We start from the raw sequence: 61,870 nt of genomic DNA, 5'->3' as shown, positions 1-61,870 counted from the left end.
TCAGTTTGAATAACTGAACATGGATAGATGATTATTATAATGTAACTTGTTCAATTGAAACCTAGGAAATTGAATAAATAAAAATGTCTGGAGAGATTTACGTTTTTTATTTATTATTTTTTTATATTCCTAATTTCTTTTCGATTTTTCAATCATCACCCCATCAACCAACCATGAATTATATTGTGGGACTCAATAGGCACCGCTTGACGACCTCGTGAATAAGAATATAAAGTAGCATTGAATTTAAGCAAGAATAACAAAAGTTTTATAATTTTTATATTCAAGTTGGATTCGCTTTTGTATTTAAGAAAGTTTTACTTTAAGATAAAACAGTTTTTGTTTAAATATTAACCAAATGTTTTCAATGATTATAGAGGTAATCCAAAAGATAAATTCCTTAATTAGGAGGTAAGAAACGAGTTAAAGAAACTTTAACATTCATTCTTTCCATAATTTTAATTAATTTAAAAATATGTAAAATCGAATGCCCTTAATCTTTTATAATTTTATTATTTCATAGTTAATATAATCATGCTTAAATTATAAATAATGTTAAATGGAATGAAAGAATGGGAACCATTTGATAAAACCTTGCCTTTTTTGTTCGAGTATGATTTGATTTTAACATATAAGTACACAAATAGTTTAAATTTAAGAATATTTTTGCTCAATGGGATAAATAGGAAAACATTGTAAAAGTAAGTCTATGTCATATTAAATTTGCTGTCATACACCCTATTTAATATGAAACTTAATGACTTCGAAAAGGAAAAAATAAAGATGCTCTAGATTCCCATGAAAATTATAATTCAAGGAGACATCATGCGTTGTCCATGAAAAGTAATATATATTCACTTTTACATGGCTTGTAGAAAAGGAAACCGAACAACAAACAAAAATAAAACCTTCAAAAAGCCATAAACGGAACTATCTATGATAGGATCTTGTCACCTACATCACTATTTATATAGCATCATCGTTTAGTTGAGCCACAAATATAATAACACAAGTGGGACATTAATACTGTATGCCTCAAAACGAGTAATCACTGACACCTGTCACAAGGACAACTGGTCAACGCAATCTGCCATCTGAAAGAAGGAATGAATGATTCTGGAATTTACATGTTTGGTGATTCCTTTGCGTGAGTAGAACGAGTATTCAGTAGAGGCTGCAAAGCTTTCACTATAATGCTCATGTTTGGCCGAAACTCAGCTTCATACTGTACACACAGTGCAGCAACAGCAGCCATCTTTTGCAAAATATCAAAGCAACATTTTAGATGAAATGAAAATCCATTCACATATTTTTATATGGACAAAAAGTTGAGAGTGGCATATATTTCTTTCAAGCTTGTTCAGAATAGAATAAAAGGTTTGCAGCAAAATGTGCAAAAGCAAGTGTTTTGGAATATCACTGTTTGACTAGAAGACAACAGAGAATATAATCTAATTACCTTTGCAACTGACTTTGAAGGGAACTCTCCCTTTAGTCTAACATCAACACACTGCTTCACCTTATCTTCACTGAGCTTCGGTGTTGCCTGATAAAACAGAACGAACAAGAATCACAAAATGTGCAAAATCCAAATTTGAAAGGGGAAGAAAATACCACAGTAACATTAACAGAACACAAAAGTTACCCAGGTGACAAGGCTTTGCTGTCCTCGGGGCAGTGTGTGATCAACTGGTTTACGCCCGGTTAAGAGTTCTAGCAGTATAACTCCAAAGCTATAAACATCACTTTTTGAAGTGAGTTGTCCCGTCATTGCATATCTGCCATAAGAAAAGAACAAGCCCAATAAGTTCTAAAAAGCCACAATTTGAAAGGTAAAGAGATAATTAACCGTAAAGTGGATTGAAGTTCATTACAATACTGTCCACAGATCAGTTTTACGTTTTCTTAATTATGATTTTCATGTTCTTCTTATCTACTTTTATATCTTCTAACTAAAGCAGAAGTTATTTTATTTAACAGTATGTGAAGAAGAAAGCATGCACTCAAACAAGTAGATTAGGCTTCCGGGAATAACTTACTCAGGAGCATGATAACCAAAAGTCCCAAGAACACGGGTAGAATGAAGACGTGCAGCTGCATCAGGGGCTTGATTTGACAAATCAAAATCAGCAATCTTTGCAACGTCATCGTCAAAAAGAAGTATGTTACTAGACTTAATGTAACGATGGATTATGTGAATCTCTGCCTTTTCATGAAGATATTCAAGTCCCCTGGCTGCTCCAACAGCAATTTTAACTCTCTGAGCCCATGAGAGCACTTCACCAGGTTGTGAACCCTTGACACCTTTTCGTCCTATACACACCAGTTATCATTAATCGTTAACAAAAATGAAGACACTAATAGTGGGGGGAGGGGATATAAAGCAGCTTCAATGTCAAAGGCAAAAAAAAAAAATATTGAACAGCTTTTCATGCTGTTTCATCCAATCAGTAAAAGTTACAACATTAGTAGGCAAACATGAGGATAAAAACATGTGCTTGACAGTATAATTCTATTTTCATCAAGTCTCATTCAGAATGATGGCATTGTTTTCAAAATTACAGTTCCTAAACAAGTTACTGGGTTTTATAAAAATCAGCCAGAATTAATTTAAAACTAAATTAATCAAAGTTTGATACTTTGAATATATCTGTATAACATGCAGAAAATAAGGAATGATACAGTACAAGATATAGCCTACCATGAAGAATATCATGAAGGGATCCTTTAGGAGCATACTCGTAGGAAAGGGCACGGAAAGGACCATCAACGCAATAGTTAACAAGCTCAACAACATTTTCATGCTTTAGCCTTGATACGATGGAGACCTACACAATTTGGGAGCCCAAAGTACTGAATAAAAACGTAGTTGCAGCTATGTAGAATGTGATGCAATGATGTCTTACAATCTGATTTTATCATTAGAAAATTTACAACAGCAATTGATCCAAACCTGAGAAAGAAATTCTTGCTCTGGCTGATTACTGGAATCTAACTTCTTGACTACCACTGCACGCCCAGTTTTCAATGTAGCTTGATATACTTTCCCATATGCACCCTCACCAATGAAAGATTTTGAGCCAAAACTATCTGTTAAAGACTTCAATTCGTCTACTGTAATGGAAGGGACAGCAATAGGTTGAAAATTTATCGGCCGAGGAGGAGGCACTGCATTATGTCTGCCATGATAACTGGCGTTCCCTGCATTGTACTAACCAAATTAAAGCCACTAAAATAAAAGCAGGTTTACTAAAGTGCAAACAGGAACAAATATACCATTAATACAATCACTTAAACTACACTGAATAAAGGATAAATGTAAAGTTAGGACAGGCTACTTTTGGAATATCCAAATTTAGAAAATGGCACAAAAATAAATATAACACTTGAAATGTCAATGAGAAGCAAGTTCAAACTGTTGTATGAGAGTGTGAACAGACAGTATACTCAAAGCATGAACCCTTGGATTTCAAATCATGACAACGAATCCATGACTTGTAGGAAATTCAATGAGACATAGAACTGTAAACAGAAATTTTAAAGAAGGAAAGAAAACTGGAAATAGCGGATTACCAGTAGGAGTGTTTTGCATGAAAGGTCCTCTGTCAGCAATTGCAACACTATCATCTCCGGTGCAGAAGCCAAAGCAACCCATGATCCTCTATTCTGGAGGTAAGTTTCAAATTGAACAGTTAAGTTACTGCAAGAAGTAACAATAAGACTACGCACATATTATCAACACCAACTCCCCCTAAGGATAAACAACACCAGACGTAAACAAAAGAAAAGAACCACCTACGCAAATGTTGTTAGGTAGTTCAAGGCACTATATTATATATGATGTCTTAAGGGTACTAGATAGCAGACATTTTTATTGCGCATACTTCTTGGAGAATTTTGAAGCTCTCTCATGGTGGAATCGCCTTTTCGGCTATTCTGATAAACTAAAATTTTTTGATCAAATATCATTTCCTTTTTGGACAGAAAATTAATGACCAAACATTCATTGTTCTAGCTAGGAACACAAACATAAATTGCAGCATTAAAACACTTCAGACAAAACAAGGAAATAGAATTTAGACATGAACCAATAAGCCATTTGAAAGTAAATCAGTAGCATCATGATAAAATAAAATAAAATAGAAGAAAAATACTCAGTCTTTTCCAGAACCACAAAGGGATGACAAGAAAACTAGCCCCTCTCGACTTTAAAAGGTTATTTCTTTTCACATTGACATTTAAAAGATGCACACCATAAAGGAAACAAGTTCCTATTTAATCTGTTGATGCATGACAGAACAACAAATTACATCTAATTAGTCAAAATGCAAACAGGAGCACCGACAAACAAATCAAAATTCAGAAAATTCATTAGCCATCCACTCAAATCAAAACCAATAGCAGCAAATTATATCATACCCGATGAATAGATGCGGTGAAAACAAATTTCACTTTGACAAAACGGAAAGAAAGAAGAAGAAAACATTTCACCAAAAAATTACTGTTATAGTTGCATCCCATTATCCTCGAAATTGCGGAAGCAAAAAGAACAAAAATTCTTATTTCTACTATTTATATTTATATCTCTATACTATCAACACATTACCTGTAATTATAAACCCCAAAAAGATAACTGGCCAGACAAAAAAACAAACATGCAGAACTACCTTAAACATGTTCCCCCACCCTCAAAAAAACAATTAAGAATAATAATAATACTAACAACGACAACTACCGCAACAACTACTTTAAAGACAACTAACCCCACAAAGCGATAACCATGCGAAAAATCAAACCGATTAAAGAGAATTCTGGGTTTAATACACATACAGTCACCTCCTTCTTACATAGGGACTCTGCAATCTCATCGTTCAAGAAGAGACAGAGTTGAACCCAAAAAAAAAAGATTTAAAAAATAAAACTTCCCAGTCTTGATGTTCGGGCATCAACATGATAAGAAAAGGGTAACCGGCAAAACGTGTAGGAAAAAGAAAAAAGAAACAGTGCATGAAGTAGTCAAAGAGAGGAAAACCCAGAAACAGGAATCGGCGCCATGAAAGAGAAGAATCCACCTTTCGGAATTCAAAGCAAAGACGGTTTGTGTGGTTGCCGCGTTTGTATTGTTTGGAGCGAAAAATGGATGAAGGAGAGGTTTGAAGGAAACGCAGAAGAAATGTTCTGTTTGTGCGAAGAGCAACCTTGACTTCACCGAGAGACGTCTTATGAACATCACCAAACGTTATTTATTTACATTTATTGTTAGTTCTGTAGCGTTTGCCAAGTCAATACTCAAAATCCCGTTTCCAAAACCGCGGATATTTTCTTTTATTTTACGCCCACTTTTCCATTATTTTTTTTCCTTACTCCCGTCCTCCGTTAAAATTAGTCAAGTCAATTAAATAAAGCACGTTTGTTTAAATTTGTTTCATTAAATAATTACTGATTCTTTTAGGTTTTTTTATGGTAAGTGTTCCAGATATTCATAAACAGCAAAGAATCATCATAAAAGTAATTAAAATTAGAAACTATTTGAATATCCTTTCATAAAATCAATTACTTGAAGAAAATAATTTTACTTACTGGTACGTTGCTTTTTTTCTTTTAAAAACTAACATTATGCGGTGTCGAGTTCTAACACACAAGTTCTAATTAAAACAAATTTTAAAAACATTTTAACAAAGTTCAATACTTCAAAAATAATTGTTACGGTTACTCTTCCTTAAACTTTAACTCTGTCAGATAAGACACAAGAAAAATAAAACGAAAGAAGAGAAAAAAATTCATTTAAAAATATAAAAATAAAAGATTTTTTTATTTCTTCGCACTAGCCAAAATTAAAATAAACTGCGTATATTTTTTTGAAAAAAGAAAACTTTAATTTAGTTATAATATAGTGCAACGATTTTTTTTCAATTGAAAAGAAAAATTGGCATTAGACTCTTCCATAATCCTTCTAAATCAGCACACTGTACCGAAATAAGCAAAGCTTTATGATTCTGCCACGTGGCGTACATGCAGAATCTGCTGCTGTTACTGAGTACAGGAAGCATTGATTGAATCTGCCACTGATATTTTAATAATGATAATGATATTTTTTATAATATTTTAACACTATATATCATTTTGTTATTAGTTCATGTTGATTTTTATAATTATTATTATTGATTATGAAATAATTTTGGATTAATTTGTATTGTCAAAAGAATTTTATGAAAACATCATTATCTTTTAATAATATAATCATAAATAGTTAACTAAAATATTATATATCAACAAAATAAATTAAAATATAATAGAAATTGAATGTTTGTTAAATTTGGGTGAAGTTGATGATTATTCGAAAAGCAGTTAAGGTGAAGTAATGGTTTACAGCAAAAAGGATAAAGAAAGGTGGCATCGTGAGAAGTTTTCCAAACTTTGGCTGGAATTGCACTTGTGATGTTGGATTTGGCTGTCTTCTAGATTTATATGTGGTTGGCATCTTTGTTCAAGATTCCATCTACTTTTTCGGTTTTTTCTAATGAATTAATTTATTTTTAATAGGTGTTGTTTAAAAAGAATTACGAAAGAGTTAAGTCGTAATATGTAGCATGTATATTGTTTGGAAGAAGTTTTAAAGAATCATGCACGAGAGTTCTGACAATCGTAATAAAATTGTAGTACATGATGATGATTTTTTTTTTTCACATTCAAGTCAATTCTATTCGATATAATTTAGTTAAAAATGTAATTAAGTTAAATATTAATGAATTAGAAGAAATTATACTAGACATGGACGATTTCAAATAAAACTTTTGTCTAAGACACAACTCATGCAAACTACTAATAACTTCAATAAATGTTATATTTTACTTGAAATCATGTTTATTTATAACAACTTCAGTATAAATTATTGTAAACTAAAATCGTTTATAAACTTTAATAATTTAAGTCTTAATTGGTTTTAAATTGAATTTGTGACCTCTTTAACGAATTTAATATAATAGGTTTTGAATTAAAGTTAATAGATTTTGAATTAAAGTCATCGTTTCATTCCAAAAGATAATTGGTGTAATTTAATTTTTTATTAAAAGTATTATTATTAATATTATAAAATATGAAATTATTAATATTGTTTTTTGAGCAATATCTTTTTAAATAATATTTTGTGAATATCTTTTAAAAAAATAATTGTAAAAAAATGTATAGATATTTTTATGAAAAATGTTTCACAATAAAAATTACAAGTATTTTTTGTAAAAAAAAATTTAAGAAAATTTGGAAAAGAATCAGCAGATAATAATAATTATTATTTGCAAATAATTTTATACAAATACTTTTTGAAAAAATAATTCATGAATACCTTTTATGAAAAGTATTTTATAATAAAATTTGCAAATAGCTTTTATAGACAAATTTTTAAAATTTGATTTTTCTAATAATATATAATAATATAAATTAATTTTTATTTTTATTTAAAATAAATTAACATGTAAAATAACTAGCATACGAAATAAGAAATAATAAAGAATTAAAAGAATAATTAATCGCATGATTTTACATATAAGTAATAAAAATAGTTTTAATTATACAATAGGATAACGATTTTAATTTATAACTAAATTCCAGAAGTTGCTAGAAGATATTACAACTTTAGTTTAAAACTATATTACTTTTGAAGTCGTTTAGTTTAAAATTATTATACTAAAATCGTTAATTGTTAATGTTATGTATGAATTCAACTCAAAATTCAATTATACTAAAATCTATATAAATAAATACGACTTTAGTTAAAATACAAATCTCACTCACTAAATTGTGATTGACTATCACAAATTATCTTATACCAAAAACTTTAACTGAAATAGTTCATTCCTAACATAATTCTTTCTTATTAATTAGCATTTAATCTAATTAAAAATTTAATGAAATTACGTGAAAATGAACTTAAAATTGTACATAAGTCATTATCACTTCTACAACTTTATCATGATGATTAAAACTCATGCATTCTCTGGCAAATTTTTTCAAACAATATCATCATTTTCATAATATTTTTTTAAAGAGACTCATATGCATAATTTTTAAAATAAATTAAACGCGTAATAAAAAAAACTACTTTTTCTCATTGTTTCTCCCAAAATTAAAACTAAGCTAAGATTATTACAACATTTGCGGACATAACTTTTTATAAAGGTAAAGGTCAATTTCAAACTCAGCAATGCGCAGTGTCATTTTGAATTGGTCTTTTTTGAAATTGTTTCTTCTGGGAAACTTCCCATCGTATGCTTTTGACTAAAAATATTCATCTCTGATGGCTTTTAATTATCTAAATTACGATTACTGATTTAAATAACCATTTCATTAAAAATTTGTAAAAAAGTCAAATTGAAAGGGAATATCTTTCATACCAGTCAAACTTTTAGAGATTAATCTCATCTTCAACGGAAACACTCTTTAATAATGTAAAAAAATAATTATAAATGGTAACTAATTTCTCAATCTAGTTTGTCTCTAACTAATTATATACTGTATTTTCCTTTCAATTGGAGAAGACCAAAGTGCAACAAACGATAAATAGATGCATAAAATGGTATTTATAAATTTATAAATAAATATACAATTGGAGTTGGAAATTTTTCATCTACTCGCGTGCCCATATTCATCAGTTTCACAAGTTTGAAATGTATTTTTCACTAAAAATATATTTTAAATTGTATATTTAAAATATAATTTTTAATTTCAGATTTTACAATTTAAAATATATATATATATATATATATATTACAATATCTAAAATACATTTTCAAATTCTACTGTCTTTTCAACTCAGACAAGTTGAACTATTCTAACGCTTATTAAGATGCAAGAATAAAATGTGAGGATATATGGAAAGAATAATATAAAAGGCTAATTGGGTGATTTTATTTGGTTGTCCTTTTTATTTCCGCATTCTTACTTTTAGTTTAAGTTTTATAATTATTTATACTATTTAGAAAAAATCAACAATTGTACATATCAGTTTATTATGTGACCCCAAAAGAGAAACTCTATATTATTAGTGTATAAAATATTATATATATTGAGTATGTTTAAAACATTAATATAAAAATAAAGAAAAAAAATGGATCCAAAAAGAATTTTCACAACATAATGTTAAGACACACTTCTATCATGTCTTTTAAGATTTTTAACTTAGGAAGGATTTTTAAAAGTCGAATTTAGTGTTAGAAGTCTTACATCGATTAAAAATACAACCAATTTATAATATATATATATATATATATATATATAAATATAAATATAAATGAGTGCAAATATCATCTTACAAGTCGATTGTGTGGAATTGAGTTAAAGTTAAAGTTTACTTATTGACATGATATCAGAATTATGGTTAGAGTTTATCCAAATAATGTTTATTGAGCATGTTGGTTGTTTGGGACCATCCAACCTTACAAGTTATTAGGTTGTGTAATATAAAATTAATTTAACTGAATAATTTTTTAAAGTTATTTCTTACTTAAGAATTACACAATTTACAATTTAGAAAATACTTTTTTTTTTCTTAAAAGTGATTTTCAGGTTACACTGGAAATAAATAAAGAAATATTAGATTGCGTGATTTAAAAGTAAAAATCACTTTCCAAAAAATTGAACGAAAGTCATTTTTTACTTTTGAATTACTTAATATAAAAATACTTTTATTATTAAAAAATACTTTTAGATTCTAATTGTATAATTTAAAAGTAATATGAGTAGCCAAATCAATTTCTTTAAGCTATCCTTGAATTGTATAGTCTCATACCTATAGAGTCTCTAGATCCCTCCCACTGGAAGCCTGCCAGAAGCCGCTTTTTGTTTGTGCCTCTTGCACTTCGTACCTCTTGCACCAGCGATCACTCCTCGCCCTCGTTAGTGATCGGGTGTCACATGCCCGGGTGTCATATGCCCGCTTTCTAGTGATCGGGTGTCACATGCCCGGGTGTCATATGCCCGCTTTCTAGTGTGCTTTGTCCTCACTCGCACACTTTCCGGGGAAAACTTCCCAGAATGTCACCCATCCCTAAATTACTCCAGGCTAAGCACGTTTATTCATGGAGTTCTTATGGGTTTGGCTATCGAAAAGCAAATGTATTTTGGTGATATGAGTAGCCAAATCAATTCCTTTAAGCTATCCTTCAACTGGATAGTCTCATACCTATATAGTCTCTAGATCTCTCTCATTCCAGTGTATGTTCGATTCTTTCATGTGTCCCTCCCACTAGAAGCCTGTCAGGAGCCGCTCTTTGTTTGTGTCTCTTGTACTTCGTACCCTCTTGCATCGACGATCACTCTCCGCCCTCGTCAGTGTCCGGGTGTCACAATTATTGTTTTTATTTTAACTTTTTATATTTTATTGATATTTTTATTATTATTTTTACACAATTAAAGCTTTTTATTTAATAAATTGAGAAATATAAATATTTAGTTTTTATTTGTCAAAGTACAGATAAATAAAATAACTTAAAATTAAAAAATATTTCAACAAAATCAGTTGTTAAATAATTTGATTACTTTGATTATAAAAATAAGTACAAAATTATGATCAATTCAATTCTAGCAAATTTATTCAAGTTCTATAGAAAAATGGCTCGAGAGAATTAGAAAAACACATATTTGAAACATAGACTAATTTTAAGATTGCTACGATAGAAATATTATTTATTGTTTTTTTAATGTTCAGAATATTTAGGAGTAATCATAATTTATAAAATTAAACATGTAAAAGAATTAATTATTCATAATATCATAATTTTGAACTTAATGTAAACTTATATAAAAATTGTTGATATACAAATTGTTGAGATATTAGGATATTTAGACTTGTTGTTAAGATATTAAATTTATTTTATATGATAAGAATGTTTGAATAAAAAATAAATATTTTTCATTACTTCAATTAAAATTATTTTATTTCTATAATTTTAAAATTATTTTATAATTAAAAATAATATTTTTCATTACTTTGTTAATAGCTTTAATTAATAAATAAACATAACTTTTTAACAACATAAATTTATGTGAAAAAAAATATTTAAATTTATGTATTTTATTACTTTACTATTTGATATATTTATCAATTTTATAATAAAATGTTAAAAGGTTAAAAGTAACTTCCAAAACTGAGAGATGTTAAGAAAAAAGTAGTTTACAAATTATTCATTTGACTTTCAGATCATATAATTTGAAAGTCTTTACTTTCGAATTAATACCATTCGAATGTTACTTTTATATTACACAATCTAAAAATCTTTTTTAGTTTTGGAAATGACTTTCAAATTAATTGGAAAAGAATTAAAATGGAATTTTTTTATGTAAGATGGAGGAAAGAAATTATGGAAATTTCTTCCCTCTTTTTAGGGTAGTTTGTTTTTAGTTTTATATTTTAGGAATCATACTCAAAGACAACAATTAGAGAAATCTATGGATTGTTTTTTAATATGAAGATATAAAAGTCATGTTTCAACTCTTGATATTCTTCAAAATTCATGTTTGATTTGTTGGCAAAGTCACTTTTAGAGGCTGAGATAAAAAGAGAAACAATTTTCAGGTACATAAGACTGTGAGAAATGGTAGTGGCACAATCATGCAAAGAAATATTAAAAAGTATGGATAGGGATTGTTTATCATTACTTTATAAATTCCAAAAGAAGAAGAAGAAAAGAACAAATAAAAAAGGGTTTAGGGTGATTGGCCAAAAGGAATATATTATCTGTCCATGCATCAACCATTGTTTCTGAGATTTACCTTTTTTTCTCTTCTAAATATCTTGGTTTTAGATATTTAAAAAAATATTCTTAACATTTTTTAAAATGTTGCAAAAAAAAAAAACAACTCTTTAGATATATTGATAACGTTTATTTTAAATATCTTCAAGAAAAAAAAATTTAAGGTGATATATTAACTTTTTAGAGTTTCTCTCAATATTGTGTAATTTGTATAAATTTTAAAAAATAATCTAAAGAGTGAAAATTTTAGTTACTGTATTTTTCTTACATAAAATGTATTTTTTGTTATATTCTTCCTATTTTAATTTCAAAAACATGAGAAAAAAGAAGCATCTAAAATGGCATCACATGAATCTTCTGGAAATTTTGAATAGCTGAAGTTAAACACAATTTTATAGTGTTGTTGAACTTGAAATTGTTTTGAGTAGCTTTATTTTCTTGGCATTCATAATAAGCTGAAAGGTTAACCAAACAAAGTTATTACAATTTTATTTTCCTCCCTCTAGCATCTTCTCTTGTACCACCTAAATATGGAAAATTTCAAAATTCTCATTCATTTTTTTTTCTTTCCCTATTTCTTATTAACCTAATAAAGAAGAATAGGAAGTGTAGGACAAATCTTAGGTCCACATCGGAAAAAGCCAATATCCTCCACACCGAGCACATGAGTTGCCACTCATATGGCATCAGGGACCACATCATAGTACAACGAATTTATAAATTTAATTGTACTATTCATATCTCAACAATATTATTGTTTATATTTTTATATACTTTAATAAAATGAATTAAATTCTTCAAGTATTATAATTTCATAATTTTTTTCTTTTTTAATCTTTTATTAAATATTTAATAAGTTTTTTATCACAGTAAAGGATAACTATAGATATTTCTTTTATATATATATATATATATATATATATATATATATATATATATATTTATGTTTGTCATGTTACTTAAATAATCTAGGTTTAAACCCTCGGATGGTCCTCATGTTTGTATGAGAATCTCAGTTAGGTTCTCATATTTCCAATTGTCTCAATTGGGTCATAATATTTGTAAAATTGAGTCAATTGCGTCCAAATATTTAAAAAATTGAGTCAACTAAGCCCGGTCCGTTAAATCTTCACAAACGGTGTTAAATAAGACTGACATGTTGCATGCTGATCTCAAAGTGTTTGATTGCGTGAAATTTTTATTTAATTTAAGCCATTATGACATGGCAAAGGGTTTTACTAATTTTCAGATTAGGAATTTACTTATCTTCAAATTAAGCCAAAAACTGAATCAGTCTAAAGGTCCACCATCGCTGCCACCACCGGCAGTCACCATTTTCACCATTACGCCTAAACCCTCTTCAACCCCAATCTTTAATCAGTCCTTTCATCATCCAAACACAACTTCGAACCACTAAATATCAGATCCCTTCCTCAGATGAACAATCCCAAATATCCACAATCGCAGTGATAAGCCGGAGGACGAAAACCATAGTCCCCGTAGAGACATTGCCGCTGAGACGCCCACTGGCCCAAAAGATCCACTCCAAAACGCAGCTACCAACGCTAACGACAACCGGCTCCGTCATGTCGGTGGCGACACTCAAATCGTCGCGGTCCACCGCTCCATCTCCTTCTCTGCCCTCATTCCGCGTCGGCTCCCAATTCTTCGCCCTCACGTGCCGCCACACTCGCCTCGTCGTCAAGGACCGAACCCTCTAGAGGAAATTCAAGATCCCCTGTTACCGCAACGACGAATGCTACCTCGAAGAGCATTACTTTCCCACGCTCTTGTCCATGGCAGATCCTGATGGCTGCCCCAAATACACACTCACCAAAATTAATTGGACCGGCACCGTCAACGGTCACCCTTATATGTACTGTCATCTTCAAGAATTGAAATTTCAAGCAAGGTACTTTTTTTTTCTTTCCTTGTGTTATTTTATTATAGTCAAAATGATTGGAGGGTGGGTGTTTCCATCTTCAGCTTTATAATTTTCAATGCACAAAATGAAGGAGGAAGAATTTAACCAGAATCAGCTTGATCGATTATGCCGTTGACCTCATTTGGAGACTCACTACTGCATCCCCCTCCCAACAACTCTAATTTCAGATAACTCCATCAAATAGATATAAATCGACTCCAAAAAGCATCGACTTTTCTGACTCAAAAAAACCACAAATCTCTTTTGTTTTCTTCTATGTTTGGCATCCAGGTTCTGACAAGGAAAACCCACTTAAGTCATTGTTCCCAAAAAGTTAAGAACAAAGTGAAAGGCCCAACAGAAGTCTCTACTCTGCACAACTCGCAGGGTCGAAGGAAAATCAAGCAAACAACCTCCGCCGCCGCCCAGAACGAGAAGAAAAAATGATGGAGAATAGCGTTGGTAGCTGCGTTTTGGAGACAGTGGAGGATGATGAAGACTCTGAATCCCTAATTAAATCTTGTGTCATGTCATAAATTATTCACCTAAAAAAATTTACATAATATAATACTGCCTCATCAACATTTTAAGTATGCACCACGTCAGCTCAAGTTAACACCGTATGGGACAACTTAATGGATAGGGTAAAATTGGCTCAATTTTACAAATATTATGATCCAATTGAGACAGTTGGAAATATGAGGACCTAACTGAGATTCTCATACAAACATGAGAACCATTCAAGGGTTTAAACCAATAATCTACCAAGTAACATTCAATTTTAATATAATAATATTATTAAAATAAAACATCATAAAATCAACAATTAAAAATAAACTATAATATATTATTATAATTATCCAAAATTATAATTATAATAACATGATAAATTTTTAAATATGTATGTGCTACTCAAATAAATCTATAACAAGATAAAAGAGATTTAAAGTCTTTCCAAAAGTTGTATAACCTAAACACTAGAATTTATAAACTAGACACTTGTCTCAATATCTTCCTTATAAGGTATATAATAACTTATTTCCTCATTTGCTCACACTAAGTGATCATAGCAAAAGAAGAAAACAAACACAAGCACAAAAGAGAATAAACTAATTTACAAAAAGAAAACAAACATATAATAAGTAAACAAACTGCATCACAATGCAATACACTTCAAATGGTCATAGAGAAATGAACGTTTAAAGACTCTTTTAAACTCAATTATTCAGATATATTCATTGATATCGAATGTTTAAAGATTGCACACTTTGTTGGAAACATGTAGCGAAATGTTTTGTGAACAAACAATAGCCAAGAGGGAGGAGGGGTGAATTAGTTTTACGACTAAAACTATGTCTTTTTAAAAAAAATCTTTCTTTTTTAAGAAATAACTTAACAACACTGATAATCACATCATATTATAACAAATAAATAAAAGAATATAACAAAAGATAAGCTTACACAAGTGATTTTTATACTGGTTCAGATCAAAAAGATCTTACGTCAAATTGTTAATCTCTCTAAAAGAGGAATTAACTAATAACTAATAATAAACCAGAACTTACAACAACAAAGTAGAGTAGAGGTTTTGAGTTCACCTCTCTTGACTAATAGGAGATGACCAACACTTCATTTTGACACATAACACATAAAATGATGAACAAATTGACTTTACTACAACAAATATGCTCTTCACTTAGACACACTAATACAAACACTTCCTTTAACCAACACAAACTTCACAAGCTTACACTTAAAGCACAAAGAGTTCAAGTAAAAATACTTTAATTCTCAGACATATTAAGTGGTTTGAAAGTGTCCATAAGGTATTTATTGGCTCAGTTCAAAATAAGGTAAGAAGTTGAAGAGTTTATTCACAACTTCCATTGATAATCGATTATCCAAGGTGATAATCGATTATTGGCGAACCATTTTGAAAGTTTTTTTTCCTTAGATAATCGATTATCCCAAGTGATAATGGATTATCTGCGAGCCATTTCAAGAGTTATTTTTCTAGGATAATCAATTATCCCAAGTGATAATCGATTATTTTAGATAACCTTGCAATTTCTTATTTTAATTGGAATGATTAATTATCTCAAGTGATAATTGATTATTCTAGTGTGTTTCTGAAATAATGTTTTATTCTTGAGCTCTCTTTAACCTGTTTTGCATCTTGACAAAGCTAAGTTTACAATATAATTACAAATATTACAAAAGCTTTAATTGAATAACAGTTTTTCTATACTTCAAACTTAAGGTTAACTTCATCATCAAAACTCTTTTGACTTCAATTCAACCTCGTTGCTAACACACTTGTTTGTTTCTCTATAGAGTCATTGTCAATGAGTTTCACTCTTCCACATACAAGGTTAGTCATTACCTCGTCTTAGGCCATGAGAAAGCTAAGACATCTTCCTACTCTCACAATATAACATACAAAGATATCATACCTTAATTCAAACTCATTCATCATTCACAATACATCAACATGCATACTTTACACTTTATATCATACTCTCTTAAGAATATTACACAATAACTTAACACATGTACAAATATTTTGGGATTTTAAAAAATAAAACTGCAACTTCCACAAAACTTTAAAAATCATATATGGTCTTACATTCAAATTAAATATAATTGAATCGATAATGTAATGCAAAAGAATAAACTCAATTAAGTAATTGTGAAAAAAAGTTATTCACCAAACAAGCAATAGAAGTTAAAGTTGTCAACAACCTAAACTACGAGAATCTTACGCAAACAAAATGCTTTGACTACATACCTCTAACCAAATATTCAAACAATCAAATCAAGGAAAATATACCTAAAATTAGATATCAAAATTTTAACTCGATATGATGATTAATAAAGTTGGAACGTCATTTTTTCCAATATTACTCAAAATAGAAAAACATGGTGACACTAGAAAACAAAGTGACACCAAAATAATAAACTATTTCTTTAAGCTTTAATCGATTAATTTAATACCTTTTAAGTTAATCCTCATTTAAAAGAGTTTTAATACTTAAAAGATTTGGATTCTTAACTCAAGTAATGTTGGATTACTCAATTCCAGGATCATGTAGAAACATTCTTGTTTTCATGCTTTCCTCAATTCAACTACATATAAATTACATATTTATACACTATTTTCAACTAAAATATCAATTCCACGGTCTAAGAGCACCAAGCATGTCACAAAACCATTTATCATAACTTTAATATATCACATATCAGAATATGAGGCTTAACAAATTTAACATATCTTCCAATTAACACAAATCAACATAATCAAATACTCAATATCAACAAAAATGTAGAACAAAGCTCACTGTGTAAAAACTAAAATTAATTTTTCTAAAGACAACTTAAAACTGTTCTAAAATCCCAAACCATCTTCAAACTGAAATTATGTTCTATATACATATAATTTTAGTCATGCAAATCCCTATACATATTATCTTAATCTATTTTAATTTCTACACTTACCATTTTTAATATCTTTCAGTCTAAAATTATAAATAAATATATATATATATATATATATAATAGTTAAAATAGATGTCTTTTAAATATAAGTTTAATTAATTTATAAGAACACAACATGTAATTAAATGTTATTATTATTTTAAAAGTTATAAATAATTGTAATTTATAATTAAATTTATCTGTTAACATTTTCTTTTATATTAGTTCTAAATTAAAGGTTATTTATTAGTTTAGTTTATTGATCAATTTTACAAATATTATATATGTGTACATTAATAAATATCATATCTCCTGCTACACTTTTTTTCTATATTTTTTTTTGTTTTACATCATCTTATTCTTATTGTTTTCACTGTGAGATTTCAATATAATTTGGTTCGTACACAATTAAAATATGGATGTAACATTTTTCTTGTTCTATTTATCAATTGAGAGCGAATGAGTCCTAAACAAGGTGTATTACTATTGTTATAAAATATAAAATATAACATTATAATTAGGCTTTCCAGATACAGAAATTTTGCCGGCTAGATTTTTGTTTCTTAATTAATTTATTGTAAATGCACAAAATTGTTATAATAATATATAGAATAATTTTGGACTGTAAAATAATTATTAATATTTTTCATCTAAGTTAACAGGAAAGGTCTCTTTATACCTTTAATTTAAAAAAAGGTTACGAGAATTATCACTCAAGTATATGAAATTATATGAAATTATTCCCTTGTACCTAGAGTTAAATATATTTTTAATATTTAAATTTTGATTTTTATCTGAAATTTTAATATATTTTATTTTTAAATTTAAAAAATAAATAAATATAATTTCTTTTAATTTAATTATGCTAAATTTTTTAAAGTGTTAAATTTTCAAACTGACATTAAAGTAAAAACGTATTAAACATTATAAACAATTCAACCATTAACATACCAAACATTTATCAAGTCAAAAAATTTAAAATAATTAAATTAAAAATAATATATTTATTATTTTTTAAGTTTTAAAATCAAAATTTTAAAATACATAAATTTTAATTTCGTCTTAAATTTAAAAGACTAATTAAAAACAATTTAAATTTTCTATTTATTTATTTTTTATTTTGTCAATCCTTCCTCGACAAACAAATGAATAAATATTTGATCCAAATGCATATAATTGATGCATACAAAATTTAGTGGATTAGAAATAAAGGGAAAAAACCAATACCATCTTATGCTATCCCTTTTTCTTTAGTAGTCAATTATCATTATTTTTTTAGGAAAAAAACTATTTCAAATCAAATGTAATGATAGTGACAAATTTAGAAGGACGGATTCACCTTGTCTTTGTCTTTCCATACATATCTAATATCTTTGTATGTGAGTATCATAAATTTGATTCAATATATTTCTTTTATTATATATTTATAATATAATTAAAATGAGAATATTATTTATAACAAGTACTCTTTTAATGAATATTCATAAAAAGAATTAATCAAACAGAACTTGTTAAATTATATCAATTCAGTCATGCCAACTTATAACTTTTTACCTTACATCAGCCTAAAATAAAACAAAAAACGAACAAGTTATAAACAAATTAAAGATTTTATTGTGTACAATACAAATAAGTACAAAATACATACACTGGAAGAAATAATTTATCATAAACTTTACAGGTATTATTAAAATAATGGGAGTGAAACATATTCTAGAAATCTTTTAATTTTTCTGAAAGAATATGAATGTATATTTCCATTTAATTATAAACTATACAATGAATTTATTCACTCTAATAATAAATACTTAAAAATTATACGTTTTTAAAATTAATTGATTATATTAGTTGAATAAATACAACTGAATTTGAAATTTAAGACCTGAAATTTGAATATTTAAATAAAAAGGACTTCACAAAAAATAATAAGTCAATATTTAAAAAAAATGATTTAATATAATTGTAGTCTTTTATTTTCTTTTGTCTATATTCTGGTTTCTTAATTTATTTAAAATAAAGATATTTGGTATCTTAGTTTAAGAAAATCCATAAATTTGAGTTAAAATATACAAAAAAAATTAAACTAAAAAAGCAACATATATTATTTTTAACACACAAAGCAAAACATGAAAATTGTATATAACTTAAAATAATATCAGTGAAACAGACTACAGTAGAAAACAAAAAAGCTATTGTGTCATGACAGTTAGCAGTTTTTTCGAAACTGGTGGTCCGTGATCGTCAGTAATTTAACAATCTTTCTCGATTTTCAACGATACAGATAAAGTAGTAAATTGTGTCTGAGACAATGGAGATTCCTTTAGTTGAACTAAACAACGAGGCATGATGACAATGTGGTCACACTCACTCAATATAAGAACTCACATTCATCATCACTCTTCAGTCTAAGAAGTCAGCACAGAAAAAAAGCACATTTTGATGTCACATAATCTGTTCCTAATTTCTCTCTTGTCTTTTTTAAGGCAGCCACTTCCACCTCCTCTTCCCTTTTCTCCTCACTTCCTAAAAAAACATACAATTTTTCTTCTTCATCTTCTTCCTATCATATAAATTCTCAAGCTTGTGAGAAAATGCTCCTTCAAGTTTCAATCTTTCTCTTCTGGGGTGCCAAAGTTTGTTGTTTTACTGTTCGTTGATGTGTTTTTTCAGGTGGGTTTGTAAATTGGACGTTGTTGCAACACGTTATATTTTAATTCATGGAGGCTGAGTTTGGGCGTAAGAATCAGTACTTGTATGGACCTGTGCTGTCAGGAATGAAGAAAGCTGTTGGGAATGGGAAGATGAGTTTGGAATGGGATTTGAATGATTGGAAATGGGATGGTGATCTTTTCACTGCTCAGCCTCTCAATTCAGTGCCATCAGACTGTAGGAGTCGCCAGTTTTTCCCACCACATCCTGAAATTCCTGCGAAAAAGGCCAATCTTGGAAACGATTTCTCTTCTTCTTTAATCAACCAAGGTGAGGGAAAAAAGGAATTGGAGAAAAGGAGGAGGCGTGTTATAGGGGAAGGTGAAGGGGAGGGGATGAATGATGAAGGTGGTTCTCTTAGTTTGAACCTTGGGGGTCAGGGTTACCCTTTCATGGTGGAAGGAGAGGAAAAAAGTGGAAAGAAGACAAAGGTAATTGGGACTACTACTGCTGCTGCTACCATCTCTAACCGTCCTGTTTGTCAGGTGCAGGATTGTACGGCTGATCTTGGTAATGCCAAGGATTACCACCGTCGGCACAAGGTTTGTGATGTTCATTCTAAGGCCACTGTGGCACTAGTGGGAGATGTTATGCAACGTTTCTGTCAACAGTGTAGCAGGTCAGTTAGGTTGCTTACAATCAGATATTTTCTTGGTGTTTAAACAATTCATATTTGTGCTGTGATCTTGAAATTAACAATTTGTGAGCCTTCAGAAAGGGGAAGATTCTCTATTTCTTGTCGTTTAAATCCTAAGTGAAAGTTGTTACAAAAAACTTCACTTTTAGAATAAACAAGAATTTCATGGCACTTACCAACCTTTGTACTCAAGTTGGATGTAACTCGTAAAATTGTGGCAGGTTTCATGTCCTTCAAGAGTTTGATGAAGGGAAGAGAAGTTGTCGTAGGCGTCTGGCAGGCCATAACAGGAGGAGGAGGAAAACTCATCCCGATGTTACTGTTGTTAACGAAGGATCTCATAACGATGGAAGGGGCAGTAGCTATCTATTGATGAGTCTGTTACGGATACTGACCAATTTGCATAGTGAGTATTCGTAACAATATAAGTTTATCTATTTGGCATTCTTTACAATTTATTTATTATGCTGTTACAATATGAAACTGTAATGATGATGAATGTGAGCTACTTGTTGGTGCTGTTTGAAAGTCTTATAGTGGTAAAATCTTATGAAGGTAGGTCTCATCCGTATTGATGCTAATTTAGAGAATTTGAACCCATGAGATTGTGGAGTTAGATGGGTGTCTTTATTGCGCAGTCTAGTTTTTCAATTGATTTTCTTGTATTTTTATGGTCATTATGGCAAACCATGTCAAAGGTGCAGTTGTATTTAATGTTTCTTTTCCATAATAGCTTGATGACATGAGGAGTCTATTTTTCTCCTAAGCTAAGTTTCCTCTAAAAGTTCAAATGTTCAACTCCAGTTAAAACCCAGAACTTAGGTGGTTAGCTTTAACAGCATTGCTTGACCTTTCTGCTATACTCTAGACTCTCGTCTACCTAAGTAGGAGAAGAGGGTTTGCATAGGGAGTTATGCACTTGACCTTTGACATATTGTCCGGAATCAACTTAAATAACGTATGATAGAGAATCATAAGGCTTCTTGTTTCAGAATAACGTATGATAGAGAATCATAAGCCTCACAGATTGAAATTGATTCTCCAAATTGTGATTGGCCCAAAGGATTTGATAAAAATGTATGATAGTAGTGATTAAATTGTATCATCATATACTCTTCTTGTTACATGTGCCTTCTGATAACCTTTTGGCACATTCCTGTGGCAAAGCTAGAAAGCCTGAAGGTTTTGTCTGCTGGATCATTGCTTGAAAGAGAAAATAGTTACTTATGACTTGAGCTAGTAGCTATAGTGTTGGCTCCATAGTTGTAATCCTTTTGCATTTCACCTTCATCCTGGATGTCATCATTGGAATACTTATTTGACTCCACAGATTATGCCTTCTATATATTGCAGCAAATGGCTCAGATCAGACAAGGAACCAGGATATACTCTCTCATCTTCTGAGGAACTTGGAAAGTCTGGCTGCTCCAAATAATGATAGAACTTTAGCCTCCTTATTGGAGAACTCTAAAGGTTTGTTAAATGCTGGGACACCTGGAGGTGCTCATGATGAACCCAACCTTAATTCAAACACTCCTGAAGCTTCCAGACCGTCTGGTTCTTCCATTCAGATTGATAATGGCTTCATCAGTCAGGACCCTCCAATATCCATGGCACAGTGTGAAACAAGGCCTACTAATGGTGGAGTAGAAAATTTGAGACCACCTTCAGGTGATGGTGGAATAGAAAATTTGAGACCACCTTCAGGAGCACCATTCTCAAGTATAAGTCAATCAAAGGGAAATCTTCCATGCCAATTAACTGCTACTGAGACTCCACTTAGAAGGAACAACTTAAATAACGTTGACCTGAATAACGTATACAGTGATGTGCAGAATACTAATGAGAATCATAAGAAGCCTTATCCTCATGTAGCATCAGAGATGGGATCTAGTGATCTTCCCTCATGGTTGCAATGTGCTTCTCTCAAATCAAGTCCTCCACAGACTAGCAGAAACTCAGATTCAACCTCTAACCAATCACCATCTGGTTCCAGTGGAGAAGCTCAGGTATATTCTTGGTCTAATTTAAATTCATTTCCTTATTTCTGAATAATTTAGTGATTCTGCTCTTTACCTTTGTACCAAAATATTTACGATCGTTTAAAAGATTGTTTATATATGTTTACTGATAAAGATACTACTTGGCCAGGACCATTATTTGAGGTCTGTTTCTCTGGTGCATCTGACTTTTTATTGGTGTGTGGGTCTATTTTTGATGGCTGTCTCAGAAGATTTATTTATTGAAATGTTGTTTGTTAACTGTTTGCAGAGTCGCACAGATCGAATTGTTTTTAAACTTTTTGGAAAGGATCCAAGTAATTTTCCCCTTCTTCTTCGTTCACAGGTACTTTCTTGTGACATGAAATTGCTGCAGACAATTTACAGCAATGTTTCTTTTTTCTGTGTTTGATTTACATTCTCTTTTGTGTTTCAGATTCTCAACTGGTTATCCCACAGTCCCACCGAGATAGAGAGCTATATAAGGCCAGGTTGTATCATATTAACGATATATCTTTGTCTTGAAAAATCTGCATGGGAAGAGGTATTGTTTAATATAATGCTACAATACTGGTTGCCAGATGAATACATTTGAAAAGGAGAAAATAATTTAAATGTGTTTATTACTATTTTGATATTGCAGCTCTGCTGTAATCTAGGATCCAGCTTGAGAAAGCTTCTTAGCTCGTCAAATGATACATTTTGGAGAACAGGGTGGGTATTTGCAAGGGTGCAGCACTCTGTGGCTTTTCTGTATAACGGTTTGTTCTCCCTTATACTGTGTTGTGTGAGCATTCCTCTCATGTGATTGCAGTTTTAGTATCCTGAAGAAATATGTTGTTAATTATCTCTCCTGCAGGTCAGGTAGTCTTAGATGTGCCCTTGTGTCTCAAAAGCTCACATCATTGTACGATTTCATGCATTAAACCACTTGCTGTTCCTGCAAGTGCTAGGGCTCACTTTATTGTGAAAGGTTGCAACCTTTCCCAGTCTAGTACAAGGTAAATCCCTTTACATCAATTCAAAACTGTTAACTTAATGAAAGGTTCTAGCAAGAGGTGAGTATCTGTGCACAGGAAGAAGCTTATGTTGAACTACACAGTACTTAATTTTGTTCCATGCATATCATGCTGCAGGATGTACAATATCATAAGAAGGGATGTGAAAAAAAAGAAGAGACCATAATGTATTTTTGTTTCCCTGGATTTTAGCACCTTTGTTGATCTGTTGCTAATGATTTCCAGGTTGCTCTGTGCACTTGAAGGGAAGTATGTGGTACATGCTAGTTGTCATGATTTGATTGGTGAAGCTGATGAATCCATTCAGCATCTCAACTTCTCTTGTCATATACCAAACGTAACTGGGAGGGGTTTTATTGAGGTGCTATCACTTTATCACACTCCAAAAATTTTCAATGGGGTTTTCTTTGAAATACGCCTTAGTTTCATTTTGAAAGCTTTAGAGTGTATCCTGTAAACTTACTGAAATTAACAGAAACATCTGGCGCATACTTCAGACATGTCATTTGTGTCATGAATAACTCCTTCATTAATGATTCAATATTGCTGTTGTTGATGTCTGCCATTTGTTGGAATAAAACAAAGATTGGGACCCATCCACCATACTTTAGGGGTCAATGTTTTTCTCCTCCACCGAAAGTGGGAGAAAATGAGTCCCATTCGTCCTTGTTTCACGGAAATGAAGTGCTCCACTACACCTCCACCAAAAGCACCACTCATTTGCTTAAAGTTCCGTGAATTGCTCCAAATTCACCAACTATGTTTCCTTCCTTTTCTCCCTTCATTCATTATAAATGAATGTAAAATGGGCAGTAGCAAAAACACATAGAGAAGAAAAGCCACTCAATTCAGAGTGAAGAAATCTGGCAGTGAGAGAAGGAGAAAACCACCGTGAGAGAAAGAAGTGAAGCCACGGTAGTGTGAGTGAAAAACAGAGAGAGTCTGTTTTGTGAGTGTGTAAAACTGAGAGTTTTGTGTACCATTCGAGAGGGTGAGATATTTACAGAGAGATCCTCAGAGAGTGAGAGAAAACACTGTAATCCTACTTTCATAGTGGAGATATTTTTCTGGACTAGGTCCCGTGGTTTTTTCCGAGAGGATTTTCCACGTTAAAATTTCAGGTGTTATTTTTCTCTACGCTTTCATTTTACGCTTCCGCATAGTGCCCATTTTGGGGTTCACAGAGGAGGGAACAAGTACCGCTGTTTCCCAACAGTGGTATCAGAGCTACCGGTTCGAAAAAGTCAGAATCCTGTGAAATTCAAGATGGAAGGAGACATGTTCAAGTTAACTGCGGATAATTACTCCTACTGGAAGCCGATGATGGAAGATCATCTATACTGCAAGGATTTGTATGAGCCGATCACAAATCTGGAAATTCCGGAAGGGAAGACCGAAAAAGACTGGGAGATTCTGAATCGTAAAACAGTGGCTATGATTCGGAAATACATCGACAGAAGTCTCTTTGAGCATGTATCGACTTATACCAATGCGTATGAGTTATGGACAAAGCTTGAATCAATGATTCAAAAGAAGACTCCCAGGAACAAAGCTCACCTAGTCAGACGACTCGTAAAGTTGGAGTACACTGACGACCAGAATATGATCGAGAACCTCAACACCTTCAAAGGTATTGTGAATCAATTAATGAAGGCGGATATGAAGATTGATGACGAGCTAAAAGCTCTTCTACTCCTTAGTTCTCTACCGGAGAGTTGGGACACGTTGGTGGTCACTCTCAGTAACTCAGCACCAGATGGAAAGCTCAGTCTGGATAACATCACAGATAGTTTACTGAATGAAGAATCCAGAAGGAAAGAAAGGGGATCGAGTAGTCACTCAGAAGCCAATGTTGTTGAGAATAGAGGAAGGAGTGAAAACAGAAGTAAAGTAAAACGTGAAAAGTCACGAGGAAGATTCAAGTCTCGTTCCAAAGGTTTGACATGCTTTTATTGTGGAAAAGATGGACACAAGAAGCAAGAATGTAGATTCCTGAAAAGAGATCAGAAGAATGGAACTATACACCCTGATGTGGTAGATCCCAAAAAGAAGTTGGAGGAAAAGACCACAACAGCGGTGGTATCAAATGATGAGAATGTGTTCCTTATCATTGAGGTAAACTATCTAAATATTGCTTTCGATGATTGCACTTGGATAGTAGATACCGGAGCATCTTTCCATGTTACTCCTCATGAGGGATTCTTCTCATCGTATCAAAAAGGAGATTTTGGAACAGTGAAGATGGGAAATCATGTCACAAGCAAAATTGTGGGCATAGGAGAAGTTACTTTGACGATAGAAAATGGAAACAAACTTGTGCTGAAGAAGGTAAGACATGTACCAGAGATGCGTCTAAACCTTATCTCAGTCGGTAAGCTAGATGATGCTGGAATGAACAACCAGTTTGGAGATGGAAAATGGAAACTTAGCCGAGGAAGCATGATTGTTGCTCGTGGCAAAAAGGAAGGCTCTTTGTATGTCATGCAAGGAAAGATATGCAAAGAAGAGACAAATGTTGCTCAAGAAGAAAGTAAGGAGTTATGGCACAAAAGACTGGGCCACATGAGCGAGAAGGGATTAGAGATCCTTGCGAAAGATCATCTCCAGAGTATAAAAGGACAACCACTTGAATTATGTGAAGACTGCCTAGCAGGTAAGCATCGTAGAGTGTCCTTCCGTAGATCTGAAAATGGAAGAAGGAAAGAGCATATTTTGGATCTTGTACACTCAGATGTTTGCTCAACATCTGAAAAGTCCCTTGGTGGTGCTCAATATTTTGTTACCTTCATTGATGACCACTCCAGAAAATTGTGGGTCTATCCATTGAAGAGAAAAGATGAAGTTCTACGAATCTTCAAGGAGTTTCACGCCTCAGTTGAACGTGAAACTGGTAGAAAGTTGAAATGTTTGAGAAGTGATAATGGTGGAGAGTACAGAGGTCCGTTTGAGCACTATTGCAAGACTCATGGGATCAAACATGAGAAAGTACCTCCCAAGACACCTCAGATGAATGGAGTAGCTGAAAGATTCAACAGAACGATTGCCGAGAAGGTCAGAAGCATGTTGTCTCACGCAAAACTTCCCAAGTCATTCTGGGGGGAAGCAGTGGTGACAACAGCTGATTTGATCAACTTATCACCGTCAAGACCATTAAACGGTAAGATACCAGAAGAAGTATGGTCCGGTAAAAAGGCCTCATATCGCAACTTGAAAGTCTTCGGATGTAAGGCATCAGTTCACATTCCGAAAGATGAAAGAGCAAAGCTCGATGCTAAGGCGAAAGAGTGCATATACCTTGGTTCTCCAAGAGATGAATTTGGTTTCAGATTATGGGATCCTGCAAACAGAAAGATTGTTCGAAGCAGAGATGTGGTGTTCTTTGAAGATCAGACAATCCAAGACATCAAGAAAGTGGAGAAACCAACACTTAAGCTGATAAGTGATCAAAGCCCTATTGTAATGAACAACTCAGGGGGAGAGACTCATCAAGCCGAACCAGAGTTACAACTTGATGAAATGGCTGAAGAAACAGATCAACCTAATTTGACGGAAGAAGATCAACCAATTGAGGATGCTCCGCAAGAACCCCAATTGAGGCGATCAACAAGGCAGAAGCAACCGTCAAGAAGGTATTTTTCAGATGAATATGTTAATTTTACTGATGAAGGTGAACCTCAAAGCTTTGTAGAAGCAATGGAGACGAAAGACAAAGACAAATGGTTGCAAGCCATGGAAGAGGAGATGCAATCCTTAAAGGAAAATCAGACTTATGATTTGGTAGAATTACCAAAAGAAAGGAGAGCATTGCAAAACAAATGGGTGTTCAAGCTCAAGAATGAAGAGAACAACCCAAGCCCAAGGTACAAAGCACGAATTGTCGTGAAGGGGTGCAACCAGAAGAAAGGAATAGACTTTGATGAAATATTCTCACCAGTGGTGAAGATGACATCCATTAGAGCAATTCTCGGTCTAGCAGCAACACTAGACCTGGAGATTGAACAACTGGACGTCAAAACAGCATTCTTACATGGAGACCTAGAAGAAGAAATTTACATGAAGCAACCAGAGGGTTTTGAAGAACCAGGCAAAGAACACTTGGTGTGTCGTCTGAAGAAAAGTCTCTATGGTCTGAAGCAAGCTCCAAGACAATGGTACAAGAAATTTGATTCCTTCATGATCCAACATAATTTCAAGAAGACCTCCGCAGACCACTGCGTGTTTGTGAAGCATTATGAAAATGGTGAGTCCATCATACTTCTCTTGTATGTTGATGATATGTTGATTGTAGGGAAGGACAAAATTAAAATAGCTGCTCTCAAGAAGGCATTGAGCAAGTCTTTTGCCATGAAAGACCTGGGTGCAGTAAAGAAGATACTTGGAATGAAAATCTCCAGAGATCGTTCTAGAAGAATGCTATGGGTATCTCAAGAAGATTACATTGAGAAGATTCTCAAAAGGTTCAACATGCACAATGCCAAATCTGCTCGTGTTCCAATTGCTGGACATTTCAAACTTAGCAAGTCGCAATGTCCAAAGAATGAAGAAGAAAAAGAAGAAATGAGCAAGGTACCCTACTCTTCTGCCGTAGGTAGCCTTATGTATGCAATGGTTTGTACAAGGCCAGATATTGGCTATGCTGTAGGAATTGTGAGCAGATTCCTGTCAAATCCAGGAAAAGAGCATTGGGAAGCTGTTAAATGGATACTAAGGTATCTAAGAGGATCTGCCAAAAGAAGCTTGTGTTTTGGCAATGGAAATCTAAAGCTAATCGGATATTCAGACTCAGATATGGCTGGAGATGTCGATTCAAGGAAGTCAACATCAGGTTATCTGATTACTTTTGCAGGGGGAGCTGTTTCTTGGCAGTCAAAACTACAGAAATGTGTGACATTGTCTACTGCTGAAGCAGAGTATGTAGCGGTGACTGAAGCCTCTAAAGAGATGCTATGGATGAAGAATTTCCTAAGTGAATTAGGACATAATCAAGACGATTATGTGGTGAACTGTGATAATCAAAGTACCATCCATCTAACCAAGAACCCCATGTTCCATTCACGCTCGAAGCATATCGACGTGCGGTATCATTGGATACGAGAAGCGCTGGATGAGAAGAAATTGAAGATAGAGAAAATCCATACAGACTTGAATTGGTCTGACATGATGACTAAGTCAGTACCAACCAAGAAGGTTGAAGATTGTTGTCAAGGTGCTGGTGTCGTGGTACCTTCCAACTAAGTCAAGATACGAAGACGGGATGGAAGCCCCATTTGTTTGTTTTATGGGGGAGTTTTGTTGGAATAAAACAAAGATTGGGACCCATCCACCATACTTTAGGGGTCAATGTTTTTCTCCTCCACCGAAAGTGGGAGAAAATGAGTCCCATTCGTCCTTGTTTCACGGAAATGAAGTGCTCCACTACACCTCCACCAAAAGCACCACTCATTTGCTTAAAGTTCCGTGAATTGCTCCAAATTCACCAACTATGTTTCCTTCCTTTTCTCCCTTCATTCATTATAAATGAATGTAAAATGGGCAGTAGCAAAAACACATAGAGAAGAAAAGCCACTCAATTCAGAGTGAAGAAATCTGGCAGTGAGAGAAGGAGAAAACCACCGTGAGAGAAAGAAGTGAAGCCACGGTAGTGTGAGTGAAAAACAGAGAGAGTCTGTTTTGTGAGTGTGTAAAACTGAGAGTTTTGTGTACCATTCGAGAGGGTGAGATATTTACAGAGAGATCCTCAGAGAGTGAGAGAAAACACTGTAATCCTACTTTCATAGTGGAGATATTTTTCTGGACTAGGTCCCGTGGTTTTTTCCGAGAGGATTTTCCACGTTAAAATTTCAGGTGTTATTTTTCTCTACGCTTTCATTTTACGCTTCCGCATAGTGCCCATTTTGGGGTTCACAGAGGAGGGAACAAGTACCGCTGTTTCCCAACACCATTTGGTTCTTATAATAGCTCTTGGAAACTTGGTAGCTTTCGGTTAACCTTAGTCCATGTAGTGTAGGTTTCCTTATAAACTCTTTAAAACAATCTTTTATGAACAAGGTTGAAAATTCCACATTGATTATATGACCAAATTATAATATATAATTAAATGCAAATCTTATTTTAAAAGTTGTTTTAAGTTTAAAGTGTCTATTTTATAAGAATGAAAATTATGTAAAACACTTCTCATGCCTGTTTTCCAACAAAGAAAGCACAAAAGTAGCTTTTGAAAATTAAATCTATAGATGTGAGATAGCTTTTTCTATTTTTCTAGTTTCTGAAAATACATTTTGATGATAAATGGTGTCAGGTGGAAGACCATTGTCTTAGAAGCTGTTCCTTTCCATTTATAGTTGCAGAGAAAGAAGTCTGTTCAGAGATCTGCAAGCTGGAGAATGTGATTGAGGCTGCTGAAACCACTAATGATTTCCAGATTAAAAACCAAAAAATGGAAGAAAAGACTCAAGCTCTTCATTTCTTGCAAGAAATGGGTTGGCTTCTTCATAGAAGTCGTGTGAAAGTTAGGCTAGGTCCCACGGCTCCTATCCATGATCTCTTCCAATTTAATCGGTTCACGTGGCTTGTTGACTTCTCTATGGACCATGGTTGGTGTGCTGTGATGAAAAAACTATTGGATATTATATTTGATGGGGGTGTTGATGCAGGAGAACAGGCCTCCATTGAGCTTGCATTGTTAGACATGAGTCTTCTACACAAAGCCGTGAAGAGAAACAATAGACCTATGGTAGAACTACTATTAAGATTTGTGCCAGTTAAAACATCAGATGGTGCTGACAGTGAGGTGAAGCAAGTTGATAAGGCATCCGAAAGATTCTTATTTAGACCTGATACTGTTGGGCCAGCTGGATTGACTCCTCTTCATGTTGCAGCAACTATGAGAGGCTCAGAGAACGTGTTGGATGCATTAACTGATGATCCAGGAATGGTAATTCCTTTATTGTCTCTATTATGTAACTTTATGTTTTCTCATGCTTTTGCATTGTACTAGTTCAAACTATGGGGGAAAAGGGGAAATGACTACAAGGAAAAACTAGTTTTTTCTCCTCCTTTTCACCTGAATTTTGGAATGTGTGGATAGAATGGGAAGAGAAATGGGTGACCTTTGCTTTCAATATAATGGTTTCTAGTAGGTGCACTCATTGAATAAGCGTGAGAATACATATGTCCATGGAAACTTGCATGGTTTTCTGTATATTTTAAGTACACAATGCTTTCAACCTTATGTCTGTTGTGTTCAGGTAGGAATTGAAGTATGGAAAAGTGCCCGAGATAGTGCAGGTTTGACCCCTAACGACTATGCATGTCTTAGGGGCTATTACTCTTACGTTCAACTTGTCCAGAGGAAGACAAACAAAAAAGGTGAAAGACTACATGTGGTTGATATCCCTGGCACTGTCGCAGACAGTGGTATAAGAAAGCAGAAGCAATCAGGTAAAGTTTGTAGTTTACAGACAGAGAAGATTGAAAGCACAGAAATGGGAAGTAACTGCAGGGTGTGCCAGCAGAAGTTGGTTTATGGTGGCATGAGAACTGGTGTGGTTTATAGGCCAGTCTTGCTGTCCATGGTGGCCATAGCAGCTGTGTGTGTCTGTGTGGCTTTGCTCTTCAAAAGCTCACCTAGAGTTTACTATGTGTTCCAGCCTTTCAACTGGGAATCATTGGAGTATGGAACAATATAATGCTGTATATCAGCTGTTTTCCTGCTGTAGCTGCACCTTTTTTTAGTTTACAAGTGAAAGTCTTAGATTTTGAGTATATAGAGTATACTCAATATATATATATATATATATATATATATATATATATATATATATATATATATATATAAAGGTTGAAGCTTCACATGTTCTGAACAGAATCTTGATCATGCAACCTGTTAAATATGTGGCCAACGCTATGTTAACATTGTGTGGAATGAAAGGGATAAACAGACATACTTGTATGAACATACTTAAACAAACAAACAAAGGGATGATCACAGAAGAACGGTGTATGAATCTCAATAAATGTCTCAGGTGCACATGAACATACTTAATATTTATTTTATATAACTTAAATCTATATTTACCTGTATATTTTTTTTTCCTCTTAATTTACAAAATTATTATCTCGTTTTAATATGATTTTTATTTTATATGTTCACAAAACAAAATGGTGAAAATAACTATTTTTTCTATTTTCTGTATAGTTTTTTTTTTCTGTTAATTTTAAACAGATACTTTGCTGGTTGGCTTTGTTATTTTGAGCCCATTCCTTCTAGAAATTGACTTTTACACGAATCTTTGAAAACATGAAACAAATTGAAAATAGAGTAACAATTATAGAAGGTAAAAGTTTTGATTGAAAGTATAAACACAAGACATTAAAACAAAAGTAAATCTAGCTAAAATTTCACTAAACAGAATTGATCGTTTTTCTTCTTTCTACTTTTCCTTCAATTGAATGTTACATTTCTGTTTTTTTTATTTCCATCCACCCAAATAAAATGGCTAATTGGTTGATGAAAAAAAAATGAAAGAAAACAACTACCGAGTGATATTATGTTAATGCTATTTGTTTAAATATAGAAAGAAAATATATATGCCAAAAGTAAAACAAAAACAATATTAGTGTAAAATGACTTAAATATGTAAGAAAAATACTATGACGTATTTTTTATTACTTAAAACTTATTAATTAAAAGAATTTTTTAGTATCATATTATATCTTTTTTTTTTGTTATACTAGCATTTTTCTTAATTTATATATCATTATAAAAGATAAAATAATATAAAAAATAATGTCAATACAAACAAAAATTTAATCAGATATTTTATATTCATGTTCTTGAATTCAAATGAAATTTATTATGAATAATTAATATTTTTAAATATTTATTATCTAAAATAATAAGTAACGAGTATTTTAATATTTATTTATAAATTAAAGACAGATTCATACATGTATTCGTTTTGTAAGTTAATATTAAAATTTAATTTATATTTTATTAAATTAAATTTAATTAGAATTAAAATTTAATAAATATGTTTGTTTTAGTCAAATAGGAGTAGGCACTATGATGTCATTAGCCCTTATCATCTTTAATTCTCTCATTCAACTTTTAATATTTTAATTATTTTCCGAATTTTTCATTTTTATACTTATTACTACTTTTTAATTTTATATTCCATTAAATATTTAGCATAGCAAAATGCCTGTCTTGGAAAAAAAAAAGTTAAAAACAGATAAATAAAATAATAGCATCTTTTATTACAATTTCTTTAGTAGTAGAAGACATAAGTTTAATAATCTCAAATTTAGGCTTTTACATGTTTAATTTAATACATTTAAAAAAATGTGTTATGTAGTAATAATTGAATGATAAAATAAAAGAAAGTGAAGTAAAATTCAAGAAAATGTCTTATAATATCTTCTTTCTGGAGAAGAAATAAAAAATGGTGCAGTGGATTGATTTAAGGGATGTGAGTCTTCCACACTCGCTTCTTGTTCTTCAGTTATGGCTTCCCTTTCTCTCTCCTTTTCTTCTTCCATTGTTCCCTCTTCAATTCCTCACCACAAATCCACCAAAATCCACACTCAAGACTCCACTTTTAGGGTTACCTGCTTCGCCATTTCCTCTCCCCCCTCCAAACCCGTTGTCAAAAAGCGACACTGGAAAAAAGGTGAGTTTCCTGGTACTTCCGAAACGTCGTTTGACGATAGTACGAGGAGGACCCCCATCAAGAACATCAAGAGGAAGTTGGAGAAAAAGAACAGTGCGAAGGCATGGGTCAACACTGTCACCGAGTCCTTATCTGAACAAATCGACAAGAAGCAGTGGCTTCAAGCCCTTCAGGTTTTCACAATCAAATTCAACACTTTTACATGTGTATGAGAGGAAATTGAGGGTTTTTTTTGTAGACTATTTATTTAGTTGCGTCAAATTTAATGTGTGATTGGAGAATAAATAATAGCTGCATTGTTTTTATACTCCTTAAATCACAAACTGACGTTGATAATAATCTCGTTGACTTAAAGGTTAAAATATAATATTGTCTTCCATCTAAACTTTTTGTTCTAGTTCAGTTCCTTCTTTTAAAGTTTTAAAAGTCTTTGCTTTGAGCTCTTAGAGTGTAGTTGATCTAATAATAAAATGAAACGTTTTTAAGTTAGGGAACTAAACTAGAACCAAGAACCCAAAAGTGGAAGGTCCTTTTTAGAGCAACTTTCTCCATTGACACTTCTAAGAGAGAAAAAACAAAGAGAAAGAAAAGTTAAACCAGTTTCTTTCCTTAAGTTAAAATTGGCTTATTCATAACTTAAGTATTAGATTTTGGAGGAACTAGTATAAAGTAACTTATAAATTAATTTATGCATATGCTAATTTTAATTCGCATAGAAAATAATTTCTTTTTTTTTCTTAAAAGTGTTAGTGGAATATTTTTTTTATCATAACAGACTCAAACTATATTTTAGCATATAATAATTACCTTAAAAATCGTACTAAGAAAATCTGATTGATTGATAGCCTAAGAACTTTTAGTGCATGTATCTGATGAACAATTGCTAAGAATTTTACTTAAATATTCAGGTATTTGATATGCTTAGAGAACAAACTTTCTACAAGCCTAAAGAAGGGGCGTATATGAAACTCATTGTGCTGCTTGGAAAATCTGGTCAACCCCACCGTGCCCACCGACTTTTCACCACAATGATTGAAGAAGGTTTAGAACCTACTCCTCATCTGTACACAGCATTGCTTGCTGCGTATTGCAGGAGCAACCTCATTGATGAAGCTTTTTCAGTTCTTAATGAGATGAAGAGGCTTCCTCTTTGCCAGCCTGATGTTTTCACTTACAGTACCTTGATCAAAGTTTGTGTGGATGCTTTCAAATTTGATTTGGTTGAGTTATTGTATGAAGAAATGGCTGAAAGGTCCATCACACCAAACACGGTGACTCAGAACATCGTTTTGGGTGGTTATGGTAAGGCGGGGAAGTTTGATCAGATGGAGAAAGTGCTTTCGAGCATGCTGGAGAGCACTACCTGCAAGCCTGATGTTTGGACAATGAACACCATCATTAGTGTCTTTGGTAACAAGGGTCAGATTGATATGATGGAGAAATGGTATGAAAAATTCCGTAATTTTGGGATAGAACCTGAAACGCGCACTTTTAACATTTTGATTGGCGCCTATGGGAAGAAAAGAATGTATGACAAAATGTCATCTGTTATGGAGTATATGCGCAAGTTGCAATTTCCATGGACAACCTCGACCTATAACAATGTGATTGAGGCATTTGCCGATGCTGGTGACGTGAGGCACATGGAGTGTACATTTGATCAGATGCGTGCTGAGGGTATGAAAGCAGATACCAAAACTTTCTGCTGCCTTATCAATGGTTATGCAAATGCAGGTCACTTTCATAAAGTAATTAGCAGTGTTCAATTGGCTGGAAAGTTTGAGATACCTGAGAATGTTGCCTTTTATAACGCAGTCTTATCTGCATGTGCAAAGGCAGATGATTTGATGGAAATGGAAAGAGTTTTTAAGCGTATGAAAGATAACCAATGTCAACCGGACGAAACAACATACATGATCATGATTGAAGCATATAGAAAAGACGGTATGAATGACAAAATATACTATTTGGAGCAGGAAAAGCAGACATTGATAACTGACAAAAAAATAGTGAGCCATTCTGAGGATGAGATCTATTGTTCAGATAGCTAATGAATCTGTATTCCATACTTATTTTATGGGAGCAGCTGCTTATTTTTGTCTTGAAATGGAAGAAGTTACCAATTGCTGATTTACGCAATCAAGGTTCAGTTGTCATGGTGAATTACAGAACTTCTGCCTAACTTCTGGTTGCTTGTTGTAAAGTTAAATTTAAGCTTTAAAATCTATTTTATTTTCAGAAAAGAGCTTCAACGTCTGTTTCTTTTTGGTGTACAGGGTTAGTGGATTGATGGTAGAGTTATTAGTTTTTTTGGTCAAATTGAACTTATTCTATATTCAAGTGCTGCTTTTATTACTCATGCTGCAAGAGTTTCAAAATATCCATGAGTCCCTGCTTTTGTAAAGTATAATACTTCTAGATTGCAATATTATATAACCTGAAAGCAAAACTTACATCAGTTCCATGGATGATGACCTTTGATCTGTCTAAAATTGTATGTGCATTGAATTCTAGGCTAGGGTGTTCGTTGAATGTTGAAGACCAAAAGTGGAAGTAATGCGGAAACTCTGAATTTCCATCTTCAGACTAAACCAAATGGATTTAATATTGTCTGAATGATAGCTGATGTGTTGAAGATTATATAAACTTTATCAAAGTGCAATTTACTTGTGGTTGTGGCAGCAAAAGAAACAGTGTTTATCTCTTAACTGACAAATAATATTATTTTCAATGATTTCTAAATACCGATTCCGTACTGGTGTCTGATTACAGGTTTCTTTTATCGGTAAATCTTGTGTCACAATACCTGAACCTTCCATAAATGAAGTAAATCGTGGGTTGTCATCTCTAGTTTGGAGACTCAATATGTAGCTAGTCTATAACAATGACGTAAGGAAATAATAATATTCAGGATCACACCTTTTAAATACATAATATGGTCTACTACGTGTAGTATCTATGCTTTTTTGTTGCTGTTTGTAATATCTGATAGTTTAGGTTGCTGTTTTGAAACTAAATGTAATTATGTTTTCACTAAAATTGTAGTTCTAGAGAATGTGTTTTAATAATGTGTTCACAAGTTCAACTTTTCAGTTGATTTGAACTAAATAATGTAAATCATGTTTTCACTGGAATTGTTTTAGTTGTTTTGACAATAAATAATGTAATCATGTTTTCACTAAAGTGGTAAATCTAGAGAACGTTTTTTCAGGTGTTCATAAGTTATTACCGTGTCAAGAATTCTGTCCTCTAAGTTCCATCACAGTTAAGAATGACAAAAAGAAAACCATACTCAAATAAAATTTCCTATACTTTAATGCCATTTCTTCCGATATTATATCATTTTCTTCCTGCACCCTACCACTTCCGAAATTTATTTTCCAGAACACTAAATAATTTTAGAATTTTTGTTTATGGAACTTTTTTCCAGAAGCGAATCAATCCCTCTTTTTACGGAAAGCATTTTGATGGGGTGGGAGTTTAACTATTTATTAGTCATTACATAACCCTAATTTCGTTTTGCCATCAGCATCCAACAAATTACAGAAGCATCTTCTATAATAGGTGGTTGTTATAGTGAAAAAGGCAGGTTCTGCAAAAAAAAAACAGGAATTAATGTTAGATCCAAAATCATATTTTGTAATAATACTTTTACTTTTGTTTTATATTTTCTGCTAATAACTTAAATTCACTCTAACATCATTTTTCTTTTGGCTTGTAAGAAAACTTGTGCTGGTTCATCACTACACCAAATGAAAACCTTTCCAATATAATTGTTTGCTTAAGGAATGTGTTTCCAAAGTGTTGTTATTTCCAGCTTGTCACCATGAGTCACGAGGTCAATGACTTACATAACATTTATATATTCATTCTGGAATCAAGGGTTTAACGCCACTATATAATATAAATATTCCATCTAGGGCTTCCCTAACAGGACACTGAAATTTTATTATTAAACATCATGATATTCCAAAAAGTGCCCCTATTCACATTGGAGGAATGGAAGAGAACAAACCAGAATTTAGCATGCACATCTTTCAGGCCGGAAGCTTGTTGTTCCACAAAATGAAGTGGTAAATGAATGAATCATGCCACTCTGATATATCCTTGCGTGTCTTCATTAAATTTTGACCATGCATATCTTTCTGTTTCTTAGTAAAATATTTCAATCATTTCTAGGCATGGACTTTGGTGATTAATTAATGTATCTGTGAAAGCTCAGTTACATTGATAATGTAAAAAAATATGGGTTTACAGTTGTAATTTTCATGTGATACCAGCTTCTTCAATTGTCATTAGCACAAGACAATACATGACATAATGCATTACGTCAGCAACTGCCACTGTCAAGCTTATCAAAGCAGCAGAGAGATTTCTATATAATGTTCAGAAGTGGAGAATATGCCTTTGAGCTGCATCTGAGATGGCACAACTAGTAGGTGCAGATGAGATAGAGTCTCTAAGAATTGAGTTGGCTGAGATAGGAAGGAGCATAAGGTCCTCATTTAGAAGCCATGCCTCTAGTTTTCAGAGCATTTCAAGCATAAATCCTGTTGAACAAGATGATAATGAGGAGACAGAAGGGTTACAATGGGCTGAACTTCAGAGGTTACCAACCTGTGAGAGAATTACTTCAGCTTTGTTTGATGTTTATGATGGCATGGAAACATATGAGAAAAGTAAAGGGAAGCAGGTTGTTGATGTCACCAGGCTTGGAGCTCAAGAACGGCACATGTTCATAGAAAAGCTTATTAAGCACATTGAAAATGATAATCTTCTACTGCTGCAGAAACTCAGGAAAAGAATTGACAAGTAACTAGTTCTTCTAGATTCTCTCTTATGGCGTGTTATTTTGAACTGTTTCACTTTATTAATCATTTTATAGGTCAACTAAAATTTTATTTATCACTGTGTCTATGGAGAAATCAACAATAGAAAACTAGCTAGTGCAACAGAAAAAGACAAGTTTAATAATATAGCGGTATAAGAAAACCATCCTTTTTCATTTATATAGCAGAATATTGCTTGGTATGGAAATTTCATGTGTTCTGGTGTTAATTATGCTGTCTTTGGAGTGATGTCCACTAAATCTCAAAATTCTAAACACCCACTTAAAATTATGATCTATCAAGTAAGTAAGTGGAAAGATGTTTAATAAAGTTTACTATTTTTGACTGTGTAGAGTTGGTATTAAGCTGCCCACAGTGGAAGTGAGGTATCACAATCTGTGTGTAGAAGCTGAGTGTAGGATAGTTAAAGGCAAACCCATACCTACGCTGTGGAATACCCTGAAAGAGTTTATCTTTGTAAGTATTCTTAAATGAATGAATTGCAAGCAACTTCTCTTACAACATTGATATTTTAATACACACTCTGATCTTTTATTTTTGCTCACTACCTAAGAGACTTTCTCCCCTCCTCTTGTTTCTCTCTTCCTTTTTCTCTTTAAGGACACCACTAAATTATCAGTTCTGAATTCTCAAGATTTGAAGATAAGCATCATCAAACATGTCAGTGGCATTATTAAGCCGAGAAGGTAATTTGCAAAAGTTTTACAATGTTATTACGTGATTCTTTATTTAATTATTCATTGAATTTGATATTAGTATATATATTAGTATATTCAGTATGGTGTAAAAACATGAGTAAAACTACAACGATTTGTTATTTTTTTTTTTTTTGTTGCAGGATGACCTTATTGCTTGGTCCACCAGCAAGTGGTAAAACAACTTTATTGTTGGCATTGGCAGGAAAATTAAGTCATTCTCTCAAGGTTCTGACTTTTCTTAATAAATTTAAATCAAACTTGTGTCAATAGAAAATTGGTACCACAAATTTATATACTTCACTTAAAGAAAAAACTTTAAAGTCCATGTGCACATTTCAAATATAAAACTAAAGTTTCTGTCCATTTAATGTCACAGACAATTTAAATGAACAGAGATATTTATATTAACACAGATTAAAATCCGAAATTTAGTATAATATAACATACACATACAATTTATCAAAACAACAGAGATTAAGATCAGAATTTCCATAATAATTATAGGGTGTGCCTGCTCAAGCTATAGTGCTAGACTTGCGGTCTCCAGTAGCAAGCTACTGTTTTGAGATCATCCCTTCAAAAAATTAATTTAATATGGTGTGGGTTAATAAGAAAATATCTTAAAATATATTAATTTAATATGGTGTGGGTTAATAAGAAAATATCTTAAAATATAGTGGCCATTATAATGTAATGGCCATTATGATATCAAGAATAAGAAAATATTACAATACTATGCAGATATTTTAAAATTAGACAGAACAAAATCTACTTCAAATAAATTACCATCCCAGAATTAAACAACAAAATGCTCCAATTCATATCAAATTTATTATTAGCAACATAAGCTACTGCAAAGAAACCTCCCTTTAGTTTCAGAAAACATTTGCCCATTTTGTAAGATTATTATGGGTTTTCACCATGCCATTATATCTGCTTACTAGAAGACACCAAAATTTATAAGATCCTAAACAAAATTAAATGTTAATCTTCAATATAAAAATAATAAAAATGTGACTACAGTAGAGGGTGTGCCAGGCTCAAGCAATAGTGCAACGCTAGAACGACACATGAGAACCCCAATAGCAAGCTACTGACGTGGGACCTACCCTTCAAAAAATTAATTTAATATCGTGTGGACCATTGGCCCACATATCAGATATTAAACTGATAAGAACAGATACTACACTTGATCTTAGCCAAAAGGCCGAGAAAGGTATGAGTATTCTAGACTAACTATTCCGTTTTTATAACAAAATCTCCAGTGATTGTTATCTCTCTTAAGCGATATGGGACTTACGAATGCTGATCCAAATGACCTTGTCCTGTGGGAAGAGCTAAATTTGAAGTTTGTTTCTGATTAACACTGCTGACTTTGAAAATGGTAAACATGGAACAACTGAGGGATTGAAAGTGGACATTATTTCCCAAGGGATCAGAGAAACAAGAATTTCACTTTTCCAGAAACCAGTTAAATCTTCCAATTCATTTTTAATGAAAACATGGACACACTCCTCCTAATCTAAATTTTACTCTTTTTTGGATTACTGTCCTTTTTTTCATGAGCTAAAAGATGAAGCCCTCCCATCAAGCATTCATGCATTAAGACAGAATCAACTCAATATTTGTATTTAGTTTATTTGAAAAACGTTATACCAAAATTTTGAACGAAAAAAATTACAATTCATATTAACATAAAAATGTATCAGAAAAGGTATAGTACTAAAGTCTATATTGAAATTCAATGAACGATAAATCTTACAAGCCCATGATGACATTTTGAATATAAAACATTAAATGTATTAAAAAAATCATAGAATTCTTATACAATTCACAATAATATAAAGATAAAATACTACTTATAGAGTATGCCTGCTCAAGTCAAAATCATAGAATTAATATACAATTCACAATATTGTAAAGATTAAATACTACTTATAGGGTGTGCCTGCTCAAGCTTTAGTGCAAGATTTGAGCGACAAATGAAATCCTCAGTAGCAAGCTACTGTACTGAAATCTCCCCTTCAAAAAATTAATTTAATATCGTGTGGACCATTGGCCCACATATCAGATATTAAACTGATAAGAACAGATACTACACTTGATCTTAGCCAAAAGGCCGAGAAAGGTATGAGTTTTCAATACTAGCTATTCCTTCTTTATAATAAAATCCATAGTGATTGTTATCTCTCTTCAGCAATAAGGGACTTACGAATGGTCACTCAAATGACCTTGTTATGGGGGAAGAGCTAAATTTGAAGTTTGTTTCTGATAACACTTCTGACTTTGAAAATGGTAAACAAAGAACAACTGAGGGATTGAAAGTGGACATTATCCAAGGGACCACAGAAACAAGAATTTCACTTCTCCAGAAACCAGTTAAATCTTCCAATTCATTTTTAATGAAAACATGGACACACTCCTAATCCAAATTTTACTCTTTTTATTTTGGATTACTGTCCTTTTTTATTCATATGAGCTAAAGATGAATCCATCCCATCAAGCATTCATGCATTAAGACAGAATGAACTCAATATTTGTATTTAGTTTATTTGAAAAATGATTAAAGTTAAAATGAGTCTTCTCCATAATTGTTGTGGTGCACCATAGGTTCAAGGGGACATTTCTTACAATGGACACATACTAGAAGAGTTCATCCCTCAGAAATCATCAGCATATGTAAGCCAATATGATTTGCATATTCCAGAGATGACTGTGAGGGAAACAATTGATTTCTCAGCACGTTGTCAAGGTGTAGGAAGCCGAGCAGGTTGGTATACTTAAAGTTACAAAAATACATAAATTTCATAAATTGATCTTAGAGATGAGTGATGGCTTTTGGTCCATGTATGAAAGAACTCCTAATGGAAGTCAGTAGAAGGGAGAAAGACGCAGGAATAGTTCCTGATCCTGATTTAGATGCATATATGAAGGTACTTCTCATCCCATTTTCTTTGTCCACTTTCAAGTTTTGTTCAAGTTTCTCTATGTTTAACAAAAATATCGTAACAACAAATAAAGCTTAACTTTTTTCCAATAGTTCATTAAAAATACAGCTTTCGCTGTTTCTTCACTTGGTATAATAATATCATGACAAAATAATAAATTATTCTGCTGTACTTTAATCATCCATTACAAGTTTTTCTAGGGCTGAGTAAGGTCAAAGTTAAAATTTTAAGACTTTGCATGCTTTAGTTTTCAAAAAGTTATGATTGTTTTCTTAACCCAATTTCACTCTTCTGAACCTGAATTTCAGTACGATAACTGTCTATTGTTTTCAGACAAAGTGAGGTCAGAAGAACTTGCAATAATTAATTATGTTTATAATGATTTGTAGGATAACTGGTTCATTACTTTGTAATTTCAATATAGTCATTGAAAAGTCTTCATGCTAATCTGTTGTCTAAGTGTTGATTACTATTACCTAGCACTGTTTCTGGTACAGGCAACATCAATTAACGGACTGGAGAGTAGCCTTCAGACAGACTATATTTTAAAGGTGGTCTATTCATTTTCTCCACGAAGCAAGAGTTCATTATCTCTACCAAATACTGTTCATTTATTGTTTATTGACTACTACATCACATGCAGATACTTGGTCTTGATATATGTGCTGATACATTAGTAGGAGATCCAATAAGAAGAGGTATATCTGGTGGTCAAAAGAAAAGGTTAACTACAGGTATTGTTAGTACACTGCCTAATAGCAGCTTATCAAATTTATATAATTTTAGAGCAGTAGTTGATATACGAGGTGACTGCTCCTGATTCTGGAATGTTATACAGGAGAGATGATTGTTGGACCAACAAAAGCACTATTTATGGATGAAATATCCAATGGTTTAGACAGTTCCACTACTTTCCAGATTATCTCTTGTATTCAGCATCTAGTGCATATCACAGATGCCACTGCATTAATTTCACTCCTTCAACCAGCACCAGAGACCTTTGATCTCTTTGACGATGTTATCTTAATGGCAGAAGGAAAAATTGTGTACCACGGTCCACGGGATTGCATACTTGAGTTCTTTGAGGAATGTGGCTTTAAATGTCCTCAAAGAAAAGGCACTGCTGACTTTCTTCAGGAAGTATGTGCAGCCTAGCTGAATACCTCCGTTTCTAACATGATATTTTTAGAATTTGATAATGTGAAATACTTGTAAAATTCAGGTTATCTCGAAGAAAGATCAAGCACGGTATTGGACTAGCACAGAAAAACCTTACAGTTATGTTTCGATTGACCGGTTCATTGAGAAATTTAAGGATAGCCCATTAGGTAAAAAGTTGGAGGAGGAGCTCTTGAAGCCGTTTGATAAGTCTCAGAGCCACAACAATGATGCCCTTGTATCTAAAAAGTTCTCATTATCAAAATGGGAATTATTTAAGGCTTGCATCATGAGGGAAATTCTTCTAATGAAAAGAAACTCGTTCGTCTATGTATTCAAGTCAACACAGGTACTCTATAGGTTTTTCTTTTCACTTTCATGCCTTTCTATCATGATAACTATACCGAACTTTCTCAAGTTGCATTATTTATCCATGCAGCTTGTCATCGTTGCATTTGTAGCAATGACTGTTTTCATTCGAACACGAATGGCTGTTGATGTGGTCCATGGGAATTATTTCATGGGTTCGTTGTTTTATTCACTCGTCATTCTTCTGGTTGATGGATTTCCAGAACTATCTATGACAGTATCAAGACTTGCAGTTATTTACAAGCAAAAAGAGTTGTGCTTTTTTCCTGCGTGGGCTTATACAATACCATCTGCTGTTTTAAAGATTCCACTTTCATTGTTGGAATCTTTTATTTGGACATCCCTTTCTTATTACGTCATTGGTTACAGCCCCGAGATTGGAAGGTTAGTCCTTGATGGGATTTATATGGTCTAGTTGAAAGTACTACATTTGAAGATGCCTTTGTCTCCAGAATTTAACACAACATGATTTGTTTTAACAATGATTCTTTGAGAATCTATATTCGTGTTGTTTCTTTACCCGAAAACTGTTTCGTAATCTCAGTCATACTAACCAAGTTTTGACTTTAACTTTTCTCTTCAGATTCTTTCGCCAGTTCCTTCTCTTGTTTGTCATACACATGACTTCGGTATCCATGTTTCGATTTATTGCCTCAATTTTTCAGACTGTGGTTGCTTCTGTGACATTTGGTACTGTGGCCATAGTAATTGTTTTACTATTTGGTGGCTTCATCATTCCAAAGCGTAAGAATCAAGAACTGGTTTACTTTTTTAACACGCAATTTTGTTCAGAAAATAACTTTAGCTGCTTTTCCATTGTAGCATATATGCCGTCTTGGTTGCGATGGGGATTTTGGGTTTCTCCTGTGTCGTATGGAGAGATAGGCTTAACTGTGAATGAATTTCTTGCTCCTAGGTGGGAAAAGGTAATCGTGTATATCTCCTTTTGTGCTTCAAAGAATATACATTGCATGCAACTAAATGCAGTGGCTTCGCTACTCTTTTCTTTTTTATTGATGAGATGGATTGACCAGTTAACTTCATTTGGTCACAAGTATTCAAAAGGCTCAAATTAAGATATTTTCACTTCTGCTTTCGTGAAATTTTGTCATTAGCTGAGAGTACCCAATTATGTGAAGGCCTGCTTGGTGCAATTATAAAATTCCTCATCTAATCATTTTGGTTCCTTTGATCTATTTGAAGATGTCTGCAAATAGCACAATGGGTCAGCAAGTACTTGATAACCGGGGGCTAAACTTTGATGGTTACTTTTATTGGATATCAATTGCTGCCTTAATTGGATTCACAGTGCTGTTCAATGTAGGTTTTACCTTGATGCTGACTTTCTTGAATTGTAAGTTCACTTTGCATTGTTTACTTGGACATTTCATGTGGTGAATAATAATGCCCTTAGACCTTTATTGTAACCTTCACTTTGGCATTGCTCCATTAGCTCCTGCGAGATCTCGAACACTTATATCTTCTGAGAAGCATCCAGAGTTACAGGAACAGCAAGAAAACAACAGTAGCATTGGTGCAGACAAGAAACATGTTGCTTCTCTGATTGAAAATACTGTAGAAACCAGAACACGTGAGCACCTTTCTTCTTCATGCCCCCCCTTATTACTTTGTTTCAGCTAAACAGATAACATACCAGTGAAACTTTATATTGTGATTTACATTCCTTCTTTCCGTACTTTTCATCAGGAGGATTGGTTCTACCTTTCCAGCCACTGGCAGTAGCATTTCATGATGTCCAATACTATGTTGATACTCCTTTGGTAACTTGAATGAATTAAATTATTGCTAGTTCTTGAGTATGAAGTTACATGCATGGACGTAGTTGGAAATCATGTCATATTGAATGCAGGAAATGAGAAATAGAGGTTTTACTGAGAGAAGGCTTCAGCTCCTTTCTGACATCACAGGTTCATTTAGACCTGGCATACTAACAGCGCTGATGGGAGTGAGCGGAGCAGGGAAAACAACTTTGATGGATGTCCTGTGTGGAAGAAAGACTGGTGGTATTATAGAAGGAGAGATTAGAATTGGTGGCTACCCTAAGGTTCAGGAAACATTTGCCAGAGTATCAGGTTACTGTGAACAAAATGACATACATTCTCCAAACATAACAGTAGAGGAATCTGTGGTTTTTTCTGCTTGGCTACGGCTTCCTTCTCAGATTGATGCCAAAACTAAAGCTGTATGGCTCTCCTCTCAGTGTAGCATTGTTATTTTCAAATTTTGAGCTTGTTCACTGGGATTCATTTTTTTATGGCTTCTTTCTGTTTTTCAGGAATTTGTGAATGAAGTCATTCATACTATTGAGCTGGATGGGGTCAAAGATTCTTTAGTAGGCATGCCAAATATTAGTGGTTTATCCACTGAACAAAGAAAAAGGCTGACGATAGCCATTGAACTTGTTGCTAATCCTTCAATTATATTTATGGATGAACCAACTACAGGTCTAGATGCAAGGGCAGCTGCAGTTGTAATGAGAGCAGTGAAGAATGTAGTTGGAACAGGAAGAACTGTCGCATGCACAATTCACCAGCCAAGTATTGATATATTTGAGGCATTTGATGAGGTAACCTCAATCACTTAACATAGATTGGGGATTTATAATGAACCAAGATGTTATGACAGACCCTTTGAGCCTGTTTATCCAATTTCTCTATCTCACTATTCCACTAAAGAGGTTAAATAATAAGCACTTTTCCGTGTTTTTAAGTTGCAAAATCTAGTTTTTGTGCACCATCTTAGAAAGACCCTTGATACTTATTCATATTATCTTCGTCATAATTAGATAAAGATTCTAAAACTAATTAACTCAGCAAATGCCTGATGCTTATCCTACTGTTGAATCTCTTTAAGGACACTGCACAACTAAACTAATTAAAGTTCTTTTCACGTAATCCTTTAAGCTTATTCTCATGAAAGCTGGAGGGCGTTTAATCTATGCTGGTCCACTCGGGAAGCATTCGAGTAGAGTCATTGAATACTTTGAGGTCAGTTTCTTACATCATGCACAACTTCATTTCTTTTTCATCACCAATGTTCGATTGCAAAATCTTGGTTTGCATTCTTGCATCTTTTGTTATAAAGAGAATACCGGGAGTGCAAAAGATTAAAGACAACTACAACCCATCAACATGGATGCTAGAGGTTACTTCAAGATCAGCAGAATCTGAACTCGGAGTAGATTTTGCCCAAATTTATAGGGAATCAGCCTTATATGAGTAAGAAATCGCAGAACTTAATTTATGTATCACTTCTTGAAAGAATTATTTGTTTACAGTTTCTAGCACAAACTTAGCTAGTACTATATACTAATTTTCTCCAGTTTCTGGTCCTATATAGTATTTCTATTATCCCAATCTCGAAGCAAATCTTTTTCATCTTAAAAGTGGAAATAAAGCAAGCAAAATAGTATTTATAATATGCATGTGATCTTTACATGATATTAATTCAACTGAGTGCAGACAGAACAAAGAGTTGGTTGAGCAATTAAGCACACCACCACCAGACTCCAGAGATTTGTATTTTCCATCTCATTTTCCACAAAATGGTTGGGAACAGTTCAAAGCATGTTTGTGGAAACAACATTTGTCCTATTGGAGAAGTCCTTCATACAACTTGACTCGCATCATTTTTGTGACTGCCATGTCTCTTCTGTTTGGAATACTGTTCTGGAAGAAAGGAAAGAAAATGTTAGTAGTCAAAATTTTACTCTACATTGAAAAAATGAAATATTTAAAATGCATTTTCCTAATGCATTTAAATAAGCTGCATTTTAAAAAGGACTGAATAATTTTCCTTTTTGTTTATGTCACAGAAATAGCCAACAAGATTTGTTCAATGTATTTGGTGCAATGTACTCTGCTGTACTTTTCTTTGGGATAAATAACTGCTCATCAGTTTTGCCCTATGTGGCCACAGAGCGCAGTGTTCTGTACCGTGAAAAATATGCTGGAATGTACTCTCCCTGGGCCTATTCTTTTGCACAGGTTTAGTTCTCTTCAAAACACTCCTTTTCAAATATTTTCATTCATTAAGAAAATAAAGTAACTCTTATTAATATGATATCTTCACCACAATTGCAGCATACCAAATATTGCATCAATTTACTCAATGTTTATGTTTTCGTGACACTTCCAATAACTTCAGGGTAACTTTAATTTATTTCTTTTGCAGGTCCTAATTGAGGTTCCCTATCTAGTCATTCAAGCTGTTGTATATGTGATAATCACATATCCTATGTTGGGCTATGATTGGTCTGCTTATAAAGTATTTTGGTCACTCTACAGTATGTTCTGCAATTTGTTATACTTCAATTATCTAGGGATGCTCCTTGTTTCATTGACACCAAATGTTCAGTTGGCTTCTATTGTGGCTTCATCTTCCTACACCATGCTCAATTTATTTTGTGGGTACTTTGTACCACGACCTGTAAGTTTCGTATAATGTTATTTTAGTTTTATATTTGCATCTATGGAAAATACACATTTTTTAGTTTTGCTAGTAAAGGACTCAGTACCTTTGAAGAAATTAAATATATTATTTAATACACTAAACAAATTTTTTCACTTTTGACCAAAGAAATTTCAGTAGTATAATATCTTCAAGTTCAACACTGTGGTGTAGAGTTAATTTAACTTTTTATCAAATGTTCAAGTTCCAAATTCCTTAGTATGGAGAAGAAACGTTTGAGTATAGAGAAGAAAATAGGAGTTGTTGGATCATAAAATCTATACTGATTTGATTGTTTACCTTTATCTCCCATCATAATGAAATGTATCTTTTCTTCATACTGCTTGAAATGTATACTAAAGGACAGTATTCTTCAATGCAGCAAATTCCCAAGTGGTGGATTTGGATGTATTATTTATGCCCTGTGTCTTGGACATTGAATGGGATGCTTACTTCACAGTATGGAGATGCAGACAAAGAAATATCAGCCTTTGAAGAAAATAAAAGAATTGTCCAATTTTTGGAAGATTATTATGGGTTTCACCATGATTTTCTTAGTGTAATTGGTGTGGTTTTAATTGTCTTCCCTATTTCAATTGCCATTTTATTTGCATATTGTATTGGAAAACTCAATTTCCAAAAGAGATAAAATGTAGTGCCCATTATGATATCAAGAATAAGAAAATATTGCAATATTATGCAGATATCTTAAAATCAGACAATACAAAAATCTACTTCACATAAATTACCATCCCAGAATTAAACAATAAAATGCTCCAATTCATATCAAATTTATTATTAGCAACATAATTGTTGGAAGTATAGAAAGCTATAGTGCAAAACTTGAGCTACACTTGAGATCTCCAGTAGCAAGTTACTGCAAAGAAACCTCCCTTTAAGACCGAGAAAGGTATGAGTTTCACACGTAATTTCTGTTTATTTTATAATAGCCATTCTTAGTGCAGTTGATGTGGTTCTAATTGTCTTTCCTATTTCAATTGTCATTTTATTTGCTTACTGTATTGGAAAACTCAATTTCACAAATACCCTAAAATCACAATATCATACAAATAATCATTAAATCTACTATGAAGACTAATAACCTGTATTAAAAATCAGCAGACACATGAAAATTAAAAAGAGATCAAAATTCATAAAACCAACAACGAACAAAATGTTGACTTAAAATTAGACTACATTAGAGGGTGTGCCAGGCTCAAGCTATAGTGCAACGCTAGAGCGACACATGAGAACCCCAGTAGCAAGCTACTGAAGCGGGAACTCCCCTTCAAAAAATTAATTTAATATCATGTGGACCATTGGCCCACATATCAGATATTAAACTGATAAGAACAGATACTACACTTGATCTTAGCCAAAAGGCCGAGAAAGGTATGAGTTTTTAAGGCAATACGTGCTAAGTTTATAAGAACAGCTCTAGTGATGGTTATCAATCTTCAGCGATGTGGGACTTAGTTATATTTAACAATTCTATAGCCCACACCTAAGTTTGAAGTCTGTTTGTGTATAACACTGATATCCAACATTTTAATTCAGCACACTATGACAGTACCATTTTCTTCTTTGTTCTCCTATTATTCTGTCAATTTTTCTAGAATATCCAAAATGTTAATTTTTAAATAATCTCTGAAATTTCTTTAATTAGGACTCAATTTTGTATATTCCTGTGATAGCTTAAGAGGGATGATATTAGAAAAAAATTTAATTTACCTTGTTACTTTATTGCAATATTCACCTGTCCAACGAGCTTAATATTATTATAAAAAATCATGTGTGCTTGTTTTAGGCCCTGTTTTTTTGAGTGGATTTGAGGGGATTTGAGAGTGATGAGACATACAGGTAGAGACGAGACAAACAAACATGGACAAACTTATTTTAGGGCGCAATAATAGTTTTATACTTCTTCCTATCTATCTAATACAAACAAAACATTTAAAAAAACTTAGTCATATTATTTAATTATAGTAATTTTATTTAAAAATAAGTATTTTTAAAACTATTTTTCTTTGAAACTTTACATAAAAAAAAATAAAGGAGAGCTATTGAAATAAAATCTTGTTTAATAAATGACTTTTTAAATATAGTTTCACTGAATAAAGTTAAATTTGTTTATAATTGACACGCACTAAAAACGTAATTTTTTAATATTCAAGAGAGGAGGAAGCATAAGTTATGGTTTCTCTTCACGTTTGCAGTTTTTCACTCTTAGTAGGATGTGTCTTCATAAAAACTAGTGTCTCGGTTTCAGTTCCAATAATATATATGGATTATTGATTTTTTAAGTTTTTCTTTCTACTGAATCTTTATCAAAAGAATATTTCCTCTCTCGCCTTAATATTTTTATCCATATAAAATTATAATTGTTTTTATATAAGTTCTCTTGTATTAAAAGATTCTCATTTTAATCTATACTTATTAAAAAATTAATTTGCTACCTAATTTTTGCTAGTAAGGTCATCACTCCATGTTGACTTGGCATCCATAATTAAAGTGGAAACAAAACTTAACAGGGATGTAAATAACAATAAAAGTTAAGGGGAAGTAAAATGAAATAAATCTATATAGATTTTATAGATACAAAAAGTTTTCTAAGTCCTCAATTTTCTACTAATTAAAAAGGGTCATTTTAACTTGTACAACTTGAATATTCTTTATTACTACATAACTAGCTTTTCTTGAAAAAATATGCTCCATAAACCTATATCACTTTCACTTGTTGTCATGTGTTTCTAAGCCCCTGGTAGAAAGGTTCAATATAGAACTTTTCACCATTCTTCGTTTTCCTACACTTTCTGCAGGGATCTACAGAACCAACATTAAACTATAAAAACAAATAAAACAAATTTGAACGTTACATGGTACACATGAGAATATCTTTGCTGTAGACATCTTGCTAATCTATGTGACCACATGTTTCTATATTTCTATACATGTAAATTGAAGCCACCACACTGCAGAAGAACCAAATATGTATCTGTGTCTTCATCTGTCTTATCTCTTTTGGTAATTCATTTTCTTTATGAAATAGGCAAACAGAGAAGCATAAACAATTGGGTAAGCAATGAGCACCACAGCCACAATGCTTAATCTGTCATGCCGAAAACCATAGTAATCTCGTAGAAAGGAACCAACTGATTGGCTCTTCCCAAAGACGGTTACCTTCTTCTCATCCAAATCTCCATATTGTGAAGTTAGGAGGCCATTCAAGGACCAAGCAGTAGGACAAATCCAGTAGCACCAAACCCACCATTTAGGAATTTTCTGCACATTAAGAAACATGGTTAATATCTAAGGCTTGAAAGCATCTTGTACTTATTGGCATGTACTGTGGACATTCAGCTCCCCCAGTCAAATGCATGAATTAAGTTACTGATATAATTCAGAGATGCAGTTATTGATATAAAGAAAAAATTCACTTTTAAAAGGAAGCATTTTGTCTGGGATTGGATTACTCAGAAACGTGGATCCAAGTTCCCTCAAAATTATTTTGGATGCAAATATAATTAAGGTACAAATTCAAGCCCTTGTAATGCTATAAACGCTAAATTATTGTTGTTGAATATTATGAAAAATTATGTATAAGATTAATCTCCATTGTATTGAATATAAACATAGATACTATGCTTATAATAGAAGAGATATGGATTAAGTCTAAAATACAAATAAAGAATAAATAACAAGCTAACTAAATAAAAAAGATAAAGATAAAATATTTAATAATCTAATATATCTAAAAATTATAAAGAAAAATTGATAGATACAAAAGACTTACCGGTCCTGGCATGAGGTATCCAGAAAACAGATTGAATATGGTGTAGATTGCAGTTGACAAAACAGAAGCTATGTCTAGATTGGCGCTCATCGACATTACCATCATTCCAAGATATACAAAGTACAAAAATGTACAGAATGTGGTATAAAAGTACCAAAACACTTTCTGAACTGACCAATGGAAACCAATCATTGGATATGTGATAGCCACATATAAAATTGATTGCACTAAGATATATGGTATTTCAATAGCCACCTACATTAAGAAAAGAATATTACTGATTTGATAACATCTATTTTTCCTACCAAATAAGTACCACTTAAATTTCTTTGATGCAACTACAAACCTGTGCAAATGAATAAGCAGTGGAAGAATACATGCCAGCAAATTTTTCTCGGTATAAGACAGCACGCTCAGTAGCCACATATGGTAGAATTGTTGAGCAGTAATTTATTCCCAAGAATATTACAGCAATATACATGGATCCAAGTACGTTGAACAAATCCTGCTGATTGTTTCTTTAACAACAGAAGAAGTGTATGTCAGAACATTCATCCTTACAATTTCAAGTTTAGCACTACACTAGAATCATGCAAACACTAAAGCTTTCCACATCATAAATTTCACAGTTTAAGAATGTCTTCTGTTGATTGCGCCTAGTATGATTTGACATAAACATATATATTGTTTTATACTTTCGTAAAAGACACACTATTCAGGAAACTTGGTTGAGTAATTCTCTTGTTCCTCTATGTGGTTATCAGAATGAAGGTGCTGAAAGTACTAGTTTATGGATTTCAACTTCTCTCTGCTGACAGAACTTATCAAAAGTAGAAGAACCTCCAATATGTTACTCTAATAATCTCCTTTCAACTTTAGTCCATATGTTGAAGGCAAATGAAGTGTAAGGATAAAATGTTCTGTCTCCACTATCTGGAGTTTGAGGTTGTGGAGATTCCTTTAACATACATATTTCTTTTTGCAGATAAAACAAATGAATTTATTTTCAGGGCAAATTAGAAGTATATGAAAACAAACTTACATTTCATTCCCTTTCTGCCAAAATACTGCTCCAAATATTATTGCACAAACAATCATGAATATAAATCGTGTTAAGTTGTACTCAGGACTTCTCCAATAGGACAAGTGTTGCTTCCATAGGCATGCCATGAACTGTCCCAAGCTATTTTGTGGGAAACGAGTTGAGAAGTGTAAGTCTCTGGAACCTGGTGCTGGTTCACTTAACACTCTCACCACTTCAAGGGTATCCCTAGAAACAGAAACAGTAATTCAAATTTTCGGATGAGTAATCTTTGAAATTTATGATCATTACTATTACAACTGAAAACAGTTATGGCACGTAAGTTCTGAAAAGCAAAAGTTTGAAAAAATTGTAAAATGAGTAGCAGCTGATTGGATGCTCACTGGTAAAGATGTGACTCCTTATATATTTGAGCAAAATCTATTTTAAGTTCTGCTTCTACAGATGCAGAGGTAGCTTCCAACATCCAGGTTGCAGGATTATAATTGTCCATGATCTTTGGCACCCCAGGTATATTCTGATTGACAGTGAAATTATTTGGTTACAAATTTTAACAGTTTAAATGAAGGAGAGGCAAAGGTACACACTACCCCAGTGGGCAGTTTTAATTTAGTCACTAACATATTTGAGACTATTGCAAGAAAATAAGATGATCATTGATCCGTCCAGAATCTAAAATGCTATCTACTTTGCTGTTGGTTTGAGCATACCTGAAAATATTCAATCAATCTACTTGAATGATGGCCTAGCATTCCACTATAAATAATCTGTCCTCCAGATTTCATTAGAATCAACTGCATGAAAAATAACTCATTTTTAGTTGCTGGCCTGTATATTATCTTTGTCAAATATGACAGAGAAGGTAAGATCACCCATTTTATTTCTATTTGCAAAGGGGAAATCAAATTTTGCTTCATGCCACTTACTTCCAATTCTAGAAGCAAGAAATCAACATATTTACTAAATCACCTAGAGAGATGTACACTGACTTATTTGTATGGTTTTACACTACAGTAAATATACCATCTTGCTTTGACAACAGAATGCACTTTGGACTACCTCATCAAAAGTCTCAAATATGTCGATGCTTGGTTGGTGTATAGTGCAAACAGTGGTTCTGCCTGTGGCAACTACATTCTTCACTGCACGCATAACAACTGCAGCTGCTCGAGCATCCAAGCCAGATGTAGGTTCATCCATAAATATTATTGATGGATTGGAAACAAGCTCCACTGCAATGGTTAGTCTTTTGCGTTGCTCAGTAGATAAGCCACTTTGGCCAGGTATGCCGACTAAGCAATCCTTTACATTGTCAAGTTCAATTGTTTCGAGGACTTCTTGAACAAATTTCTGTTTAGTTGATATACATAGAATTTATAAAGTTATGAAATGCATCTGTTATCTAGGAAAAAAAGCCATGGTGCAAGTCATAAGGACACCATACCCCTTTTGTGGTTGAATCAATTTCTGATGGCAACCGCAACCAAGCTGAGTATTTGACAGATTCTTCAATGGTTATATATGGAGAGTGAATGTCATTCTGCTCACAGTAACCTGAAACTCTTTCAAATGTCTTTTGCACTTTAGGGTATCCTGCAATTCTTATTTCTCCTTCAATGATACCTCCAGTTTTTCTTCCGGAAAGAACATCCATCAGAGTTGTCTTCCCTGCTCCACTGACCCCCATCAGTGCAGTGAGAACTCCTGGCCTAAAAGCTCCAGTGATATCACGGAGCAATTGTAGCCTTTTCTCTTCGGAACCATGTTTTTTCATCTCCTGCTCAGAATGGCAAAGTTAAAAAATCTTAATTGACAACATAGTCAACAGCATGAAATCCTGGCAAACGAGATAGGTATGCTTATTACCGGAGGAACATCGACAAAATATTGGACATCCTTAAATGATATTGTTAATGGCTCAAAGGGAAGGACCATTTTTCCTGCATGATCAAACATGTAAAAGAAGCCAAAATTCTATTTTTTTCGAAAGAAAGAACCCTTGTTTGAGATAATATATCATGGAAGCTTTATTCACCTGTGCTTTGATTTCCCCTTGGTGTGTGGCTAATATCAACAGTAACTGACTTCAGTTCCACACCATCGCCTTTTTCTTGTTCCTTTTGTTGAGAGAGCCTCGTTTTTGAGACTAAAGTTCGAGACATCTTAGGCTCTGAATACATTTCCCATGTAGTCAATGGATTGAACAAAAAACAAGTAACTGTTTTATTCTTTTCCTTGTATTAACAAAGATAAGACTTACGTTTTATGTACGTTAATGCCAAGACAAATCCAAAATCAAACAGTATGGTTAAACCAAGTAGGGCTCCAACTGATATCCAATAGAAGTTGCTGTCAAAGTCTAAACCGTGACTACGAAGAACCTCCTTCCCTACAGTGATATTTCCCTCTTGGATCTGCAAATAAAAAAAAAAAAGTAATTTATATATACATACACTTATTATAGTGACCTATCATGAAGCTGAATAATAATTATCTTAGAAGATACCTTTTGCCAGCGAGGAGCATGAAATTCATTTAGTGTTATTCCAATTTCCCCATATGACATTGGAGAAAGCCAAAACCCCCACCTCAACCACCGTGGTAGTGATGCTGCAGTGAATAAACTCTATAAGAAATGAGAAACTTTCAAATTCGTACAACAACCCATAGATGGAGACTATAAAACTGCTTACACCGAGGAAGAATAAAGCCTCCAAACAAAAACATCAATACTAGGACCAAGGAACCAACAGTTGTAGCTGCAACATCAGTTTTGAAAACTGAAGCAAGGAAACGACACATGGAGGTGGACGACATATGCAAAGTAACAAGCAAAAGAAACTGGCGGAGGAACCTGATCACATAAGATAGAGATAAGCAAAAGTTGCAAAGTAAAAGAAAAGCATGGTATTTTGCGTATGCATGAAATCAAACAAAGTACTTACCTTGTTATTTCAGGGCTGTAGCCTATAACATAATATGTCATTGATGTCCAAACAATGGAATCAAGTACTGAAAATGGAATCTTTAGAATGGCAGAGGGAAGGCAGTAAGCCCAAGCTGGATAGAGATAGAATTCCGTCTGCTTATCAACAACAGGGAGTCTAGCAATTGTCATGATCAATTCTGCAACTCCATTAGTCATGAGGCGGACAAGGGTATAGTACAATGAACCCAATAAGTAATTTGCACCTATCAAGTCCACAGCCCTCTGAGTGCGTAAGAAGACTGTCATTGTTATGATTGCTGTGATTGTAAGCTGCAAAATGTGAAAGGGAAACAAGTAAGATCAAAGTAACTAATTGAAGCATTCAGGTGTCACTTAGCTGAGTTCAATTTGATACTGACCTGTGCAGTTTTAAACACATAGATAAATGAATTTCGTTTCATGAGGAGAATCTCCCTTTTCATACAAGCTTTGAACAAATCCCATTTTCCCAGAGAGTACTTGCTAAATGATAAAGCCTTTTTATGGGATTCAGATTTATCGTTTGGCTGTGAGAGCTCATCATTTAACATTCTTCCCCAATAACTTGATATGAATATTTGAGCGAACTCATCCACTGAAATATATCTGTAAGGAATATCTGTACGGTACCAGTATTGCCTTTGATCCTTCTTAGAGATTACCTGTAGATAGTTGAATTTATCACTTGTGAGGCTCTGATAAAGTGGATTAAACAAGAAGAAAAATTCACTTGAGCTTTGGCTCGGTGATAGCTGAGTGCTTCTTATGGCACCAAATGAAAAGGGGAGAGGGTGGCATTTGTTATCTCACCTCTTGAAGAAAGTCTGCAACTCCTTTTCTCTCAGGACACCAGAAACCACAATCCTTAAAAAATTGGAGTGCTTGACTGCGGGGGCCGTGGTATACTATTTTACCCTCAGCCATCAGTATAAGATCATCAAACAACTCATAAGTTTCTGGTGCTGGTTGAAGGAGTGAAAGTACTGCAGTTGCATCTGTGATATGCACCAATTGCTGCAGACATGTCACTATTTGAAAGGTTGTGGAACTGTCCAAGCCAGTTGATATTTCATCCATAAAAAGAGCTTTTATAGGGCCCACGATCATCTCTCCTGTCATAGGATTTTGAAAAAACAAAAATAGATGCATTAGGGGGCATAATATGAAGATGAAAACTGCCCAAGCAGAAGGTTCCATTAGCCCTCATTTTATCAGTGTCATTGGCCTGGCAAAGAGGTGAGACATGTCATATATCCTTTAGCCAGGAGGATTTCTTATAGTTAAAAGAAGAATTTTGAGTTCTGAATATTTTTTCAACTATAACAAAGTGACATATAAAACATGATTTATCATTCCAGATACCTGTTGTTAGTCTTTTCTTCTGTCCACCTGAAATGCCTCTATCTAGTGCATCACCTACCAATATGTCAGCACACATATCCAGTCCGAGAATCTGGGATATCATACGTTTGTATTCACATGTCAAAAAGGATAGAAACATCTTAAATGAGCCGTTGAAAAATTATGTACTCGAACTCGGTTCTTCTTGAACAAGAAGTACCTTTAAAACATATTCTGTTTGAAGATTTTCGCTTTGTCCTTCAACTGAAATTGCCTGCAAAAGTCTTGTTATTTTCTCTGTCAAGTGGTTGTTTGGTAATTATGTCATTAATTGTCTATTCTAAAATTACCTTCATATAGGTATCAATATCTGCGTCAGGGATGATTCCTTCTTCTTTTTCCCTCCTGGTGATTTCAGCCACTACATCTGCAATGCAGAGGATATATTATATATGAATGTCTAATGGTAACGTATTAATTACAATTTTGTGGAATAATCTTGGATTGAGCAAGTAAGAAGCATCACCGGCTCTGCTTCCAACTCCCTGACAGCGAGCTGAAAAGTCAATTGTTTCTCTGACAGTCATCTCTGGAACGTGCAGGTCATACTGGCTTATGTAAGCTGATGTTTTTTGAGGAACAAATTCATCTAGCTTGTAACCATTGTAAGTGATTTCTCCAGAAACCTGAATATAAGAAAAAGCAGCAGAATATCATAGGGATTGCAGTATAGAGAAATTCTACTGGCTTTGTTCCTTATATTAGTTTTTGAAAGACTTTTTAGTATTCCATCAAGGATGAAGTAACAGAAATGGCACTGCTACGCACATTCCTTGTTAGTCTATGGTATGCTCAAACATGTTTGATATATGATTATGATTTATGAGAACTCGGATACAAAAAGATACTTGAAATAAATGATATTATCCGATAACTTCAATATGTTAGTGTGTTTAAAATACATACCTTGAGAGACTGCTCTAGTTTTCCAGCCAGTGCCTTTAACAGAGTTGTTTTCCCACAGCCTGGTGGACCAAGAAGAAGAGTAAGCCTGCATATAAAAACATTTTTGAAAACTTAGCAATTTGGCCCCTTTTATTCTAAGCTTTATAATATTTGTGGTCACAATACGATATACATGCTTAATGTACTTGTGAATTTTAAGGGACTGAATTCAGAAAGACAGAAAACATGTGCTTGAGCAAACATTCATGTGCATACTTTTGTCAGTAAATGGCAGAAAAAAACAGGTGTTAAGCAATACACTCTACTATAACTTGAAATTGGTGAGAAACCACTTAAATCGTGAGTTTCACTCCCTATTTTTAGTCTAGATGATCTGAAGTGCATTGTTAGCATTTCTAAGCTACCTGCTATTTGAAAATAACATACGCATATAACATCTTCACTTACCTTGAAGGCTTAACGATGCCACTCACATTATTCAGAATGCTTATCTCTGCTCCTTGAGAATTACACGATATAGTCTTCATGAAACCCTGTTCAAAGGATAAATTTAGCTTATGTTATGATGAACAAATGTAAACATTTATTTGCTTTTCTTTGTTCTTCTTAGCTTCTGTTTCTTAATATTGTTTTGTATATAATTCGGTTTCTTAGTGACCTGATTAGGTTCAAGGAGGAAGCATGCTTACAGAAAGTGAGCTAGAAAAGGAGTTCCATAGAGTTGGGAGTGCCTTCCCTTGAACAACCTCACATTCTGCTCCTACACTCAAGTTCTTGTACTTGATCTCCACAGTAGGTAACTTCACATTGACTCTGAAAACAACCAATATGTCAATTCTTGAAATAAAGTACCAACATCAACTTGCACACCATGTAACTGATCGTGCAAAGTGATCCTAGTAATCAGAAGTATGTCTCTACAAGATCAAAGTGTGAAACTGAAACAAAAGTAACAAGCAAGTAGAATGGGGGGAAACAAAAGGAAGTTTCGAACATCGACTAGAACTTTGAAAATAGGTCAAAAGCTGTCATATTTTGCAATTGGGTCCATACCAAAATCCTCTGTGACCAAAAAGACAAATTTGAAGAATTTGTCCCTTGTAAATACTCCACTTTACCAATTACTCTAACATAATTTTACACTTATTCTGTTTGTGACAACACTGATTACAGCTTGATCAATGAAAGCAAGTGTGAGTATACCTGTCCATCCTTTCTCTTAGTTTCTGCAGCAATTGGAGGTTATCATTCTCAATGTGCTGTATGAGCCTGTCAATGAACAAACGCTTTTCCACTGCTCCAAGCTTGGTAACATCAACCACCCTTTTGCTGCTGCTTCTCCAAGCTCCAAACTTTTCCACTGTTTCTCTGGCCTTGCTGCTTGTACTGTCCTCCTGAGTGATATCAACAAAAGAAGTCTTGATCCTTTTGAAAGTCGGTAGCTTCTCTATGGCAGCCCACTTGGACTGAAGCTCCTTGTCTTCCTCCACAAAAGAATCCGCATCTCTCTCAAAGGTCAGCACATGGCCCTGAGTCCTTCCTCTTGGAGTTAACTCCATTGGAGTTGTGTTGAACTGGGGGCTTTCTGAAGCAGCTACTACTGGAGCTGTTGAACCTCAAGCTCCTCACAATTATGCCAAAAGCTGCCAATGATTGTCACAGGTTGTGGAGGATGCATGGAAGGGAGAAAGAGAAGCTTTCACACAGAAAAACCAGTGTGTCTTTCTCCTTTAAAACTGGGAAAGCATTTGTGAAGAAAAACCTATAGCAGCCACCTCTTCTGTGGTCCCTTGATTGGGAAACAAATCCAATCTGGTCATATGATTGTCAAGGTTCATTCAATTGCAGGAAGAGAGCTGTTTTGTTACATCTACAACACCAAACAATGGTTGTTGTGCTTCTTTTCTTTGGTTCCTCTCTCTTCATTTAGTTATTATATTATAATCCTCTCTATTCATCATTGACCAGCACAGAAAAAGTCCTTGTGGAGATTGATTTTTCCATAAAACCAGTTTTTTAGTTCATATTATAATAACATGTTGTTTTCTTTTATTCAAAGGTAGCAGTCAGTGCAAAAGTGATTACTGCTAACGGTTTTACATTAAACTATCTGCTTCATCCACACTTCTGAGATTTACTACTATTATGTTAAAAAAATTATAACAATTTCATGACATCATAAAACTTTACTTGAAAGAAACAAAAAAACTTAACCTAGTTTAAGCATGGGTGTATTTTAATAAGCTTTTTCAATAAATTAGGAAAAAATAAATAATTATTCTCATAAAATAAAATTAATCTATGCATAAATTTATTTATGAAATTCTCTTATATAACTTTGCAAAAACTAATTTTAATTTATCAAAATCTTATTTTACTTTTTGTTTCATAAAATTGTCTTAAAAATATCCAACAGCTTAACTAATTTTTTACTTTTCTAATGGGCAATGTTTTTCAAACATAAGTACCCACATTTGTCTCTCCCATAAGCACTTTTGTCTTGTTTATTATTAAATATTAAAAGTTAGCTTGAGTATTTTTCAAAGTTCATTGCACTAGCTTATGCTTAGAGGCACACTTGCCTAATTTTTACTAGGGTGGAGCCATGGGTATTCCATAAAGTGGACAAGGAAAGTGCAAGGAAATAACCATACAATTTTCTATTATTAGCATCAAGTTATGACTAGGAAAATATTTTTTTAGAAAAACTAGAGGAGTTTTGGTTCAACAAATGATCAAATTTGAATTAAATTTTATGAAATTGAAGTAAATTTCAGCATGAATTTGTTGAATAACTAATTGTGATGATGATGCATGTGGACTTTCAAAGTTCAATGGCGGCTTATTGAATAAGATATTCTGAAAATGGAGAGCGAGATTGAAGAATTTGTTGGACTAACATAGCATCTGCAATGTGAAAATCACATGCTGTGTGTTCTATCTTCAAATGTTGCTTTGTTGGTGTTACCTGTCATTTTCAAATAAAATAATATATCATGATTTAGTGACTTTTCTTTTTCTAAAAAATATATTATGTTTTAGGGGCACATAAATAAAATCTTTTACAGTGAAATTTTAAATAATTTTTTACTTCATTTATGATTCGCATTGGCCAACACCATAACTAATTCTGACTTTCCAATTATATATCCAATTATTTTATTTGTTTGGGCTTGGTCCGCCACCATTTCTTTTATCGTTTTTTAATAATTGGATCTTAAAATAAGTTTAAACTAACTTCAAATACTTTCCAAAATTATAATTAAAAATAAATAAAATAAACTTAATTTCAAACGGTAAAATACTAAATTAAATAAAAAAATTATTTTGAACATGCCAACAACAAAGTGCGACTCACATAAGTATCTTTTTCTTTAAGCCTCCAGCAGTGGGTGCATGGCCCAACAGTTTCTTTTGGAATTTTCTTATTTTTCTAATCACAACTTGTTGCAGACACAGTCATTGTAATTTAGGATAAAATTTTATTATAGAAAAATTAACAGAATGACGTGAGACTAACAAAATTACATAATATCTTGAATAAAAGTTAATATCTTGAATTTTGAATGGCTTAAGCCTTTATTTAAAAACTTAAATCCATTTTAGGACATATGTATTATTGTTAACTTAAATTAGTTGCAAGATATTTTGGATTTCAACGTGGTTTGATAATTTTTTTATATAATTAAAAATTTAAGTTTATTGAAATTTCTTAAAAGTATACGATAACTTAATTAAAATGTTTGTATATAATATTTTATAAATTAAAATCCCTTATATTTATAATAAATTTTTACTTATATTTATTTTTTATATTCAAAATAAATATTTATATATATATATATATATATATATATATCAGGTTTTTTTACATATTCTTTTGGTTCTGTGAGGTTTTTTAATAAATAATTTTTTTATCTTTGATGTCAGATAAAGGCAAAATAATGTGATGTAACCATTGTGATTCCCATAATCATAAAGAGTAATAACCCTTTTATATATTAGGATTTTCTTTTTAAATTATATGTAACATATATTGAAAATTGATGGAAACTAAATTAGCTATATTTTTATTTTATTTTTATA

General features: G+C 32.9%; 5 protein-coding genes and 3 non-coding genes across 9 annotated transcripts; 3 read left to right on the top strand and 5 right to left on the bottom strand.

Annotated features, from left to right (window-relative positions):
* Positions 1–770: 770 nt before the first annotated feature.
* Positions 771–5,291, bottom strand: LOC108322266 (pto-interacting protein 1). The gene is made up of 8 exons (XM_017554293.2): positions 5,073–5,291; positions 3,574–3,666; positions 2,954–3,201; positions 2,702–2,828; positions 2,040–2,313; positions 1,646–1,778; positions 1,460–1,546; positions 771–1,255 (listed from the first exon to the last, which is right to left on the bottom strand). The coding sequence occupies exons 2-8, from the start codon at positions 3,653–3,655 to the stop codon at positions 1,124–1,126; spliced, it is 1,083 nt and encodes a 360-aa protein (XP_017409782.1). The 5' UTR covers positions 3,656–3,666; positions 5,073–5,291; the 3' UTR covers positions 771–1,123.
* A 14,146-nt stretch (positions 5,292–19,437) lies between these two features.
* LOC108321065 (squamosa promoter-binding-like protein 1) lies at positions 19,438–31,570 on the top strand. Its single transcript, XM_017552712.2, has 11 exons — positions 19,438–19,728; positions 19,816–20,473; positions 20,713–20,897; positions 21,845–22,500; positions 22,763–22,837; positions 22,928–23,035; positions 23,135–23,252; positions 23,351–23,492; positions 23,736–23,871; positions 29,809–30,444; positions 30,758–31,570. The coding sequence occupies exons 2-11, from the start codon at positions 19,863–19,865 to the stop codon at positions 31,196–31,198; spliced, it is 3,108 nt and encodes a 1,035-aa protein (XP_017408201.1). The 5' UTR covers positions 19,438–19,728; positions 19,816–19,862; the 3' UTR covers positions 31,199–31,570.
* A 1,358-nt stretch (positions 31,571–32,928) lies between these two features.
* LOC108330953 (pentatricopeptide repeat-containing protein At3g06430, chloroplastic) lies at positions 32,929–35,550 on the top strand. Its single transcript, XM_017565555.2, has 2 exons — positions 32,929–33,354; positions 34,090–35,550. Exons 1-2 carry the CDS (start codon positions 33,016–33,018, stop codon positions 35,230–35,232), a joined length of 1,482 nt encoding a protein of 493 aa, XP_017421044.1. The 5' UTR covers positions 32,929–33,015; the 3' UTR covers positions 35,233–35,550.
* Positions 35,551–37,576: 2,026 nt separating this feature from the next.
* Positions 37,577–48,378, top strand: LOC108334506 (pleiotropic drug resistance protein 3). Of its 2 annotated transcripts, XM_017570389.2 has the most exons (24): positions 37,577–37,993; positions 38,364–38,487; positions 38,632–38,717; positions 38,870–38,954; positions 41,340–41,499; positions 41,586–41,662; positions 42,175–42,228; positions 42,321–42,411; positions 42,516–42,817; positions 42,900–43,184; positions 43,275–43,588; positions 43,788–43,948; positions 44,027–44,130; positions 44,408–44,558; positions 44,658–44,795; positions 44,912–44,985; positions 45,075–45,407; positions 45,501–45,791; positions 46,129–46,212; positions 46,310–46,443; positions 46,687–46,914; positions 47,040–47,211; positions 47,399–47,653; positions 48,057–48,378. In XM_017570389.2, the coding sequence occupies exons 1-24, from the start codon at positions 37,605–37,607 to the stop codon at positions 48,321–48,323; spliced, it is 4,359 nt and encodes a 1,452-aa protein (XP_017425878.1). In that variant the 5' UTR covers positions 37,577–37,604; the 3' UTR covers positions 48,324–48,378. The 2 variants fall into 2 exon arrangements, with proteins under 2 accessions (XP_017425878.1, XP_052727732.1); XM_052871772.1 differs by lacking the exons at positions 37,577–37,993; positions 38,364–38,487; positions 38,632–38,717; positions 38,870–38,954 and adding an exon at positions 39,825–40,113.
* Positions 39,754–39,949, bottom strand: LOC128195150 (U2 spliceosomal RNA). The gene has a single exon (XR_008246722.1). It is a non-coding gene; the product is annotated as a U2 spliceosomal RNA (small nuclear RNA).
* Positions 40,667–40,861, bottom strand: LOC128195090 (U2 spliceosomal RNA). Its single transcript, XR_008246663.1, has one exon. It is a non-coding gene; the product is annotated as a U2 spliceosomal RNA (small nuclear RNA).
* Positions 48,379–48,874: 496 nt separating the features above from the next.
* LOC128195139 (U2 spliceosomal RNA) lies at positions 48,875–49,070 on the bottom strand. Its single transcript, XR_008246711.1, has one exon. It is a non-coding gene; the product is annotated as a U2 spliceosomal RNA (small nuclear RNA).
* Positions 49,071–50,237: 1,167 nt separating this feature from the next.
* Positions 50,238–59,713, bottom strand: LOC108331649 (pleiotropic drug resistance protein 3). The gene is made up of 24 exons (XM_017566503.2): positions 58,988–59,713; positions 58,474–58,597; positions 58,232–58,317; positions 57,785–57,869; positions 57,345–57,504; positions 57,169–57,245; positions 57,039–57,092; positions 56,840–56,930; positions 56,288–56,589; positions 55,858–56,139; positions 55,455–55,768; positions 55,203–55,363; positions 55,016–55,119; positions 54,770–54,923; positions 54,545–54,679; positions 54,376–54,449; positions 53,954–54,286; positions 53,569–53,859; positions 53,220–53,303; positions 52,893–53,026; positions 52,510–52,737; positions 51,814–51,985; positions 51,468–51,722; positions 50,238–50,956 (listed from the first exon to the last, which is right to left on the bottom strand). Exons 1-24 carry the CDS (start codon positions 59,341–59,343, stop codon positions 50,687–50,689), a joined length of 4,326 nt encoding a protein of 1,441 aa, XP_017421992.1. The 5' UTR covers positions 59,344–59,713; the 3' UTR covers positions 50,238–50,686.
* Between the last annotated feature and the right edge of the window lie 2,157 nt (positions 59,714–61,870).

This window comes from Vigna angularis, chromosome 1 (assembly GCF_016808095.1).
Source record: "Vigna angularis cultivar LongXiaoDou No.4 chromosome 1, ASM1680809v1, whole genome shotgun sequence".
Lineage (NCBI taxonomy): Eukaryota > Viridiplantae > Streptophyta > Magnoliopsida > Fabales > Fabaceae > Vigna > Vigna angularis.
The sequence above is the reverse complement of the archived record's forward strand: the minus strand, read 5'-3'. Positions and strand labels throughout refer to the sequence as shown.

What these genes read in the sequence shown, in the direction of transcription:
- LOC108321065 (XM_017552712.2), top strand. Translation starts at nt 19,863, where the DNA reads ATGGAGGCTGAGTTTGGGCGTAAGAATCAGTACTTGTATGGACCTGTG. An exon ending in TTCTGTCAACAGTGTAGCAG is followed by an intron (nt 20,474 to 20,712) that starts GTCAGTTAGGTT and finishes AAATTGTGGCAG; the next exon opens with GTTTCATGTCCTTCAAGAGT. An exon ending in AAAAATCTGCATGGGAAGAG is followed by an intron (nt 23,036 to 23,134) that starts GTATTGTTTAAT and finishes TTGATATTGCAG; the next exon opens with CTCTGCTGTAATCTAGGATC.
- LOC108322266 (XM_017554293.2), bottom strand. Translation starts at nt 3,655, where the DNA reads ATGGGTTGCTTTGGCTTCTGCACCGGAGATGATAGTGTTGCAATTGCT. An exon ending in CCTTCATGATATTCTTCATG is followed by an intron (nt 2,314 to 2,701) that starts GTAGGCTATATC and finishes TGGTGTGTATAG; the next exon opens with GACGAAAAGGTGTCAAGGGT. An exon ending in TTTGGTTATCATGCTCCTGA is followed by an intron (nt 1,779 to 2,039) that starts GTAAGTTATTCC and finishes TTCTTATGGCAG; the next exon opens with ATATGCAATGACGGGACAAC.
- LOC108334506 (XM_017570389.2), top strand. Translation starts at nt 37,605, where the DNA reads ATGGCACAACTAGTAGGTGCAGATGAGATAGAGTCTCTAAGAATTGAG. An exon ending in AGACAGACTATATTTTAAAG is followed by an intron (nt 42,229 to 42,320) that starts GTGGTCTATTCA and finishes CATCACATGCAG; the next exon opens with ATACTTGGTCTTGATATATG. An exon ending in TGGCTTCATCATTCCAAAGC is followed by an intron (nt 43,949 to 44,026) that starts GTAAGAATCAAG and finishes TTTCCATTGTAG; the next exon opens with CATATATGCCGTCTTGGTTG.
- LOC108330953 (XM_017565555.2), top strand. Translation starts at nt 33,016, where the DNA reads ATGGCTTCCCTTTCTCTCTCCTTTTCTTCTTCCATTGTTCCCTCTTCA. An exon ending in AGTGGCTTCAAGCCCTTCAG is followed by an intron (nt 33,355 to 34,089) that starts GTTTTCACAATC and finishes TTAAATATTCAG; the next exon opens with GTATTTGATATGCTTAGAGA.
- LOC108331649 (XM_017566503.2), bottom strand. Translation starts at nt 59,343, where the DNA reads ATGGAGTTAACTCCAAGAGGAAGGACTCAGGGCCATGTGCTGACCTTT. An exon ending in CTAAGAGAAAGGATGGACAG is followed by an intron (nt 58,598 to 58,987) that starts GTATACTCACAC and finishes GGTTGTTTTCAG; the next exon opens with AGTCAATGTGAAGTTACCTA. An exon ending in AAACAGAATATGTTTTAAAG is followed by an intron (nt 56,931 to 57,038) that starts GTACTTCTTGTT and finishes ATGATATCCCAG; the next exon opens with ATTCTCGGACTGGATATGTG.